Genomic DNA, 72089 nt, shown 5'->3' with positions numbered 1-72089 from the left:
TTATCATCTTTTACTATCTACGGCATCAATGGCAATAAATAAGGGAAATGATTAAATTTCTTTAAAATAACACTAACAGAATTAATATTGATTATCATCTTTTCCAACAAGGACCATTTATGTCATGTTTTTCTGCTACAAGACCGGTTTAGTAACTGTTTACTGCCACAAGGACCATTTTTCTAATAAAATATGCCATAATGACCATTTATGTAACATTTTATTAAAGGATCGTTTTTTCATAATTTTCTTGACACATAGCATAATTTTTTGTATTACTTATGTTTCAAACTATTATAACTTCAAATATACCCATAATATCATCCTACTTTTGAAAATGTACCTTTAATGGCAATGAACTATAGAAAATTATGCAATTTAATTTATAATAAAGTTTTCTAAATAAAATACCAATTTTATTACCAACAGTGACCAGTCATGTCATGTGTTTTCTACCACAGGGACCAGTTTTGTAATTGTTTACTACCACAAGGACCATTTTGTATTAATTTCTGCCACATGGACCATTTATGTAACATTTTATTAAAGGATCTTTTTTTGTCATGATTTTACCGACACATAACATAGTTTTTTGTAATGTTTTAAACAATTATACTTTCAAAATATACCCATAATATCATCCTACTTTTGAAAATGTACTTTTAATGGCAATGAACTTTAGAAAATCATGCAACTTTGTTTATAATAAAGTTGTTTTTTTACTAAAATACCAATTATATATTACCAATAAGGACCATTTATGTCATGTTTTATCTACCACATGGACCAGTTTGAAACTATATACCGCTACAAGGACCATTTTTGTAATAAAATCTGCCATATGGACCATTTATGTAACAATTTATTAAAAGATCATTTCTATAGCATACTTTTTTGTATAAATTATGTTTCAAACTATTATACTTTCAACATGTACCCATGATATCATCTTACTTTTGAATCAAAGGAAAATAAATTAAATAATAATAACAATAGGAATTTATAAATAATACTCTATCCCAAGTAACCTTCCACCAGCACCATATATTTGATGGTTATAAGGATAAAGAATTAATAGAACATTAGGAAATAAATATAAGGATGAATCTATTATTACCTAATGTTGTTGATTGAATGTCAAAGAAGCCTAACCTCGTGGTGTTTTCATTAAATATGAAACCAGACTCTGAGGCTCTGAGTGAACATAAATTTAGTAATTCGCAGCATTAACATTTTGCACATATGTTATTATAGGCCAAAAAAGTCCTATCAATTTATGATGTATGAATGATCCATGTAAATGTTTGAACTTAAACTACTATAGTACTATATGAAGTTTTGGGAGTTCAAATATAACATAAAGTTGTTATAATCAATTTTAAATATTGCATCAAAACACCCCTAATTCATTTATGTTTTTAGTAATTCAATATTATCAAATCAAGCTAAATATTAATTTGTTTAACCGTATTTAAATCCAATCATATGGTACATAAATGAAGAATGGGATGATGATGACATGTACAATGGAGATGAGTGTAGTGCTTGAATCTCTAAAAATCATATTTGTAAGAAAATAAGTATGTTTTTTTTACCTCAAGTAATGTTTGCATGTCTTAATCACCGGCCTTCACCAAAATCCACTACTTTTAGTTGTCACGCAACCAGACATCACGACAACAATTGACCGCTGCCTAACACCCAACACCACACCAAAACCACCGTCGATGATCTCCCCTGTCACACGGTGGCGGAAAATAAGCCACCATGAACCAAAATAAGGAATGAACATAGGATTTTCTCGGTTACACTTCCTTACTCTTTTACTTGTGCCGACTCAAGAAGAGGGAAGAGGGAAACGAACATATGTTATGATCTGTAACAACCATCAATTGAAAAACGGTGGTGTGATTTTGTCTTGTGGGTGCGGAACTACATGTTGCTAAGAACAGAAGAAAGAAATGTCTTTTCGGATTTCACATTTTGGAGGGGAAGAAAACAAATACAAAAGCTAAAAATAAATCACACATTGGTTCATATTAAATTCATTCATTTGTTTGGTTTTACTATAAACATTATTTTTATCTATTTGTCATGGTTAATCAAAATATAAATTTTCATTTTTGCTCTTGATAATGAGGTCTTCAAAATCATATTAGTTTTTCTTTATGATGTTATTTTATAAATTCATTTTAAAAATAATGGATGAAAATGTGATTTTGTTTCATTAAAGTTTTTATAATTGGTTTATTTTTTAATGATAATTGTTAGTTTTATTTTATTAAATCATTTACTATAGCATGTATAATAATTGTTAAAGAAAAAAATCTTAAGCATGAGAATCTTTAATTTTGAAAACTTGAAAAAGAAGAAAATGTTAAACTAACAATGTTTTTAAACAAAACCTCACAATCAAATAAGTTTGAAAATTATAAACTTATTTATTCAAAATATTTTATAAATCTTTGATTTTTCAATTATCATTTTAAATTATCAATAATATATTTTTTTAAACCTTGTTCCCATGAGTTTTAACATATTGATGTCGATTTAACATATTTAAAGTATAATATTATAAATAACAGTTTTCAAAAAGTATAATACTGTAGTATATTTTTTTTTATCTGTGGTTTCCATGGGTATTAACTTAGTATTTAGTATATATATATATATATATATATATATATATATATATATATATATATATATATATATATATATATATATAATTGAATAATTATATTTCAAATTAAGAGTAATATTATTAATAATTATATTTTTGATGTAACAAAAAATGTATTGAAGATGATTAACTTTATTATCTATAAAGCAATAAAAAAATACTTTATTTATAAATAAAATTGAGTTCAAATTTTCCTAAAAATACATGTTATCGAATCTATGTCTCACCTTTTAGTAGAGTGCTTGATTACATCTCGTATGCCTCTAACCCTTCCACCGAATAAGTTTTTTAAAGCAGAAATAAAATATAAATGCTTTACAATATGCAAAAATTGTTACAATTATCAAAATCATGCAATAATAATAATCTAGGTTCATATTATTATTCCCTGTAACTTTACTTTTAGTTTTAAATTTAATATTTCACTTTTTATATAGAAAATATATAATAAAGTTTTAAAAGTCATTGATCTAAAATTAGTACTCATCTATATATTTGTTATAATAGAAACTATTTTCAGAGAACACTCTAATCTCATCAAGTACTTTTCATATATATATATATATATATATATATATATATATATATATATATATATATATATATATATATATATATATATATATATATATATATATATATATATATATATATATATATATATATGAGTCAAATTTAACACAAAACAAATTATACGATCTAAACAGATAACTAGATTAAAATGACGTATTTGTATGTATGAGCAAATGTTATTTCCAAGTTTATGTTTGAACATGTTTAGACATGATGATGATTTTCAATTATCAACTTGTGTCATTTTTCATATGACTTTCTATTTTTTGAGGTACGCTAATATAGAGGTGGTGATTGTGTTTGTCATATTGACGAATCAAAATGTTTAACTCAAACACGACTTATATAAATATTTGTGTCATTTTGTTAAACCCTAATGCTGATAAACAAATCTAGATACCACCTACATAACCTATTTAATTATGCGGGTTCATGGATCGCAATAAAAAAATATAAATAATATACATTTAGTTATAATTATTCTTAACTCTCTTCTTTTTATATATATATATATATATATATATATATATATATATATATATATATATATATATGTCTTTTTAATCTAATAAAACAAACGAGTGATGATCAACTCGTAAACTTATTTGCAAACCTGAGTACAACATGTATAATTTTAACTCAAACTTGTTTATCTTCGTATCAGGTTCAAGTCGTGTTGTAGGTAGTTTCGAGACTTGTCACCTTTGCATGTATATATTCGTATTGATACACGAAGTTGGATGTACGACTTTGGAAGTTACAAATTTGTGTAGGTGAACTTAATTGTTTATATAATGTGTAGTCATCTTATTTATATTACTGTAATTTATACTGAGTTATACAATAATTTATATATGCACAAGTTTTGTTATTAAAAATTTGTATTTAGCCACATACTTGAAATTCACAAAAAAATAAAGAAAATGTGATTAGGAGAGTATTTGAGACTTCATTTTGAAATTAAAAATCACTAGTGAGAAAATGAATTTAAAATAAAAATATATTTGTATTAGCTTCTATAGTTGCGAAAGTCAATAAGTTAAAAAGTCTTTAATTTATTTTTGTCTTTTATCTACTTTGTAAACTTAATAAGTCATAAGTTGTTTCAAGAAGTTGGAATTGTAACTTTTTGAAATTTCACTTTCAAAAGGCTAAACAAAAAGTTGTTTTAAATGCATTTTTCTATACCCATACAATTTTCTTTAACTTATTGATTTTTCAAGAAGTTAATAAGTTAAAAAGTTATTTTTCGATGAACAACCAAACACCCTTTAGAATTACTATTTGGTCGTTAATATTTGTTGATCGTCCAAGAACCTAACTCAAAAAATGGTTTGCATGAACACATTGTAATTGTTATATGTTTTCGCTGCTCATAACCTTGTGTTAGTATGCATTAAACTTATTAGTGGTATCAGATCCTTAGTTCAAGATTATTTGCATCGCTAGATCCAAAATGATTTGAGTTAAATCTTATTTGTTATTTAGGGTTTTAGGGTCTAAAAGTTTTATTTTTGTTTCTATATGGTCATTTTTTTTCCTTATTCGCTAAGCTAAGGTTTGATGACCATAACCTTAGAACTAAAGTCGAAAAAGAAACATGGAGAATCAAATAGGCACGATGCACCTCCTCTAGGGTGTGGCACGCCTCCTCTAAGGTGTGGCGTGCCTTTGTTGGATTTAGCTCCTTGAAACCTAACTTGCTCCACAAGTTTTCTAACTTGTCTATCATATTATTCTCTTTGTTTATTCTTTCATTGTTCTTCATGTTCTTCATTTTTATACATATCTACATTGAATACTTGGGAGTGTATTTTTATTGGTATGATGTTGTATGGACATTGTTTGGCCAGAAAACCAAAGAAAACCCACCACCACCACCACCGTGAGGTGGTAGCTGCTACCTTTTGCCGCCGTCTAGCACTATCTTGGAGGCTGTATCGAGATTTTGTATTCTTGTATATGTGTTTGGATTTTTGGAATTATCACTCGGATCGCTGCTGTGTGCGGGTAGCCTGCCGCAGACCGCCGTCGACTACCACTGCCCAATGTGGCAGTGGGTGGTGCCCGATTTATTAAAGATATATTTATTTAATTAAATAATCATCTAACCTTAGGAGTTGGAAACCCTAATTAGGGTTTAGAAAACCGTAATGTCAAGAATCCAAAGTTTTTGGAGTTGGTCGGGACCCGCGTTAAAGCTGTTAATTAAACTTTAAATAATACTTAATAATTCTCTATAATTAACTTAATTCAATATTGGACTTAATGGATTAAGTCCTTAAGGGGTTAAGTGTGGAACAATAGTCCTAGTTATTATTTTATGTGAAAACCCTAGAATCGTGGAGCTCTATTTTGAACAATGACCGGGCACATATTTGGGCTATTGATTGGATTATTATTATTACACCCAAGAATGACTATGTCAACTTTAATTAGTACTAGCCTTAGGTGATTAAGTCCTTAATGGGTTAAGTGTTCTTACTTAACCCTAATCATCATTTTATGTGAATCCCTAATCAACATTTCATGTGAGGTGGTCACTATTGCAAGTGTTTATGACCTGCGATCAGGTATTAACTCAAGTATCTTCTTATAGGTGATTAGAAGTGAGTTGAAGCTAGTAGAGTCCTTCATTGCTACAGTGGTTATCTACGCGCATATCAAGGTGAGTTTCACCTTACTGTACCCGTGGATCAAGGTGAGTTTCGACTTGAAGTGTAGGAATTATTGTGCTTTGACATGGTTTAACAATGTTCCATAAAAGGCAGTCATAAGGGCCATCGTTGGGTATGATATGGAATACATTGGGCATAAATAGTCAAGATGGGATATCTCCCTCTTAATCATTGAGAGTTACACATCTAAGGCCTTACTCAAAGTTGAACACTAAATGAGATTGATCGCGTTCCATATCTCATGTTCAACATGTTGTCTTAGACAAATGAATAATTGATACCACACCTTTAGTAACAATTATAGCTTAGAGCTCCTGGAATTGGCTGTTGATGACATGACACCCTTTATATGTTGTTAGGGATAGTAGTCCATTGGTAGACGTCAACGACTATCTATGTTACCCTGTAATGAATCTTTTTGTCAAGTGGGAGATTGTTCAATCTATATGCTCAAGAATCATTATGAAGTGATATTGTTAATAATATATGATCCTATAGGGTCACACCTTTATCAAGTTGGCACATTTTGTATATTTATTTTTAATGTGATTATTAATAAAAAAATATCAATTCTTGTATTTTAATTAGGGATTTTTTTTTGTGAAAATAATAGTTACAACGGAGTATAACTTGTTATTATTTCATATGGTATGAATTAATAAGCCATGCATAACTTTTTGGACTAGTTGAATCCTTTTTGTCTTTTACCTAAAGACAGTTTATATTTTAGAAACTTTGAGTTTATAAAATTTAAACTAATTCTTTTGTAGCATGAAGTAGCTAAGAGATAAGTTTTATCTCTTTCTTTAGCTTTGTAGGAAAAATTTTGGACAAGCATGGGAGGTTCCTTGTCAACCTAAGAGCTAGTACATACTTTACATTATTATATGGTGTTGTTTTCACTTTTGCATGGGTATATAAAAGAGTGTTTTGCATGAAGTTTTGGCTAGTTTTCACTAGTTTCTTCTATTCTTTCTTTCATGGCCGAAACTTCATCCTTTTTCCTCTTCTTGTCATCTTTTCAAGATTGTTCCAAGATTAGAAGTCCTCTTGATTTGTCTCCTTTAGTTCTTATTTGACTTAAGAACTAAAAGGCTTAAGACACTCAATAATACAAGAAGGAACTAGCATTCAAAGTGTCTTACTCTTGATGGTGCATACACATAGAGAAAACTGTGTTCTTTGATTTTTTGCAATTTTCATCAACACTCTAAAACCAAGTGGGTTCAAAGGCTTCAAAGGTTGTCATTCTAAAAACTCTTTGGTTATTTGTATTTCATTCTAACCTTTATAAATAGATCCTTAATGTTTGGTTTTTTCATAAACTAAAAAAAAAAAAAAAAAAAAAAAAAAAAAAAAAAAAAAAAAAAAAAAAAAAAAAAATTGTTATTTTTTTATAAGACTTCCGTTGCAGTTTTTGTGAAAAACAAAATTATATTTTGTATCAAAATCCATTAGTTGGCTCCATTCTTGACAAAACAAATAAAAACTTCACAGTTCAGACCTCCAATCATGTTCCCAAATCCTTGGATGATCCATTGGATAGTGGCTTCAAGCTAAAGAGTGTAGATGTGCCTAAGACATCTATCTTAGATGAGCCTCCTCTTACAAAAATTGTTGATGGTGTTTTCTAAGCCCGTGGATGATCCATCAGCTAATGCAGTCAAGAAATCGAGTGTATATGCTCCTGAGAAAACTCCCATTTTAGATGAGCTCCTTGAAAAGTTAAAGTTAAAAGTGATGTTCCCGACCAACATCTAATTTTGGATGATCAAACTATGACTCACAACAAACCAGAAGGAGATGTGTCCGGACCGACCAAGGTTTCTCTTAAGAGAATCCTCCCACAGATGTCAATTTTGATGTTGAATTGTGTGTTAACTATTATCTGACCATACATGGCTCCAATTCTATTTAATAATTGATTATGTGTTAACTATTGTGTGACCATACATAGATCTACATGAATTAATCAATGTTAGTAAATTTAGAACTGAATTGCTAATACTATCTTAATTGGTAACCAACAGTAATTGTCATGACTAATTTATAAACCATTGAAGGAAAGTGGATTCGAACTAACAGAAGTGTTTTAATTATTGATTAAATTTGTGTTAAAGAATTGAGTTATTCTAAACTTGCAAACTTAGATAAAAACCCCTTCCTTTAATAGAAATCAGGTTAATTTAATAATAGGTAGATTAATTAGTTAAAAGCGTTCCCTGTGATCGACACCTGACTTACCCAAACTATTCTATAATTTGACTAGGTACACTGCCTAGGTGCATTTTAGTTAGTTAAGTAGTTAGGTTATAAATTTAGAATTAGATGTAGCTATTTGAACGCATCAAGTTTTTGGCGTCGTTGTCGGGGAACTTCGTATTTAATTGTTGATTTATTTGCTTTAAATTAATCGAACCCTTTTGTGGGGAAAAACTTGCAAAAAGTTATTTTTCAGTTTAGTTTATTTTCTTCCAGTGTTGAACTCACGACGTGAGCTTTATAGGCTCACGACGTGAACCCAGTAATTTCCAGTTTTCTTTGTTTTTCTGTTTTAGTTCTGTTTTATGTTTTATTTTTGCTTATTTTTTGCAGAAGTTCACGAACAGATGCTCTAACACACCTTTGGTACCACCACTTGAAGATCCACAGTTATCCCTTCACAAGAAGACGGATAAGAACGCAGGAGTGAACCAAACACCAAAAAAATCATCCTTCAAAGATCTCAAATCAGTCTTTGGAAAGAAGTCAGGAAATAAAGTGGGAGAATCTAGTACATCCTCAAAGGACAAGAACAAGGTTGAAGGCTTTGATCAAAAATCTAACCCACGAGAGTCCGTGTATGAATCCGAGCCCGAATTTACATTACATAGAAGTGAATCCGAACAGGAATCTGATAATGAGATGTCGGATATTGCGGATATGTCCATGGGAGCTTACAAAAAGTAAATTAGAGATGATGCTGGTCCTGGCCTAATACAACTTGCAATTCCTGTAACTGCCCTATTCGAACTGAAATGACACATCCTTGCTGCACTTAGGGATGTACCATTTTCTGGAAAGGATCATAAGGATGCTTACAAGCATTTGGATGAAGTAAATGACATAGCAGATTATTTCAATATCCCAAATGTTCCTAGAGAGACGGTCTTGTTGAGGATGCTACCAGTCACTTTTAAAGGAGCCGCTAAAGATTGGCTAAAGGCACTACCACCTGGTGCAATCACTACTTGGGCTCAAATAGGCAAACAATTTTTAGACCATTTTTGCCCCCTTCACAGATAGCTAAACTCAAAAAGGCAATAGAAAATTTTGAGCAAAATCCAAGTGAGTCACTTTATGAGGCATGGGAGCGCTATAAGGGACTGTTGAGAAATTGCCCTCAAAATGACCTCAATATACAACAAGAAGTGTCAATATTTTATGATGGTGTTAATGTCATGACAAGGCAACTCCTTGATTCTTAAGGACCACTAACTATGAAAAATCTGGGGGAAGTCAAGGAGTTAGTTGAAGAATTTGCTAAGCATTCTCGTGAGTACCACAATCCATGAAATGATGGAGTTAAAGGAAGCGGGGGTGGAAATTATGCAGACATGGTTGTTGTATTGGCCATGGTTAATCCAATGGACAGGAGAATGACAACAATTGACCAGACAATACATGCTATAAGATTTGGATGTGAAAGGTGTAATGGTCCGCACTTGACCAAAGATTTCCACTTAGATGATAATGGGTTTAAAAAAGATCAAGTTTGCTATTTTAGTGGAGATAAATATGATGAAGACTGGAGAAAACCAAAGAATGAGTGGCTGCCATATGATGAATACAATAAGCAAAAAGAAGAAAAATATAAGCAAACAGACCGAGGCATCTACAAAAAAGAGCAACCACCAGCCGAAAAGAAGGTTGACTTCGAAAATATGTTGACTCGATTTATGGAAGCTTCCAAGAAAAGGCATGATGATATTGATCCAATGTTGAAGGAGCACATGAAGATGATGAAAGAATAGCATGCAATGATGATTGATCAGTAATCCTCATTAAGAAATCATCAAGCATCGATCTATAATCTCGAAGCCCAACTTGGTCAATTAACAACTTTGGTGAACAACAATTATCCTCACAATTTCCCAGAAAACAAACTCAATCCCATGTCATGATGATCGAGACTGAAGACGAGGCCATTTCTGAGTTCTTAAGAAGCATTAGAGGAGGAGCCAAAACTAGCCAAACCAAAACTGAGGAAGTCCAAAATCGAAAATAATATTTTTTTCTGAAACACCAAACTCACAACATGAGCCCTCTATGCTCACGACGTGGGATCGGTCAGATCATAAAAATTCAAAATTTGTTTCGGCTTATCGTCCGCCTTTACCGTTCCCGTACCGATCTAATCTTAGTCCACTGGAAAGGGATTATTTGGAGTTAGAAAGCACGTAAATGGTATTACTATAAATACTCCTTTTATTGAATCGTTATCAAATATTCCTGAATACGCGAAGTTCTTACAAGATTTGATAGACACTCGTCAACAATTGAAGAAATATTCCAAGGTTATTTTAAGTGAGCAAAGTTCGAAAGTAGTGTTGGGAGAGTTACCTAAGAATATGGGAGACCCTGGATGCCTCACTCTTCCATGTGAGTTTAGGAATAATATGAAGACTTATGCTTTAGCCGATTCTGAGGCTAGCATGGATAACCGTTCAGTGACACAACCCCGGGGCATTGTTAAAGATATTCTAGTGAAATTTGGGAAATTCGTTTCTCCATTTGACTTTGTGGTTTCAGATATGAAAGAAGATCCCGATGTTCCGGTTATTCTTGGTCACCCTTTACTAAATACTATTGGTGCCTTGGTTGATATTCGTGAGTCCAAGCTTACCTTGAGAGTTGGAGATGAAGAGGAAAATTTTGGAGTAGAAAACGGTTTTAAGGGAAGTGATATTCAAAATGAGGTTTGTAACATTGATGAAGTATATGAACTTGAAGAATTAGAGAAGTTGATGGAAGAAGAGATGAAAACAGTTCAGCAAGTCAAACGAACAAAACCCGAGAGCATCTGTCCCATTTCTAGTTGAGGTAATTGCCTATAAAAATCCAACTTCTTTGGTAAGCAAGGAAAGTGACGATTTATCAAGCAATGAAGACGAGGTTACTTCTAAGGAGACAGATTCAGCTGCTGAAGAAAAGAAGGTCCCGATGGAGCTTAAAAAGAATGAAGAAAAATTGGAAATTAAAGGGACCAAATGAAAGCTCGATGTAGATGAAGTAAAAGCTAAAAAGGAGAATTTGAAAAGGCGTATAAACGACGAGTTCAAGCTTACAAAAAGCGATCGAAGGAGCAAAAGATTCAGTTGGTGTCGGACTCTTCGGACAGCTCAACGTAAGGAGGCACGGAGGCAACCCAAGCCCGGTTTGAATTTTCTTTTCCTTTAGTTTTTTAAATTCTAGTTTTTTTAGGAAAATTAATCGTCTTATCATCCAAGTAATCTTATGAATGGAAAAAAAAACATTAAGTGTAGGGTCCTTGAATTAAGTGATAATTAATTAAGTTTTCTAGTTAATAAAAAATTGGATTTATTAAGTGGATATGTGATCAAATACAATTCACGATGTGAGTCCAGGAGGACTTACGAACCAATTTTCTATTAGCCCAATACGTATATACATCCACTTGATGATTATTTAGATGGCCCAACTGCATAGCCCAAGAAGCCTCACGATGTGAGTCATTAAAAACTCACGATGTGAATGTTGAATTCCACGGAATCCACAGATAAAGGACCAGAAACCACTTTGACCTAATTACTTCTCCATTCCCACAAAGTGAGGCTGTTTCTCCTGGTCCCCCCATTCCGAATTTGGCCATATAAAACTCAATATTTTATTTTAGCTTACGCAATCTACACTCTAAGGTATTGATTTCTTTATTTTAATTGTGAATTTTTGCTTTAATTGTTAAATATAGGGCTAGGGTTTGTGTTTAGTAAATTGTTGAAATGTTGCCCTAAAATTCATGTTATAACCATTGCATGTAACTGGATTATGCTTAGGATTGTTATAGGAGTAAGCCCCAACCATTTTATTGGATCAATTTACACACTGCATTGACCGATTCTAATATGCATTATCGAACTCACAAAGTGAGTTCCATGGAATTCATGACGTGAAATTTGGGCATGGTGACACTTATGCTTTTTAATTCTAATGTGTTGGATATTTTCTGTTTTGGTTTGTGTTGTTTCTTATTTTGCAGGAAATGGCTCCTAGGCAAGAGATTCCAGTTAGGTTGTCTAGCTTGCACCCATTTTATGTCTTCCCAAAGAATGTGTCACGGGATGTTCTTACTCATTATAACAACCGTCTGGGGTGGTTACATAATTGTGAGTTCACTATTGGCCCGACTGTGAATTGGCAAAGGCTGAGGGAGGTTGGAATTATTGATCGATTAACCCCATTTCTTACTAAATTATTTATGGGGAATCAGTACTCTTTCACATGCAAGGGTTGGAACAATATTTTTGCTATCCAGCAATGGGTTTATACGGAGCTATGTGTGGAATTTTTCTATACTGTGGCATTTCATGAGAATGTCCAATATCTCACTTATCTACAAGCCTTGGTTTTCCATTTAGGTGGAGAATACTGGGAGTGTAGCTTGGTTGAGTTTTCGTGGAGAATGGGTTTGTATGAGGCCCCCGAGGCCATGACTCCCAAGTTTATTATGTTTTTGCGAGAGGCTGTCCGAGATTATGAGGGTGGAGCATCAGGGATCCAGTTTTGGAGTAACATTGCTTTTGGAGTGTTCAATTTCGGGGTGTCACCGGAAAGTAACATCAAATCACTTATTCACCGTCTTATCCACCGAATCATCACATTTTCCTTCCACCACAAGCGCCATGGGGACAAAGTTACCAAGTTGAATTTGTTCTTTTTGTGGTCCATTTTAAAGCCAGGAGTGTGTTGCAACATCCCGTACTTTTTATCCCGCTACATGGTGAAGTATGTCGTGAGTTCCCGCCCTGGGAGCCCGATTTGTGGAGGACATTTCATCACCCGTTTGGCCGGGTCCTACGGTGTAATAATTACCAACATCACGAGGTCCTTGACTTGCATGGAGGGGAATGAGTTTTCCGTAAGTTATTTGGAGACAACGAGGGTGGTGAGGAACTATGGGATACATTGGGGAGTCGTGCACTCCGATGATGATGGTGGAGAATAAGAAAGTGCGCAACTCGAGCAACAACCACAAATGAGACCTCGCCGATGAAATGTGTGAGCATGTGAAAAAACGAGAAGAGTTCATGGATTTGAAGGAGGAATGCCCACTGACCCATTCCAAAGTCGGATGGGGACTTATTTGGACAACATTCGTAGGGGTGTTATTTATAATACTCAACTTGTCGAGGGTATTTATTCCCATATGGGTGTGATTCGACCACCCACCATGCCGCCACATTATCCGTATATCCCAACATGGGAAGAACTTTGGATACTGCGGGGAGATGGGGCTGGAACGAGTGGAGCACACGAGGACGACGAGGACGATTGATCATTTTGTTTATTTATTTCTAGTTTTTAGTTAGATTTAGTTTGTGTTGAAATTTGGTTAGATTGTAAAATTATTTAAGTTATTATGTTACTTTTTACTTCCTTTGGTTATTAGTTTTCAGATGTACTCGAGGAGCCACGGGAGAGAAATTTTGAGGTACAAAAGAGTTTATGTTTAGCTGAGAGTCTAGAATCGAGAGTTGAGACCCACAATTTAAAATAAGTGTGGGGTGAGTCGAGAGAGAGGATAGAGTTAGATAAGAGTCATAAAAATATTGCATTTAGAAGAGTCTTAATCCATTGAGATATTGGGGTGAAGTGCAACATTGAAGGAAGAAGAATAGGCACATTCATTTTCTAGTCGCCCCATATTCACGTCGTGAGGCCTTTACCCTCACATCGTGAACTCGGTTACGAAGGTTTCCAGATTGCACATATTTGCGACCTCATGTCGTGAACCTTATCCCTCATGTTGTGAATCTTAAATTTTCACAAAATTGAAGCCTTTTCATTCATATTTACTACACGGGTCACCACCATTCTTTTTGGAGTTATTATGAAGATTATTATGGCTCGTCTGCTCTACCATGTAATGTGGCGTGCGCTTTCCCACATTATTCTTTCTGCTTTGGAGATTTTGCACCACATATTTTGAAGATTGAAGTTTCGATTCCATATTTTTCCGGTACAATACATATCTCGTGTGTTCAAGATCCAAGTTGCTATTTCAAGAAGTTTGTATTCAAGATGCACAAAGTTTCCACAATTGGAGTTCGATCTCGCCACTGCTATCCCAGGGGAGTTTGTTCCTTTTACTCCCTTTTTATTGCTTTATATTATGCATACAATGAGGTCATTATATGTAATAAGTGTGGGGTAGGGGGTCGAAAAAGTAAAGAAAAAGTAAATTGCTAGAATTAGGTAAATTTTAAAAATTTTAATAGGTTTGAAATAATAATCTAATAATTTAATCTAGTGATAATAATTTAAACTTAAGTTGCTAGTATTATATGGGGTGTGACATCCCCAATTTCACGGCCAGAAAAGACCGATTTGTTTATGCTTTGTTTTTAAAATCAGAGTAATCTTTTAAAGAAAACAGTTGCGGAATTTGTTCCCAAAATAAAATTTATCAAAGCATTTCTTAAAGAAATGTATTTTCATTAAATAACAAAATCTCAGGATGTCATGTTCCGATACATACCAAAAGCATAAACAATATAAAATAGACCTTACAACAGTTATTAATAACTACTGATCTATAATCCAAAATCTCTCATCAAGTCCACCAACTTATACCCTTGTGCCATTACCTGTAATGCAAAGAAAACTGAGTGGGTTAGGCTTGGGAGCCTGGTGAGCATATAGGGTTTTCAACCCACAAATATACATAATGTATTATATTCAATCATCAAACAATCAACCCAAATACCCATCCCCATTATCTCCTTTATTTCTTAAGGTTTACCCTAAGAACCAATTATCATTCATTCATTCATTCCTAAGGATTTACCTAAGGTATTGGCATGAAGTCCATTGCTGCCAAAGTTTATCTATTAGGTAGTAAATCTATAGTTATCAGGCGCTAACTCCATAGTCACCAAGGTTTACTCAACAAGCACGAAGTCACATCATCACCAAGGTTTATCAAATAGGCACTAACTCCATAGTCACCAGGTTTTATCAAATAGGCGCTAACTCCATAGTCACCAGGGTTTATACAATAGGCGCTAACTCCATAGTCACCAAGGTTTATACAATAGGCGCTAACTCCATACTTGCCACTATTTCATCTACCCATGTTCTACCCAACATATTTTGTAGATATAAAATACATATATAGTTTGAATCATTTAACACCCGTATAAATACAACAATTCCAAGCCCATCTCAAATAGACAAATAATATATAACACATATCACGTATTTCATAGCTAATACTTTATATTTAGGTGTTAGAAGAAAGTAACTACACACTCACATATATAAACAACAATATATAGATATACACATAGCACGTATTTTATAAAATACATTATATTTATGTATAAGATGAAAGTGATTATACACTCACTTGATTAGACGATGCTCAGACAGCACTACGACTTGTAAAAGTAGTATTCTTCGGTAGATCTGGAAGATTTTCACAAAAACCGGCTTCTCGCAGGCAGAGCTTCGGCTCAGGAATTTCACTTCTCGGGATCTTCGGGCTTCGGGACTTGCTTCGGGGCTTGGGAATGATACTGGGGCTTCGGGGGTTAAAATAGGGATTAGAGGGAGTATCGGGAGTGGGAGAGTAAGAGATGAGCAACCAAACTCGGCTGCCCCTTGAATTCTATTTATAGGGAAAAAAAATGCTAAACTCACCTCGTGAGTTTCTAATATTCACCTCGTGAGCTCGATACGTCATTGCGTTCATCATGGCCACTTGCCCTAGAAGAAATCCATCATCTGCTCATCTCGTGATCCATTTAATGCTCACCTCGTGAGCTCTGACAGGGGTGGAAGTTCGTGCCCCGAACTTCAAAAATTCATAACTTTCCCATACGAACTCTGTTTTCGACGTTCTTTATATCCACACGTAGATAAAAACAAGATCTACAACTTTCATTTAGACTTCATCAGCTAATTTTGACTTTCATTTTAATATATTATTAATATATTATTTTTAGTAGGTCGGGACGGGAAAACTTCGTTCAAAATTCATAACTCCTTCATCTAAACTCCGTTTTTATCTGTCTTTTTATCGTTGCACTACCATTGACGAGATCTTCGATTCTCATTTAGATTGTTTTGGCTAAAAACCGATCGATCTCAAATCGAGTATTCGGGTTGTCTACTGCTAAGCCGAAACTTCGAAAAATCATAACTTCCTCATAAGAAGTCAGATTTGTGCATTCTTTTTATGCACACTCTCGGTTTAACGTATTCTATGACTTTCATTTAGATCACTAAGGCCAAATATCACTCTAACATAAATTCACTATTACATCGCGTTGTGTCATGCCGGTTCTATCGCGAAACTTCGACAGGTCATAACTTCTTTGTTATAACTCGGATTTCGGCGTTCTCTATTTGTACGAAATCATTGTAACATATACTATAACTTAGTTAAGATTACTCCTTCTAAATAATCTTCTACCAAAAATTCATTTTTGACGCTTAACGTCTCTAAATTAACTAGCCCGGATCTACGGGCATTACAATCTTTCCTTATTTGGTAAATTTAGACATTACCACAAATGAAAGAATCAAATTCACTTTCCAATATTGATATCAGTGGAATCTTATAAGCAACAATTTTTCACAAACGTCATTGTAAGGATACATAAAATAACTAAAATCAAAAGATTTACCTCTTATTTTACAACTTTGCAGAAAAACTTATCCTTACAATCCATATGAAAACTTGTTGTTATCTATTCCTAAGCAATACATATATATATATATATATATATATATATATATATATATATATATCATAACTCTTAAGTAACAGCCCATAAATTCTGATCATCGAACCATGCGAGTGAAACACATCTTTGTGATCAGAATCTGCATATACTTCTTTTAAGTTTCTACACTTTTCCTTTGATTCTTAACCACCAACATTTGACCCGGTCACATCATGTAATAAGAATCTTAGAATAGAAACTTAGCAGAGTTAGATAGTGGACTTTACCTGAAGTAGAGTCAAACTTATTGACTTTAACATCCTTAGGTAAAATTGGTAGCTTCGCAACTAATGCCCCTTCCTTTGGCAATATAAACATATGGACCCTTTGATAATGGTATGCAGGACTATCACAGACTTTGTTGGATTAATGTCTAATTCCATAACTATAATTGGTAAGACTTGACCTCTCCCGACTTGATCCATTTGGGTTGCATGGCATCATGCACTTGGATAGACTAAAATGAGAGAAATAACACTTAGGGTTTATTAATATATTATAAGTTCTAATATATTAATAAGATTATTTAATAAGTATTCATCAATAATTGATTTAGAATTAATTAAGTGATCAAAAGAAGACTAATTAAATATATGGGTTGATTGTGTAAATCATCCATACTTATATAGTGGGCTAATGCTCCATGGATTATCAAGTTGGGCTCAAACCCATTGGATGCTCCATGGTGTATTTGAACCCATGGATCCAAGGAAATGGAAAGCCATGACAATTAGGGTTTACCCTAATTGTAACAACTATATAAGCATCTTATTGATGTGAGAAATCGGCCACTAGATATGCATGGAGGGCAAGCCGATTCTTGAAGTGTTCTAATTTCTCTCTAAGTTATTCCAAGTACTTATGGTGTTGTGTGAACCATTTGAGGTGTCACACTTGGGGCACTAGGCACTCAAGCTTCATGAAGACAAGTACCAACAAAAGGTATGTTATTCTAACTTGTGTTATTCAAAGTTTTGTATGCTAGAATAGAACAATACCTTGGAAAGTTGATATTTGCATGTATAATAGAGAAAACATAGATCCAAGGTATTTAGGGTTGCATGTACACTTAGGAGTGTTAGATTGCTCAAAACCCAACAGACTTAACTTTTTTCTTTACCATTTGGTCAACCGAGTTGACTATGGCCGATCCCTTTCCATTGGGAAGAGAATGCTTTTTCTGGATTTTCAGTGTCTTCATTGTCAATGTCGATAAAGTTTTAGGAAGTTGATCTTAGCAAATAGATAAGATCTTTAAGGGTCTTTTCATAGTCTGTTTCATAGGAGTCCCAAAGGACCTATGTGACTTAGAAAGTAGTTGAGCCACTAACTTTCTCAATACTTTGACGCCCAACTCTCCCAGCTTGTCAATATGTGACTTCATCTCCAAGATGTGATCACACTTAGATTTTTCCTTGCCAATAGGGCTTGAGTGACCTTGAACTTGTGGGTTAGGGAGAATAATTGGAGGAGGTGAAAGAAGTATGATTTCCATGGGACATCATCTTCATTTAGGAAAGCTTGTTTCAAGAGATTTGGGAAGATCATAAATGTCTACACCATACATCTTTTGGGAGATATTCAAGACAGTTGATTTAAAGTCCTTAATATAACACCCAATATGAAATATTAAGGCTAAGACCCAACACAAAACTTTTATAACTTGGAAGAGGAATGTCGTAATCCAAGCTATAAAATATTTGAAGGTAGGTGAATGACGATTCACCAATTTCCACCAAGATAAACGAAATGTATTATTAGGTTTTAATTGGTTTTTAAACTCCTAGATTCTTTTGAGATTCATTGAACTTTTCAATGGCATGTTTCAATCTTGAGTGTGCCCTTCAGGTTTTGTGACTGGGATGCCGAGGATCACAAAAAAATGTGTGAAGTAACCATGCAAATTACTTGGTACTCTTAAGTGTTTACCCCTCAATCGATGTGCCAGTTAACCACACACGCTCCATCGATACTATGATAAACATTAAGTTACCCTTTTTCTACCTTGTTAAATACGAGTTAGTGTGCCGGTTAACCACACACGCTCCACTAACCGACTTAAACAAAGTGCAAAGTGTAATTTCATGGATTAGCACCTTATTCACATTTTCCTAAGTAACTAAGATTGGGTATTTATAAAAGGTTTAGTTACTTAGTATCTATCATTAATACTTTTAATGAAGGGAGAATTATAGTCCTTGTCCTACCCGTTCGGCTAACGACCCTCCACCAGTCAAGGAAACGGTGGGTGAGAGTGGACACCCATTAAACTGCCATTTTATAGGCAGTAACCTTATACCCCCTTTATAGACTGGTTTCGTGAATGAAGCCTACTAACGGTAAGACTGAATTTACTCTTATACATATATATAAATATTATTAACTTATAATATTATAAAGTATAAGGGTTGAATTTTAACTTTTTAAATTCTAAGGGTTAACTTGGAATTAAAGTATTCATAAGTGAAAACTTTTTCAAATTCCAAAACTTGAGGGAAAGTTTTGAAACGATTCAAAACTAATTAGCTTCATAACTTATGTGTTTAAAGTAGTTTTAACTAAAAGACTCTTCAAGTTCCATAACTTGAGGACAAGTTATGGAAGACTTTAAACTAATAAAAGAATGTACCTTTTCTTTATTTTGTAACTTATGGAATTAATTAAGGTTACACATTTTATTACTTAATGAAGTGTCTCTTGAACCTCCATAACTTGAGGACAAGTTATGGAGTCATAAAACCATTTAATGAGAACAAGACTCTTCATTTTGTAACCATTGCCATCTTTTATGAGTTTTAAGAAACTTGAATGTGACCTTTCATGTAACGTGAGGACAAGTTACAAAAACACATTTTAGAATCAATTCTTAGATTAAAATGGATCAAAGACACATAATCAATAAACCTTTTCTGTTAATCTAAGAAACTCATATGAACAAGATAATTGGAATCAAACTTTTTCATGTAATAAGCATAACACTTCAACTAATACAAAACATGAATCTATTGACAATTATCTTTAAAGTTGGATTAGTATGAACATTACCACATCAAAATAACTTTATAAGTTCAAAAAAAGCTTAGGGTAATCTTTCTAGTCCATTTCTAGCCAAAAAAACTTGAAAATATGTTGTATGGGGCTCCTACTCGTCGAGTGTATCAACCTACTCGACGAGTAGGATGCATTTTGCCTTGGACTCGGTGACTTCATCAGTGGACTTGGCGTCGGCGAGTGCAGTGCCCAGAAAGCCAAAAAATCGATTTTTTAGCATTTTTCAGCAATTTGCATCAAGTATAGTTGAAAACAAGCCTAGGCTTTGATACCACTGTTGGGTTTTGAGCATTCTAACACTCCTAATTGTACATGCAACTCTAAATACCTTGTATCTATGTTTTCTATATTATACATGCAAATATGAACTTTCCAAGGTATTCAACCTAACTAGCATAATAACATTGATTCATATGAATATATCAAGTTAGAATTACATACCTCTTTGATGTAGAATGTCTTCATGAATCTTAAGTGCCTAGTGCCCCAAGTGTGACACCTCAAATGGTTCACACAACACCAAATACACTTAGAATAGATTAGAGAGAAATCCACACTTCATAAAAATCGGCTAGCCCTTTCACATATCATCTCTAGTGCACGATTTTGTCAACAATAAGATGCTTATATAGTTAGTGACAATTACGGTAAACCTAAATTATCATGACTTTCCATTTCCTTGGATCCATGGGTTCAAATATAACATGGAGCATCTTATGGGTTTTAGCCCAACTTGACAATCCATGAAGCATTAGCCCACTATACAAGTATCGATGATTTACACAATCAACCCATATATTTAATTAGTCTTCTTTTGATCACTTAATTAATCCTAGATTAAATCTTGATAAAAAATAATTAAATAATCTTATTAATATATTAGAATTTATAATATATTAACAAACCTTAAGTGTTATTTCTCTCATTATAGTTTATCCAAATGCATGATGCCATGCAACCCAAATAGACCATGTCGGGTCGGGTCAAGTCTTACCAATTATAGTTATGGACTTAGACATTAATCCAACAACAACTTATACACTCTTGTTTAATATAATTAACCCCAATGATTATGTATAATATTCTAAAACTTTATTTGGGGTGTACTCTATGTTAAATTGTTAGGCATTACTGATGGGTTTTGTACATAAGAACATTCCTAAGTACGCATACAAACCCTAATGCTTGGATCTAGGTTTCTCTATTAAACATGCTTTGAATCCAAGACTTCTAATGACTTATTAGGTGTAAGAACAATACAAAATCAGAGTTAGAATCATACCTTGAGACACTTGTTTGATCTTCTTGTTCTTGGAGCTTTAGAGTCACAATTGTCACTCCTCTAATGGCTTAAAAACACCAACTAGCAAAGAGGATGATTTGAGAGAGAGGAGAGGGGAGGAATTTGGCCAGAGCTTCTCATCTTTAGATGATGTGTCGAATTCCCTCAGCCATAGGGTCTATTTATACTAGTAGACTCCTTAAGGGTTACAACTTAAACCCTAGTTGGATAACTTAGACTTTAAGTTAATCCATATCCTTTTCCTTAATAACCCTTTGGACGATTTTGGCTTATCCTAGCCCTAGAAATCGTCCAATCCTTTATCAATAAGGATTTACAGTCTAAAGTTTAACTATCAAACAATTGACAGTTTATACCCTCTTATTTAATTAATCTCTTTAAGTCACCAAATTAATACTAATTAATTTATGACTTATATTAATCAAATAACTATATTATTATTCCTTATATTATTCTCATAATATATTAATAATATCTATTCTCTCAAAATAAATCATCCTACTAAGTTGCTATGGTGAAGGCAACCCAAAAGGACCATGCACAATCGGGTCAAATACTTGCCTAATATAGTTGCAGCCTTAGACACTATTCCAACAGTCTCCCACTTGGATAAGTCTAGTAACTATATGCGCAGGTACATTCCGAATTGCAATCATAGCTCTCAAAGATGCTGTCAAACTCTGATCTAATCAATCTTGTCCTTTAGATAAGGGATCGTATAGTCCTCTGTTAGATATCATGTTGACAATACTATGGAATAGTTAGTCTAGCATTTGGTTTCTTGATTTCCGATTTATTTGACATAGAACTTAATCGAACACATCAATTCAGTTCTGACCGGGCCCGGCACATAAATCAAATCAAATCATCGAGCGGCCGAGATATCACTTTTTCCTTCAAAGGATAAAAGTTATAGATAAACTTCGACTTATATACATTTACTTATTCATTAACCAACTACACACAACAATGCGTTTTATAACATCGAGTTACCAATGTGTTTTCGCATTATCAATGTACAATCAATTAACCAATAACAAACCATATATCTAGGTTTTAAGACTATATGATATTATCGTCTTGCGATCACCCATTTACTATCACATTCCATAAGGTGGTTCCAGCAAGCGCCGGTTTGTTCCAATGCTCAAACCTAGTTCATAAGCACTCATGAACGTTGCAGCAATCTTTTGCTATGTCTAACACCATTTAGACACTCTACACACCTATTCATGACAATCTTCATTCATATCTACTTCCGACATATGAACGATTGTGGACAATTTGAACAATTCGATTATTCTTAATAAACTCAATTATTCTGGAAATCAAAACATGCAAAGTGAAACAATAGTTAAACAATTAACATAAGACAGTAACATTACTTATAAATAAAACTCCTTTATTTAATCATCAAATGTTAATTACATTTATCTATTACATGTTTCTTATACTATCTAATCTATGCTAAAATCATCCTTCAGCCCAATACTCCTAGCATGCTGCAAGTGCTTAACCCTACTCAGTCCCTTCGTAAGCGGATCTACTGGGTTATCTTCTGATGATATCCTCTTCACTACGAGTTGTCCTTCTTCTATACGATGTCTAATAAAGAGATATTTTCTGTCGATATGTCGTGATCTACCATGATCTCTCGGTTCCTTGGTCAAGGCAACCGCACCTTCATTATCACAGAAAATCTCCATAGGCTCCTTTATGGCAGGTACAACTCCAAGATCACCAATGAAGTTCTTTAGCCAGTTGCCTCCTTCGATGCTTCGCTCGCTGCGATGTACTCTGATTCGCACGTTGAATCAGCTACGGTTTCCTGCTTGGAACTTTTCCAAGTTACTGCTCCTCCATTCAGGGTAAAGACCCAGCCCGACTGCGAACGGTAGTTGTCCCTGTCAGTCTGAAAACTATCGTCACTATACCCTCGCACCTTCAAGTCATCACTCCCTCCAAGGACTAAGAACCATTCCTTCATCCTCTGAAGGTGCTTAAGGATATTCTTCACCGCAACCCAATGGGCTCTGCCTGGATTCCCTTGATATCTACTAACCATGCTCAAAGCAAAGGCTACATCAAGGCGAGTACAAGTCATAGCGTACATGATTGAGCCTACTGCGGAAGCGTATGGAACTCGGCTCATTTCAGCTATCGAGGCTTCGGTACTCGGACTTTGAGTCTTACTCAACTTGGCATTGCTTTGTATTGGTAATTCTCCCTTCTTCGAGTTTTCCATACTAAAACGTTTTAGTACCTTCTCTAAGTAAGTGTTTTGACTAAGTCCTATTAGTCTCTTACTTCTTTCTCTTACTATCCTTATTCCCAAAATATAGGAAGCCTCTCCGAGGTCCTTCATAGTGAAGCACTTCCCGAGCCAGGACTTAACTTCGTGCAGAGTCGGGACGTAGTTTCCTATGAGTAATTGTAACGCCCGCAAATCCGGGCTAGTCAAATTAGAGGCAATAAGTGTTGAAAACGAATTTTCGACAGAAGCTTATAAATAATTTGAACCAAGTTGTAGTATATGTCACTAGGTTTCCATACATATAAAGAACGCCGAAATCCGAGTTATAACGAAGAAGTTATGACCCGTCGAAGTTTCGTGACGGAACCGGCTCGATACCGGGAGGCGTAAATAGTGAATTTACGATAGAGCGAGATTTAGCCTTGGAGCTCTAAACGAAAGTCATAGAATATGTTAAACTAAGAACTTCGATAAAAAGAACGCCCAAATCTGACTTCGTATGAAGAAGTTATGATTTTTCGAAGTTTCGGATTAGCAGTGTACAGCCCGAAATTCGAATATTAGATCAAGCGATTTTTAGCCGACATGACCTAAACAAGAATCGAAGATCTCGTTAAGAGTAGCATAAAGAGAAAAAAATGGGCGAAAACGGACGTCGGATGAAGAAGTTATGAGGAATTAACGGACCAATCCTGTCCCGGTCTGCTAAAAATATAACTTTAAAAATAAAGTCAAAATTAGCCGACAGAGTCTAAACGAAAGTTGTAGAGTACGTCTCCACCTACGCGTGGATATAAAGAACATAAAAAACGAAGTTCGTATGAACGAGTTACAAATTATAATAGCATATTTACGTATTAAAATAAAGTATAAATCATATATACATACACATATATATACATATGTATATATCATTAGCAAGGTATCGACGATGCGGTCATTATAAGACTAATGTTGAGTTCTTTCGACATTAGTTTAGTGCAAATATTGTTAAATCTATTTAAAATAGCATTATAAAGGGGTGTTTAGTTGTTTATATAACTATAAGGTCATTAAGTAATTATGGAGGGTAGTTTTTGTAAATTCAAATACTATAAATAAGAGGCTTGGGCTCTCATCTTTCTTGCACCATTCTCTTGATTCAAGAGTATTTCTCTCCTTATCCCCCGAACATTTCGGTCCCTCGTGATTCGACTTCTCTTTCTGTAGTTTTAGTATAGTAAGGTGAGCGCTGAAGCGCTGCACGAATCTTTCTTAGAAAGATTCAGCGACGAAGTTCTGCCCCTACAGAGCCCGACTCCTAGCTAAAATCCCCTTGTAAGTAAGTTATGCTTACCCTATTTTAAATATAGTTTATATTTAGAATTAGTATTGTTATTATAAATTTATAATAAATATTTGAGCTATTATTATGACTTATATAAGTGTCGTTATAATATCTTTTTAACTACTCGCGGTACGGGGAATCTGGTTTAAAGGGTCGCATAGGGTTGTTGGATTGCAGAAGTGCTATATGCCAAAATGGTCCTGCCCTCCGGTGTTTTATGTCTGGCCCCTGTCTGTACATAGTGGTTGGAAAGTATTGTTTAAACTCTTATATAATAATCATAATTAGACTAATAATTAGTCACGGTAAATATTAGACTAAAATCTAGTGGTAATAATACTAGGTTCCATCAAAGGAAATTATTTTAAAGTAAACGAAGCGTTGTCCGAGTACCGAGTCACCACCTTCTCAGGTGAGTGCGTAGTCCCTTTCATCTTACACATAGATATGAAGTATTTTAATATAAATTATGTGTTGTGTGTGCATATTGTCTGAATATATGCTGTCTATGCTGGGTGAAAGATTTTTATACATGTTTTAAATGATTTAAACTGTATATGTATTTTATATCTACAAAATGTGTTGGGTAAAACATGGGTAGATGAAATAGTTGTTTTGTGATAACACGATGGGAGACATCAATGTTGTCAGTGATCCAGTCATCTAGTGGAGTATAGATGATGACCATGGGTGATACTAGACGGTCCGTTGAACGCTAGTAAGCTTGTAACCTGTAGGTGTTTTTGAACTAGGTGCTCATTAGGTATTTTGAACTGAGTGTGTTCACTACGTATCTTTGAACTGAGTGTGTTCACTAGGTATTTTGAACTAAGTGTGTTCACTAGTTACTTTTGAACTAAGTGTTTACCAGATGTTTTAGACTACGTGTTCACCAGTTGTAATCTATAAGCTTTGGTAACGATGGACTTCGTGCCGATTCCTTAGGATAATCCTTAGGAATGAACGAACGAGAAATAGCTGATTCTTAGGGTAGATCCTTAAGAGTAAAGAAGATAATGGGGATGGGTAATTGGGTTTAACTGCTTGATTGTTTAAACATAATAATTATATTATTGTCGTTTGAAAACCCTATGTACTCACCAGGTTTCCCAACCTGACCCACTCAGTTTATTTATATCACAGGTGTTGATACGAAGTCACTTTACACTGAGAGATTTAAAGAGATGTAGATCACTAGTGTAAATAAATGTAAGTTATGTTTATGCTTATGTTTCTGTATTAACGATGACATCCCAAACGTTTTGAAATGAATAAAATACGCTTCTTCGAAAATGTTTTAATAACGTTTTTATCATGTTTTTTTGGGAAAAAATTCCGCAACATTTTTATGAAAATAAGTACTCTAATTTTTATAAAGCATAAACAAAAAATCGATCTTTTCTGGCCGTGATTTTAGGGATGTCACAGTAATATGTCATCGACATATAGAACGAGGAAGCTTACTACACTCCCACTGGCTTTGACATATACACACGATTCATCTTCGCTTTGTACAAATCCAAACTCTTTTACTTTCTCATCTAAGCAAAGATTCCATCTGCGAGACGCTTGCTTTAGTCCATAAATGGACTTCTCACGCTTACACACTCTATTCGGATGCTTCGGATCCACAAACCCCTCTGGCTGAGCCATGTAAACATCCTCAGCTAACTTTCCGTTAAGGAAGGCGGTCTTGACATCCATTTGCCAAATCTCATAATCACAAAATGCGGCAATAGCTAGCATCACTCTAATAGATTTTATCTTCGCAACTGGTGAGAAGGTCTCTTCATAGTCAACTCCGGGAGTTTGAGTAAAGCCCTTCGCAACCAATCATGCTTTAAATGTGTGTACCTTTCCATCCACGTCCGTCTTCTTCTTGAAGATCCATTTGCACCCAACGGTCTTACGTCCAGGCACATTATCAACCAAATTCTAAACTTGGTTATCATACATGGATTGGATCTCGCTATCCATTGCCTCTATCCATTTCGCAGACTCCGGGCCTGCCATGGCTTCCTTATAACTATTAGGTTCATCAAGGTTTATTAGTGTACTATCACTAATATACGTGTCCCCTTCGGTAGTAATATGAAAACCATACAACTGGGGTTGAAACCTAACTCTTTCGGAACGTCTAACAGGTAATGATATGTTAATCGGTTCAACCGGAGTTTCCTCCTCGGGTTGAGCGCCAGCGGTAGAGGTTCCTTCATCTATCGATTCTTGAATCTCTTCAAGATCGATTTGCCTCCCACTGTCTCCTTGGCTTATGAGTTCTCGCTCTCGGAAAACTCCTCTCCTCGCAACAAAGACAACATTGTCCTTCGGTCTATAGAAGAGATATCCAAAGGATTTCTGCGGGTAGCCGATGAAAATACATCGCTCACTACGAGGTTCAAGCTTGTCGTGAGTATCTCGTCTTACGAAAGCATCGCAACCCCAAACCTTGATATATGCTAACGAAGGAGCTTTCCCCATCCACATCTCATGAGGTGTTTTGGCAACCTTCTTAGTAGGGACTCGGTTAAGGATATGGGCGGTAGTCTCTAAGGCATACCCCCAAAAAGAGATAGATAGCGAAGCACGACTCATCATAGAGCGAACCATGTCCAACAAGGTTCGATTACGCCTTTCTGCCACACCATTCAATTGTGGTGTCCTAGGTGGCATCAATTGTGAAACTATTCCACACTCCTTAAGATAATCGTGGAATTCAAGACTTAGGTACTCTCCTCCTCGATCGGATCGAAGCATCTTGATCTTCCTGCCCAATTGATTCTCCACTTCATTTTTGAACTCTTTGAACTTTTCAAAAGTTTCTGACTTTTGCTTGATTAAGTAGATATACCCATATCTACTATAGTCATCGGTAAAAGTCACGTAGAAGCGGTTACCATCCTTCGTGGTAGATCTAAACGGTCCACACACATCGGTATGTATGAGGTCCAATAGACCCTCACCCCTTTCGCACGTACCAGCGAAGGGTGATTTAGTCATCTTTCCAAGTAAACAAGACTCGCACGTGTCATCTTCCCTAAGGTCGAATGACTCCAACACTCCATCCTTTTAGAGTTGGGCTATGCGTTTCTTGTTGACGTGTCCAAGACGACTATGCCATAAGGATACCTTATCCATACTATTGGAAGAATCCATGCATAAAACATCATTTCCTAAGTTATCAACAATCATAACAGTTTCATAAATTCCATTACATGGTATAGCTTCAAAGTAAAAGACACCATTTAGATAAGCTAAAATAGAACCATTCTCATTATTAAAAGAAAATCTAAAACCTTGTCTAAGCAAACCATGAAAATAAATGATGTTTCTAGCCATTTCTGGCGAATAGCAACAATTGTTCAAATCTAAAGATAAACTATTCCTAAGCACTAAAGAATACACTCCAATCTTGGTCACAGGCGACGATCTTCTGTTCCCCATGATTAGATTTATTCTTCCATGCTCCACGTCTCTACTTCTTCTTAGTCCCTGCACATTAGAACAAATGTGGTAACCACAACCTGTATCAAGAACCCAAGAAGTATTGTGGGAATCATTAGATTTTATTGTATATATACCTGCGAAAGATGGCTTGATCTTTCCTTTCTTGATGGCTTGCAGGTATTCCGGGCAGCTTCTCTTCCAATGTCCTATCTTTTGGGAGTGGTGGCATTCTGCCTCCTTCGGATTAGAGTAGGGCTTAGCGGGATCAACTTTGGTCCCACTAGAAGAGGCACCATCTCGGGCTTTCACCTTGCGATGGTTCTTTGATGAAGCCTTCCTCTTCTTTCCCTTTCCTTGTCCAATTGCCAAGACAGGAGCAGCGGGCGGATTGGGAGTTGGTGCAACAAACTTGTCCTTGAAGTTGCTCTCAGCGACTCTCAAGAGACCTTGGAGTTTGCTGAGGGTTACCTCTTCTTTGTTCATGTGATAGGTCATCCTAAATTGATTGTATCTCAGAGGCAAAAAGTGAAGCACCATGTCGATCACCAAGTCTTCCCCAAAGTCAACATTTAACTTGCGAAGGCGGTCGATGGTATCTCATAACGCTCTTGTCTCGCGTTTTGATGGTATCTCTCCAATAAGTCTTGGTGCATTTCGTACGGATGCATGTCCTAGTAGGACTTTTGGAATTCGGAGTTCATGGTCGCAATCATGATGCAATGCACTTTCGTTGCATCACGCTCGTGAGTTTCGAAAGCGGTGATTTCGGCGGGAGTAGCAATTTCGGGGTTGATTTTCTCGAGCTTCTCATCGAGGACATGCTCCTTATCCTCATAGAGAGCAATCATGCGAATGTATCTTATCCATTCGCTAAAGTTCGTTCCATCAAAGGTGACCTTTTGACAAAGGCTCATCAAAGTGAAAGAACTCGCAGCAGCATTGTTGGCGTTCGACATCTATAAATAGAAAGGACAAAGATAGATTAGAATATGAATCCCTAATATTCACCCAATAAGAAAATTAGGGCTAGGATCCAACAACAATATTTACACATTAGAAAAGGGATGCCGTAATCTAATATGCAAACAATTTGAAGGTAAGTGAATAACGATTCACTAATTCTCCACCATGAAAAAACATAACTTTAAGTCCTAAATGTATTGAGAATTCCTAGGTTCGGATGAGATTCATTGAAACTTTTCAATGGCATGTTTAAATCTCGATATGCCCCTCTTGTTTGTAACTGGGATACCGAGGATCACAAAGCGGGTGTGAATTACCATGCAAATTCACATGGTGCCTTCATTGTAACGATCACCTATTCGATGTGCCGGTAAACCACACATGCTCCATCGAACTATGATAAACAATGAATCACCCTTTGCCACCTTCGCTTAGAACCAATTAGTGTGCCGGTAAACCACACATGCTCCACTAACTTCTTAGCAAGTTGCAAAGTGTAATTTCATGGGATTGCATCAATTCACTTTTCCTAAAGTAACTAAGATTGGGAAATTTTAAGAAAACATGTAGTTACTTTGTATTTCTTATTATACTTTTAATGAGAGGATGAGGTTGCCCTATCCTACCCGTTCGGCTAACGACCCTCCACCAATCAAGCGAGCGGTGGGTGTGAGTGTACACCCATTAAGCGCCATTTTATAGGCCACAACCTTATACCCACCTTATAGACCGGCTTCGTGAATGAGGCCTACTAACGGTAAGACTAGCATTTAAGTCATACATATATAGATATTAATCTTGTAATATTATATTAGTATAGGGTTGTATTTCAAACTTGTAAAATTCTAGGGTTTGAAATTTAAATTGTCTAAATTAAACTTTCAAATCTTGAGGACTAGTTTTAAACATTTAAAACATAAAGGATCAAATAACAAATAATCTAAATCACATAATTATCCATATTTGATTAATAATTATCATATAAGGAAATCAAATATTTTATTAATTGATAATTATCTTCAATTAGATCAAAAATATAGTCATATATATCATAAAATCGGATTAGGATTGATCTAATATGATTAAGGTAAGTTTCCATAAGATAAATATGAAAAAAAAATCCCGTTTTTGGCTAATCCTGACGCTCAGACTCGCCGAGTCCATGACTCAGAAACATAAAAATCGAATTTTTCAGTTAAGATCAAACATTCAAGCATCAATTTAATAGAAACCAATCAAGGCTCTGATACCACTGATGGGTTTTGTACATAAGAACATTCCTAAGTACGCATACAAACCCTAATGCTTGGATCTAGGTTTCTCTATTAAACATGCTTCGAATCCAAGACTTCTAATTACTTATTAGGTGTAAGAACAATACAAAATCAGAGTTAGAATCATACCTTGAGACACTTATTTGATCTTCTTGTTCTTGGAGCTTTAGAGTCACAATTGTCACTCCTCTAATGGCTTACAAACACCAACTAGCAAAGAGGATGATTTGAGAGAGAGGAGAGGGGAGGAATTTGGCCAGAGCTTCTCATCTTTAGATGATGTGTCGAATTCCCTCAGCCATAGGGTCTATTTATACTAGTAGACTCCTTAAGGGTTACAACTTAAACCCTAGTTGGATAACTTAGACTTTAAGTTAATCCATATCCTTTCCTTGATAACCCTTTGGACGATTTTGGCTTATCCTAGCCCTAGAAATCGTCCAATCCTTTATCAATAAGGATTTACAGTCTAAAGTTTAACTATCAAACAATTGACAGTTTATACCCTCTTATTTAATTAATCTCTTTAAGTCACCAAATTAATACTAATTAATCTATGACTTATATTAATCAGATAACTATATTATTATTCCTTATCTTATTCTCATAATATATTAATAATATCTATTCTCTCATAAAAAATCATCCTACTAAGTTGCTATGGTGAAGGCAACCCAAAAGGACCATGCACAATCGGGTCAAATACTTGCCTAATATAGTTGCAACCTTAGACACTATTCCAACAATTACATAGGGTTCATTCCTCACTATCATATATGGAAGTCTACGGTTATGAGGCTTATGCTTGTTGTGAAGTGCTCAACAATCTAGAACTTAGAATAGAGATGTGTTATCTCGTTGGATATCCCGATAAGAATTTTGGGTAGTTGTTTAACCAACCCTCTAAGAACAAAGTGTTTGTTGCTCAAATGGAAATCTTCCAAGAGAAGGGCTAATATGCAAAAGGGCTAGTAGGCTTCGTATTGATCTTGATAAGATTCAAGAGTCAACCAACGAAGAACCTAAAGTTGGCCCTAACATTCAATTTGAGGTTGAAAAGACCTATTTAGGAAATTGACGTACCTTTTCTTTATAGATATGATAGATGACATCATACACCTAGGCATATAGATATTATATCACTGAGGTAAATGAGTCATTAGTAGATAACAATCAAAGTATATCAGCTATTGGAAGCTATGACAGGCCCTAAAGGCTACAAGATAAAAAAGGCTATATAGAGTGAGATTCCATCCATGTATGATTGAAACTTGGTTGATCAAACACTTAGCTTTAAAAACCGTTAAGTGTAAGTAGATCTTCAAGAATACACAAGAATAGATAGGAACAAACATATATTCAAACCAATATAACTTGTGAAGGATATGTAAGCTTATTAAGTTCATTTATGAACTGAAACAAACATCTTGTAATTGGAATCTTTGTTTCAATGAGTCAATTCAAGAGTTTGAATTTCGAGAAATGGAGATGAGCCAAATATATATTTCAAAGATAGTGGGGGCAATTGGAATTTTTTTTCAATGAGATAGTTCAAATAGTTTGGATTTCAAGAAATGAGGATGAGCCATATATATGTCAATGCTAGTGGGAGCACTGTTGACCCTTGTACTATACATGGATTATGTACAAGTTAAAGGAAACGATATCTTTCATTTTACAAAGTGAAAATCTTTGTTTGGGAATTATTTCGCTATGAAAGAAATAGGAGAAGCAACACACGTACAAAATGTAAGGATCTATGGATATAGATTTTAGTGATTCATTGGATTAATCCAAAGCACGTAAAGTCTTGAGGAAAATCAACATGTAGAAATATAGAAGAGTTTATTCTTAATAAATCATGGCATGACATTGAGTAATGTTAATGTCTTATTTCTACTACTGAAATAAAGTAAATGAGTCTAGTCTCATATGCTTCTAATATGGGATCGATCATATATGCCATGAGATATACTAGATCAGATAACTTGTATGCCATGAGCATGAAAAGTTGGGTCAGATCAACCTACAACGAATCGAGAAATTTAAATCAAGAAGATTCCTAAGTGTCTTGGGAAGATAAAAGATGTTATCTTGTTAGTATGTAAGATATCAATGTAAGGGTGAATTCACCTTGTGTAAGGATCCCAAGTCACATAAGGTTACATGGAATATACTCGTTAAGTTCCATCATATTTGATAATGATTCGAGTATGAATATATCATAGTCAATAAAGTCATATCAGATGAAAATCATGTTGATCCATTCTCTAAGATAAAGTCAGTGACCATGTTTGAGTGTCAAACATCATAAAAGTAGATTAGATATGCTCATGAATTAGATTAAGCATATTTAGTTCGTTTTAGATATTAACACTTATACAATATATATTGTATGAACCCAAAACTTCGAGAAAGATGACTTTTAGTTAAATATTGACCAAAATGGCAAAATGGTCAATTATGAGAAATAGGTGAGAATATGAAGTTATGACTTCATGAAAATGGCTAGGAAGAGTTAAGTCACTTAGAAATGGTTAGATGGGTAAGTTCAAGAGAAAGAATGCATGTGAAGATGAATTTTTGGTTAAAAGGGTAAAATGGGAATTTTATGTTTTTTGGTCCAACTTTATGACTTAACAGATTTAGACTACATTAAGTCATTGAGATATGAATTAACAGAGTTGTAGAGTATGTTCCCATATTTGTACGAATATAAGGAACATCGAAACAGGTTAGTAACAAAGAAGTTTTGAAGTTTTGAAGAATGAAGAAATATATTCGAAAGTTGGAATGGAATCAGCCAAATGAGTCATCGTCAAGCAGCCACCGCGATGTGGTGATTAGCTCATCACGATGTCGTGAGTGACGAAAGGGTTGCATACATTGTTCTTTGTTATAAAAGAGATATGCAATAGACTTTGCCCATGCGGCAAGGTGTATAGGTACCACGGTGTGGTGGCCAAAGTAGGATGTTGTTGAGGAAGATAACACATCGTGGCAAGAAACACGCCACAACATGGTGCCTAAGTGACTGTCTTTGACCTCGAGTCAAAAGGTCATTGCAGTGCGGTAAACAGGTTATCACAGTGCGGTTTCACACAGATTAAGCCACTTGATCAAACCCTTTCTCACCAAAAACAATCCCCATTCCTTAAAGGAGGGAGCTCCAACGAGTTCCAGGATGAAGGTCGGTCAAGTGGTAGTCCAAGGTGCTAGAGTCAAGGAATGAACATCAAAAGCTTATGAGGTAATGATCTCCTTCATCCTTAAGCTCTTAGGAGTTTAATGAGGATATACGAAATTAAATTAGATATGAATGATTACCCTTAATAAGCTTGTTAATTGATGGAATTAGTAGTGTTTAAAAGCTTTGAGCCTTTGAACAAGCTTTATGTGTGATTTCAATAGTGAAGTCTATATGTGTGAGGTTAGGGTTCGAAATCCTAAACTAGTGATTATGTGTAATTTATGCATTAGATGTTAGATTATGATGAATTAAGTATTATAGGATGCTTCATTCATTGGTTGGATCAAATTTATAAATATAGAATGAAATGTTAGAATTATGATCAGTTAAGTGATCATTTTAACATTAAGAAGTAGATAAGCTCTTAATAGGCTAAGACAAGTTTTAAGGAACTTGAAATGTTGTATTATTTGGCCTTGAGCAAGAGGATGAGCCAAGATGCATCGATTGAAGAAAGGAGCCAAGAAGGGTAGTTAGTCCTCACCAACTAATAAGGTGAGTTATAACTCTCACTCTTTCTCTATGTTGTTATATATCTTTACACACACACACACATATATATATATATATATATATATATGCATGTTTGTATGGGAGATTCATGTATCTCAGTATGACAAAGAGAAAGAAAGAAGAGGATTATATATACTATATCCTATGTAAGATTATGTACTTGTGGTTATACACTTATGATCATGTATCTAAGCATGTGTGTATAACCAAAGTATGTAAAAACGTATAGATAAATAACAAGGGTGTTATGAGTAATACCCTAAAAAAAGATAAAGAAAGATTGGGCTTATATGTATTATAATACCATAAATGAGTAGATGATGAAAAAAGGTATCTATAAATACCTACGAGATTTCTGATGGTGATAGAGAATGGTTATATATGGTATAATCATAAGTGTATGTAGTTATGTCTAAAAATTGATGGTATTGTGTAGAATATATATATATATATATATATATATATATATATATATATATATATATATTAATAGACATAGATAAAGATTAAGTACTTAATGAGTTAAGTACTAGATGTCTAGTAGAAGATCTATAGACAAGTGTTATGTGATGAATCACATACAAAGATAAAGATATAAAGAAAAATTGTTCCTTCAGGGACAAGATTATGGTTCTTTCGAGAATAGGATAGAGGTTCCTTCGGGGACAAGATTATGATTACTCCAGAATGAGATATAGGTTCCTTTAGGGACAAGAATATGATTTCCTTTGGGAATGAGGTGACGGTTCCTTTGGTAACATAGATAGATGATCTTCTGGGGAAGTATATAGATGATTCCTAAGGAAATCAAAGGTTGTATATGGTTAGAAAAGATAGAGAAAAGGTTCCACGAGTGGAACAATGTAATAGAGTTCTATTAAGAAATTAGAAACAATGAAGGATTAAGAATAAGGAATCCATGATGGATTCAAGAGAAGAAAGAAAATGTCAATGGATCCATGAGGGATCTAGATGAGAACTATAAGATGAAGTAAGAAGATAAAGAGATGAGATAGAGTATATAGAGATATAGAAAGATTAAGAGAAAGGTTGAGAAGAGCTAGAGGTAGACACAAAGATATAGTATAGGGAGAGTACGAGATGAGCCTGAGAAGAGGCTAAGAAAGATAGAAGAGATTGATTGTTGGTAAGAATAGCAATGTGTGATTGGAGAAGAATAGTAAAGGATAGAGTACGACAATGAGAGAACATATTTCTAAGGCATGAGAAGAAATTGAAGAGATAAAGAGATAGATTTGAAGAGATGAGAGAGATTGGCCGTCTATGACATGAGAATAAGAGTTTATGATGTAAAGAGTGAGATAGAAGAGAACTAGAAAGATTAGAGTATGAAATATGGAAAGAGTAGACGAACATGAAAATAGATAGAATATAACTAACCAGACATTGTTGTATGGTGTTGTAGAGATGTTTCATGTTTTGCAGGTTCAGGTAGCAGCAATTGTGGTACCAGAAGAAAAAACAAGAACATAAGGACTTACACTAAGTTTCATACTAGAACCGACGGAATCATCACCCTCTCCACCTCGAACTGCATAGTAGAGCCATCACAAATCGTACATCATCGTAGCCATCTTCCATCACCTTTACATCACCATATACTAGCACCATATACCATGAAATTAGACTTCCACCTCAAACACCATACCTCAAAAACACTATAAACCACACCCATCATCCTAGCCGAGAACACCAACCACTGTCACCTTCACACCCCATCATCATCTTAGTTGACCAACACACGCCACCTAAATCACCTGGAAACACTAAATATCACATGCTCTAGTTAAGAAAACCACCACCTTTCATCACATGTTTCTGTCAAACTCACCACCGAAGCCACCTTCAAACACCATTAATCATATCAGAAAACCCATTATCGAACACTACCTCCACAAAACTTGAGCCACCCTTATTCCAGCTACCTGCTTCACTAGAACATCATAGAACCTTCACCAAAAACCACCACGACCTCTACAAAAACCACCCATATGTTTCATATCACATAGTTGATCGTCGAACCACCCACCCTTATTCCAACCGTTGTCGATCTTAATTTGGAAGCATATTTGATTTGTGTAATTTACACTTAACTTTGTTTTTCAAATTACATCTAAATTTTATAAGCTTATACATTTATCATATTATTTAGTTAAAAAAACGTATTTAAAGTAGATTACTTTTTAAAGTGTTATTATTATTATTACACATAATAAATTAACTCATTTTATTACTAGCAGTTGTTGAATTTAATTATATATATATATATATATATATATATATTGTAACACCGCAAAATTTAAGGCAATTTTTCGCATTTTAAAACACATTTTCCAAACATTTATTAACAAAATCTCATTGTATCATATCTTCGTTTCATAAAACATTTCCCAAGATCAAATACATAAAATCCAATGCGTCTGTACGAATCATGTCGACGCTTTCTCGCGATCATCACTGATACCTGAAACACATAACACATAACACTATAAGCATAAAGCTTAGTGAGTTCTCCAAAATACCATACACAACACATACTAGCCACTCGAGGCTATAACTCTGTGGACCCTCTGGTCCTAGCTCTGTGAACCTTCCGGTTCTAACTCTAACATACTCTGATATACACATGGCATAAATCACATAGAAATAATGCAATGCAACACAACACATAAATAGCATACAATAACTCTGTCACATAACTCTAATTACCACTTAAGGTAAAGTATAGTGATAAGACTCACCTCAGATGTCTCGGTAAATCTCTCACTCGGTAGAAATACGATCTAGCCTCCTCTTAATCACATAAAGTAAATACTCTCATAAATATAACTCTCAGGACTAGACTCAACCTTCTCTTGGCACCCTCAGAAGGGTAAAAGACCATTTTAGCCCTCTTTTGGCTCAAAGGCCCTCATTATTGACCAAACTCTAAAAGTCAACCAAAGTTAACGGTCAAACTTTGACCAAACTCGTCGAGTGCACTTAGGCAACTTGGCGAGTCTACATGTATCCACTAACTCTCTAGTCTCGTTTGGCATGTCGAGTCCCTCCCCTTTCTCAACGAGTCACACCTGACATGAATCGCGGGGCCGCCCCGACTCAACTCGCCGAGTCTCAAGATCAACTCACCAAGTTCTGCCTTGAACTCCAGTCCTCTAATCCCTCTCTGACTCACTGAGTTATTCCCCTAACTCGACGAGCCTACTCACTAAGTGATTTACGGGAAACCCTAACCCTACTCGCCGAGTCTGCCCTTGGACTCGGTGAGTTCATGCCATGCACAAACCCAATTGACCTCATGAGGTCAGATCTGTTCCTTTGATCCATAGATCTGACCTTCCCAAGCCTGATAAACACGTAAAGCTCGAATGACACTTATGGGATGTTTAGGAGGTTTCACTTGGTGATTTAGCCCCAAAAATAACATCCTAAGCTCAACACCTCTATAGCTCAACATAAATCAAGCTGAGATAAGCTCTTTAGACCACTATGGGTCGATAAAGAGGCGATATAGTACCTTAAAGATGAATTCTTTAGCTCGAAACCCACAGATGCACCACCTCCTTGGTCTCCTCTAAGCTGGAAACATCTCCTTCTTGCAAGAATCAACTACAAAGATCAAGAAATGGCTCCTTTCCTCCCACAATCGCTCTAGCTCTTTTAGGGTTTCTCTTTGGGGTTTGGAAGCCGCAAATAACGGCCCTAAGGGCCTTTAAATAGGTCCTAAACTTGGGAAATTAGGGTTTCATTAAACAGCATGGACTCGCCGAGTCTAGTCATGATCCCAGATGAGAATCTGCGACCCTACTCGACGAGTTTAAGCACCAACTCGCCGAGTCCCTCCACAAATACCAAAATAAATGAATAAAATAATATACCTGGGAATCCGGATGTTACAATTATCCCCCACTAGAACTAGACTTCGCCCTCGAAGTGTCACTCTACAAACAACTTTGGATGTTGCTCAAGCATCTCGCGCTCCGGCTCCCAAGTCAGCTCTGACCCTTTCCGATGCTGCCACTGGACCTGCACCAGAGGCACTTCCTTGTTCCTTAGAACCTTGATCTTCCGATCTCTAATTGCAACCGGTCTCTCAACATAGTTCAGGCTCACATCCACTTGAATATCCTCTCATGGTACCACTGCCGACTCGTCAGCTATACACTTTCTTAGCTACGACATGTGGAAGGTGTCATGAATCTAACCCAACGCTGCAGGTAGCTCCAAACGGTAGGCTACCCTGCCTACCCTTGCGATCACCCTGAAATGACCAATATATCGGGGCCCCAACTTGCCCCTTTTCCTGAATCGTATCACTCCTTTCCAAGGAGAGACCTACAGGAGCACGAAGGCGCCGACCTGAAACTCGAGCTTGGATCGGCGCCTGACCGCATAACTCTTCTGACGACTGTGAGTGGTCAACAACCTCTATCTGAACTGTTGTATCTGCTTATGGAATGATTCAAACGCTCGAGGACATGCTTCGAGCATGTGTTATGGAATTCAGTGGGAGTTGGGACACACACCTACCCTTGGCTGAGTTTTCTTACAACAACAACCATCACTCGAGCATTGGTATGCCTCCCTTTGAGCTCGTGTATGGGAGAAGGTGTCGCACTCCCATCTGTTGGGGAGAGGTGGGGCAGAGAGTTATGGGCAGTACTGAGATAGTGTTGAAGATGATTGAGCAGATTCAGCAGGTCAGACAGAGTTTACTGACAACCCAGAGTCGCCAGAAGAGTTATGCGGATAGGCGACGATCTGAGCTCGAGTTCCAAGTCGGAGATTTTGTACTCCTGAAAGTTTCCCCATGGAAAGGGGTGATTCCGTTCAGAAAACGGGGAAAGATAGGACCCCGATACATCGGTCCTTTCAGAGTGATCGCCAGAGTGGGGAGGGTAGCTTATTGTTTGGAGATACCTAAAGAGTTGAGTCAGATTCATAACACCTTCCACGTGCCCCAGTTGTGGAAGTGTGTGGCCGACGATACGACAGTGGTACCACTAGAGGAAATTCAAGTGGATGCGAGCCTGAATTACATCGAGAGGCCGATCGCGATCATAGATCAGAAGGTGAAAGTTTTGAGGAGCAAGGAAGTACCCCTGGTCCAGGTGCAGTGGCAACATCGGAAGGGATCCGATGTGACTTGGGAGTCGGAGTCAGAGATGCGAGAGCAGTATCCCGAGCTATTTGCGGAGCAAGACTTCGAGGGCGAAGTCTAATTCTAGTGGGGGAGAATTGTAACTTCCGGTTTTCCAGGTATATTAATTTAAGTATTTATTTTAAGGATTTAGGGTGGACTCGACGAGTTGGTGCCTCAACTTATCGAGTATGATCGCGACTTGGTGACGTGTTTAATGAATGGACTCGACGAGTCTGGTATCTGACTCGCCGAGTCAGCGTTGCTGAGGGAAACCCTAATTGCTCAAGTTTGTGGCCTATTTAAAGGTTCTTATGGCCTCTATTTGCGGCCACACTTTCCCTTGAGAGACCCTAATCGATCCAAAGAGCTTAGAGAGAGAGGGAGGGAGAGAGAGAGGGGGGGGAGAGAGAGAGAGAGCGAAAGAAAGAGAGTTAATTTCTTCATTTTGGTGCACTCTTGCGAGGAAGAAGGAGAGGTTTCAAGCTTAGAAAGATAAAAGCAACCAGAGAAAGAAAAGTGTTACAACCTTTGAAGACTTTGATTCTCACGAGAGATTGAAAGTTGATGAAGTGTGGTATGAAAATTCAAGGTAAAAATTCTCTAGAGATATCCATCAATAATAAATCAACTTGATAAGATGCCAGTCTTCTTCTTATAATAAAAGAACATATTAAGCTCTTAAGACAAAGAAAACTAGTTTGCCTTAAAAGAAAGTATTCAAGTATCATCTTCATCTTTATGTTCTTAACACGTTAAGAGACAAAAACTATAGAGAATATGGAGATGGGAAGCACCAAAATTCGTGTTTTTTTGCTAGGTAAAAGAAGAGATGAATGCAAACCTTTTGATCATCTTAATCCAAGTCTGTATCCATTGAGCCTTGATGCTTTAATACACCATGCATCTAGCAACAAAAGGCTAAAAGTGTAAGAACATGACTTTATGATTAAATAAATGCAAGAATGTGTTTTTTCCCTTTACAACCTCGAATATTTTATATAAAGAAGAAGCTAGTTTTTCTATAAAAACTCTTCTAATTTTTAAAACTTATAAAACATATAAATCCATAGAAAACAAAAACCCATTTTGGTCCAAAAAGATGCACATGGTATAATAAATCATACCTTATGATATATTTTGATACTTAACATTGAAAATTAATATTTCCATGAAATAAATAATTTTCGATTAATTATAAGAAATATATTTATTTATCAAGAATCAAATTCTTATAAATAATATATTTGTATAAAACTCTTGTTAGTGTGACTTTTTAGAATCATATATTATCTATTAATATCATTCTATAATTACTCTTGAGCATATACGTCAGAAGATGAATGCCGACCATAAAAGGAGATGATAATCAATAAAGAAGACTATAATGGTCTAGAAATATGACCGACGATGATTGTTTTAGACAGAAAATCATTTGAGTTGGAGAGAGACAAAAGTAAAGAGTGGGATGAACATTGTAATCTAATAGGGTTTTATTGAAGGTTGGGTTGGGAAGGGTATTTTCTTTTCTTGTAAAATAAAAATTACTTAAAAAATAAGATAAAATAAATTAAAAATACATTTAATGTCATTTTATATGGTAAAGAACTAATTGTATAAAAATTAGATTTACATTTTAAAATACATAAAGTTTAAAAATACCGTTAATGCCATTAATGTCATTTTATATGGTAACGAATTTACTATATAAAAATTAGATTTACATCAACAAATACATAAATGTTTTGATAGTTGTTATCAACCAACTAATTATGCAAAATGCAATTTTTGTCTGGATATTATATAAAAAATTGAAATTTCAAAATTGTTAATTTTATAAATATGAATAAATTAAAATCACATCGACATTGATATTTGTTTAACAATATATGTTTTTTTTAACTATGATATACAACTTTGTAGAATCCTAAATCACCGCAACAAATTAGATTATTACGTAAGACTTTTATCAAAAGTATGCTAACATATGAAAAGCGCAACCTAGTTAAAGAATTGATTTGTAGAAATGTTTTGGATTCTATCATTCCAAGCATTGTAGAAAGTTTACCCTAAAAGTGGCAAATTGGTAAGTGGGCCCCCACCCAACAATGGCACCTTGTTGAGAAGATGAGCTGGTACCCATGCCTTCCTCTATAAAATCAACCTACTACCCACCTCGTCGAGGTCGAGAAAAACCCCACCACCGAAACCCTCTCTCTCTTGTGTGTGTGTCTGTGTGCGTGTCTGCGGGAGTGTGCATAGCAGCAACTGCCGGCTGCTACGTCGGTTGTTGAGTTTTTGTATGTTGTAATCCTAAGCAAATCTTTAGCCACAATATAGCATGCGATTCACAAATTCATAATTCAAAGCATAACATAAACATGTATGTGTATTTTGGGAAAATTTACTTAAGTTCGGTCGATTGCATGCACCACACCTTTTTTTATTAGAAAACCTTTTTTATAAAAACATTTTCTTTCTTGTAAAATATACCAAATCCTTAATTTGAGTTCAGACACAACCAGGAGTAGGCCTGAATCCCTCAAACTAAGGCTTTGATACCAACCTGTAACGTCCCAAAAATTAAGACTAAAAATTTTGATTTTTAAATTAATAAAACCAATATCCAAAACAACGTCATATAAACCATGGTGAATCAAAGTGTATAAATAACATCCAGATACATCATAGTTATATAAAAGACGAAACGATGTGGTGTGTGCACTGCAATCATTTCGAGCTCTTCCCCTTCGAACCATAAGTACCTAAAACACAAACTGAAAACCGTAAGTACAAAGCTTAGTGAGTTCCCCAATATACCACATACCATACATATAAAAACATATAATAGGTCTTGCCCGACATCGAGCCCCACTAGGTAAACAGATCTGTTAATCATCAGGCCCCTATCGTTATACATATAACGTATAAACACATGCATAAAAATCGCAAAGATAAATAAAATACAATACAATCATTAGTCCCCGCCTGATAATCATATAAACACATAACACATGCAAGAGTCACGCAGACAACTAGCATCCTAAACATAACAACCACGGGCCGACATTGGTGCCTTCGACCTGCTAAACATAGTGAAGAAACTCACCTCAAATTGTAGAATCTCTCAGATAAAAATCTCAGTCTGCTGGTCTGGAAAATCCCTACGTTAACCTTATTAAATAATATCCAATTAATAATCGGACCTCAACCTATAATCAGGAACCTAAGCTACTTGACCAATCTTCAGGGTAAAAGACCATTTTACCATTTTTCTTACCTGACCCAAAACCAAGGCCTACCTATTTGCTCGAAAGGCCCAATTTCCCAAATGACATTACAAGGCCCAACTTCCAAATTAGGGCCAAAAATCATCATAGACCTAAACCCGAGAAAGTCCATAGTCTATCCATGGCCCAAAGTCAGAAGTCCAATGACCCAACAATTCCCAAATCCTAAAATCCTAAAATATGACACAAGCCGATGAAGTTAAACCGAAGGTCAATCTGCTGAGTACGCGGGACGTTCTTAGCTCGAACGCTAGCATACTCTTTTCGGGGCCAGGACGCGCAATGTACCAACTGGGTACGCCCAACGTACTCCCCAAATTACCAACCCAACCCATTAAGTACTTAATTGGTTTAGCTAACATGCTAAACTTTCAGATCTGATTCTAAATGGCGACTTAATACGTAAAGTTGACAACTTTACACCCATGTATGACTTATTGGGGCCCAACACTTAAAAAGAAGCTTAATAAGACTCTTAACACTTGCATGGACAAATATCTTACATAAATTTTGCATTCTTATGGACAAGGGGCCTTAATGGAGCCAATATTTAATGTACATGGCTTTTAGAGTAGACTATAAACTCATCTTTAGCTCAAAAGACTCAAAAATGCATGATTAACATCATAAGTTGGATCTACCACATAAAATCATCAAGACGAGAGCCTTTTACCTAAAATGGCTTAATAAGGTGAAGATAACTCTGGATCTACAAGCATAAGCTACTCTCAAGCAACCTCCAAGTGTTCCTCTTCTTTTTATTCACCACAAAACACCAGCAAACACACTTTCAAGCTCTAAACTCATCAAAAGCACTTAGGGTTTCAATATTAGGGCATTCGGTGCTGGAGACTAATTAATAGAATGTCTAAGAGGAAGATAAGTTGCTTAAATATGGTACAAACCCTAAAAATTATGGTTTGCCTAATCCTTGCGTACGCCCAATGAACCCATGATCATTCGGAGAGCTAGCACGCTAAGCGTACTCATAGAGTGCGCCCCGTATACTAGCTAAGGACCAAAATGTAATGAATTAAGAATTAAGGGTTAAAAAAGAAACATACCGAAGCTCGAATGTTACAATATAAGCTCGAATGTTACAACTTTCCTTTAGATCCCAACAACTAAAGCTTACTATATCAAAGTTTTATAAGCTTAGGCTACTGAATTCGCTGCAAAAATCATAACTCCTACATACGAACTCTGTTCTCGATGTTCTTTATATCGACAGACTCCTATTGATGAGATCTCCAAATCTTGTTTAGATTGTTTTGTCTAATAACATACCATTCCAGAATTCGATTTATGTGCGCACATTGTTACACCATAACCTTGAAAAATCATAACTTCCTCTCACGAAGTCAGATTTAAACCTTCTTTGTATGCACACTCTCGGTTTAACGATTACTACGAATTTCTTTTAGATCACTAAGGCTAAAAAGTAATTTATCAAAAAATCACTTTATTTGATACGCAAAGCCATGCCGGTTTAATGCAAAAACTTTGAAGAAGCATAACTTCTTCATACAAAGTCGAATTTTAGCATTCTTTATATGTACAAAATCTTTGTCACATGTACTATATCTTTGATTAAGATCATTTATCCTAAATAATCTTCTATCAAAAAGTCATAATTGACTAACCCGAATATGTGGGTGTTACAATCGATGAGGCGATAAGTAAGGTGATGAAGATGTTGGGTTTTCTACAAACATCCGGTTTCATAAATGGTAAAAATGGCAACAAAAGTTTAAATTTGTTGACTAAACTAAAACCATTTTAACCCACCAAAGATATTTTGCAAGACTTAGAAAGATAAAAGCAACCATGGAAAGAAAAGTGTTACAACCATTGAAGACTTTGATTCTCATGGGAGATTGAAGTTGATGAAGTGTGGTATGAAACCTCAAGGTATAAGTTCTTTAGAGATATCCACCAACAATAAATCAACTTGATAAGATGCTAGTCTTATTGTAATAAAAGAACCTCTTAAGCTCTTAAGACAGAGAAACTAGTTTGCCTTAAAAGAAAGTATTAAAGTATCATCTTCATCTTTATGCTCTTAACACTTTAAGAGACAAAAACTAGAGAGAAAATGGAGATGAGAAACACCAAATTTCGTGGTTTTTAGCTAGTAAAAGAAGAGATACATGCACACATTTTTATCATCTCAATCCAAGTCCTTAGCCATTGAGTCTTGATGCTTTAATAGACCATGCATCTAGCAACAAAAGGCTACAAGTGTGAGAACATGACTTTATGATTAAATAAATGCAAACATGGATTCTTTTTTCCCTTTATAGTATCCTTGAATATTTTATAAAAAGAATAAGCTAGTTTTTCTATAAAAACTCTTCTATTTTTTAAATTTTATAAAACATATAAATCCATAGAAGACAAAAACTCATTTTGATCCAAAAAGATGTACATAACATAATAAAGCATACCTTATGATATATTATGATACTTAACATTAAAAATTAATATTTCTATGAAATAAATAATTTCCAATTAATTACAAGATATGTATTTATTTATCAAGATTCAAATTCTTATAAATAATATATTTGCATAAAGTTGTTGTTAGTATGACCTTTAGGATCATATATTATCTATCGATATTATTGTATAATGAATCTTGTATATAAAGATTTTTCTAAAGATGAACGTTGGCCATGAAGGGAGATGGTAATCAATAAGACGAGGTTATAGTGACGTCTAGAAAGATGACCGACGACTGAGGATGGTTGTTCTAGACAAATAATCCTTGGAGTTGGAGAGAAATATAAGTAGGAGGGGGTGAACGTTGTAATCTAATAGGGTTTTATTGAAGGTTGGGTGGGGAGGGTATTTTCTTTTCCTTCAAAATTAAAACTACTTATAGAAAAATATAAAATAAATTAAAAATATTATTAATGTCATCAATGCCATTTTATATGGTAAAAAATTAATTATAATTAGATTTACATCAACAAATAAATATGGTAAAGAACTAATTATACAAAAATTAGATTTACATCGACAAATAAATAAAGGTCAACCAATTAATTATGCAAAATGCAGTGGATATTATACAAAAATTTGGAATTTCCATATTGCTGATTTTTTAAATATAATTAAATTAAAATCACATCGACATGGATATTCGGTATATGTTTTTTTAAACTATGATATATAACATTTAAGTATCTAACTTTGTAGAATCCTAAATTACCACCGCAAATTAGATTATTACGTAAGACTTTTATGAAAAAGTATGGTAACACATGAAAAACGCAATCAAATTAAAGAATTGATTTGTGGAAATGTTTTGGATTCTATAATTCGAGGAACTGTAGAAAGTTTACCCTAAAAGTGGCAAATTGGTAAGCGGGCCCCACGCCCAACAATGGCACCTTGTTGAGAAGATGAGCTGGTACCCCCTGCCTCCCTCTATAAAATCAACCTACTACCCACCTCGTCGAGGCCGAGAAAAACCCCACCCACCAGAACCCTCTTTCTCTCTCTCTCTCTCTCTCTCTCTCTCTCTCTCTCGTGTGTGTGTCTGTGTGCGTGTCTGCGGGGGTGTGCATAACAGCAGCCGTCGGCTGCTACGTCGGTTGTTCAGTTTTGTTCGTTTTATCTTTTAAAGATTCATCTTGAATCCATATACCCAGCGTATCGAGTCCATATACAAAACCCCCCAACTAAATCGGCCTGTCAATTGGAGGAAAGTGGGCGCTTGATTTGAACCATTCCTTCTTTAAACTAAGTCGATAGCTATCCAGATCTGATAATAAACGCTTTCACAAATCTGTTTATTGGAAAGATCTGAAGCAGGGGGAGTTTTTGATAAAAATTGTTGGTATCTGATAATGTCGGTGGCTTTGAATCATGCTGTCCAGGCCCGACCCGACGCGGACGTAACGAAACCTTTCGCTTCCGCTTCCCGTCCGTTAAACGGGTTAGCCCGGATTGGGGTTGGCCGGAGCCGCACATGGACGAGCCGTGGCTCGGTTGTTAAACAGTCTAGTCTGTTAGGGAAGAAGTTGTATGGGACTAGGCTGCAACGGGTGTCGGTTTCCGAGACGCTCCATCAATGGAAATCGGATGGTCCGGGTCGTGACCCGAAGCTTAAGGTGGTGGTTCGGTCTGCTTTGTCGCTAGTGCCGGAGAAGCCCTTAGGTCTTTATGATCCATCCTTTGATAAGGATGCATGTGGGGTCGGTTTTGTTGCTGAATTATCCGGCAAAAGTAACCGCAATACGGTATGTATCACTTTCGCTTGCGTTTTCAAATTTGTAGTTTTATGTTTGTTTTTCAATCAAATTGACAACTGAATTACTTTTATAACCTGATTTAGGTGACTGATGCGATTGAGATGTTGGTTCGCATGTCACATAGAGGTGCCTGTGGATGTGAAACAAACACCGGCGACGGTGCCGGAATTCTCGTCGGTCTTCCACATGACTTCTACAAGGAGGTATATATACTTAAAGCTCTTTCTACACACATCGTAATCAGTGCATAATCTGCATATTGAAGCTAGTTTACTTTTTTATTTCGCAATATGAGCAATTAGGTCTTATTTTATCGATAAATTTGCATCATCAGGTTGCTAAAGATGAGGGGTTTGAGCTACCACCACCTGGGAAGTACGCAGTGGGGATGTTCTTCTTGCCTACTTCCGATACCAGAAGGGAGCAAAGCAAGATTGTGTTCACAAAGGTATCATAACCGAGCTTGATTTCATCTCAACCACGTTTGTTGCTTCTTGATCTTGCAAAATTTGTTTACAACTTGACGATTACACTCGCAGGTTGCTGAATCACTCGGGCACACAGTTCTTGGCTGGCGAACTGTTCCCACAGATAATTCTGGATTGGGGAAGTCTGCTATTCAAACAGAACCCGTCATTGAACAAGTGTTCCTCACACCCACATCTAGGTCAAAAGCTGATTTTGAGCAGCAGGTATATATGATCATAAATAGCATAATGTTTAAATCAACATACACGAATGATGCTTATCTTGATTCTTGATTCTTGATTAATTGGTATTTGCAGATGTACATACTAAGGAGGGTTTCAATGGTAGCTATCCGGGCTGCATTGAACCTACAACATGGTGGGATCAGGGACTTCTATATATGTTCTTTATCATCAAGGTTTGGTTTTCTTGAATCTTGATATCATTTATTTATCATATGGGTTTTTAAAATTGAAATGATTTATATGCAGAACTATTGTGTACAAAGGTCAGTTAAAACCGAATCAGTTGAAGGAGTATTATTATGCAGATCTTGGGAATGAAAGGTTTACGAGCTACATGGCCCTGGTAATTATTTATCCATATACTTATTTTTTGTCCACTGACTTCATACTTAACAACAGCATTGGATCAACCGGTTAACGGGAGAGAGATGCGTGGTTAACTTATGATTTTGGATTGGATGCTCGATTCATTAGTGGTGAGTTGGTAATAACCTCATTAAGAAGTTCATCATGTTTACACAAACTTGGTGCATTGTTGTGCTCAGTTCTTGATCATGAAACTTCATGAGGTTGCATAGGGGCTTACATGATGTTTCGATACAAAACCTAATCCTTATTTTAAAAATATCATGGATCCCAATCATTGAAAATATTGGGTTTTGCATTCTTTTGTCTAGATTCATTCTCGGTTTTCAACCAACACTTTTCCTAGCTGGGATCGAGCTCAGCCTATGCGTGTTCTTGGCCACAATGGTGAAATCAACACACTTAGAGGGAATGTTAACTGGTATGCTTATGCCCTCCATGTGTTTGATCATTTGTCAATCTTTTATTGCCTTTTAGTTTTCAGTTTTCACCCCATTGTTGTTTACTTTTAATCTTTCTTTATTCAGGATGAAGGCACGTGAAGGTCTTCTGAAATGCAAAGAGCTTGGTCTTTCAAAGAATGAGATGAAGAAACTTCTTCCCATTGTAGATGCCAGCTCATCAGATTCAGGTGCTTTTGATGGTGTTCTTGAGCTTTTGGTGAGAGCTGGTAGAAGTCTTCCAGAAGCTGTTATGATGATGATTCCAGAAGCCTGGCAGAATGACAAGAATATGGATCCTAAAAGAAAGGCATTATATGAATACTTCTCAGCTTTAATGGAGCCATGGGATGGACCTGCTCTTGTTTCATGTATGAGTTTTGAGCTTCATTTCACTTTTTATTTGTTGAGACATTTAATTTTGTGCTTACATAAAATGTTATTTGCAGTTACTGATGGGAGATACCTTGGAGCTACATTGGACAGAAATGGTCTACGTCCAGGTCGATTTTATGTTACTCATAGTGGAAGAGTTGTAATGGCAAGTGAAGTTGGAGTTGTTGATATTCCACCTGAGGATGTTTCTAGAAAAGGCAGACTTAACCCTGGAATGATGCTTCTTGTGGACTTTGAGAAACATACAGTTGTAGATGATGAAGCCTTGAAAAAACAATACTCTTTACAAAGACCATATGGAAAGTGGCTTGAACAACAAAAGATAGAATTGAAGCACATTGTTGAATCTGTTAACAAATCCGCCCGTGCATGTCCCCCTATTGCTGGAGTTTCACAAGTAAGAATCTTTTTTTTGTTTATTTTTTCAGTCTTGTGAAAAAATATATCAACTTTCTAAAATTTCAACTTTTAGGCATCTCCCAATGATGAGAACATGGGTATTCGTGGCCTTTTGGCTCCATTGAAGGCTTTCGGGTATGTGGTTTTAATGCTTCTTGATTCTTTGTTAGTGGTGAATTGAGAAATCTGATTTGAGTAAAATTATGCAGTTACACTATTGAAGCTTTGGAGATGCTTTTACTTCCAATGGCAAAAGATGGTGTTGAGGCGCTTGGTTCAATGGGAAATGATGCTCCATTGGCTGTGATGTCAGACAGAGAGAAGCTAACATTTGAGTATTTCAAGCAAATGTTTGCACAAGTAACAAACCCACCTATCGATCCTATCAGGGAGAAAATTGTAACTTCCATGGAATGCATGGTGGGGCCCGAAGGTGATCTTACAGAGACAACAGAAGAGCAATGCCATCGCCTTTCTCTAAAAGGACCACTCTTGTCTATTGAAGAGATGGAATCCATTAAAAAGATGAATTTCAGAGGGTGGAGAAGCAAGGTTCTTGATATAACCTACCCTAAAGAACTTGGCAAAAAGGGTTTGGAGGAAACCTTAGATAGAATCTGTTCACAGGCACACAATGCCATCAAAGAGGGTTATACCACATTGGTCCTCTCTGACAGAGGTAAGCCATTTTAAGCTATTTTTATTTTTATCATCTAAATCACACATGTTGATTGAAGATTTGAACGTGCCTAGCTAATTTAACTTGTGGGGTTCTTTAAAAATGCAGCCTTTTCATCAAAACGAGTAGCAGTAAGCTCACTATTGGCAGTTGGTGCTGTCCACCATCATTTAGTGAAGAAGCTTGAGAGAACCAGAGTTGCTTTAATGGTGGAATCAGCTGAGCCACGTGAAGTACACCATTTTTGTACTTTAGTTGGATTTGGTGTTGATGCCATCTGTCCCTATTTAGCAGTTGAAGCCATTTGGAGGATGCAAGTTGATGGCAAGATTCCACCAAAGTCAAACGGTGACTTCCATTCAAAAGAGGAATTAGTCAAAAAGTACTACAAAGCAAGCCACTATGGAATGATGAAGGTTCTTGCAAAAATGGGTATATCAACTTTGGCTTCATATAAAGGTGCTCAAATCTTTGAAGCAGTTGGGTTATCAACAGAAGTAATGGAAAGATGCTTTGCTGGAACTCCAAGTAGAGTTGAAGGAGCAACATTTGAAGCACTTGCTGGTGATGCTCTTCAGTTACATGATTTAGGGTTTCCATCACGCCAGTTCCCTCCCAACAGTGCTGAAGCTGTTGCTTTACCTAACCCTGGTGATTATCATTGGAGAAAAGGTGGTGAAGTCCATTTGAATGACCCTCTTGCTATTGCCAAGTTACAAGAAGCTGCTAGAGGCAACAGTGTTGAAGCCTATAAAGAGTATTCGAAACGTATACACGAGTTAAACAAAACCTGCAATCTTCGTGGACTTTTGAAGTTCAAAGAGGGAAAAGTCAAGGTACCTTTAGAAGAAGTTGAACCTGCAAGTGAAATTGTGAAAAGATTCTGTACTGGAGCCATGAGTTATGGTTCTATCTCGCTTGAAGCACACAGCACCCTTGCAATCGCCATGAACAAAATTGGAGGCAAATCTAACACTGGTATGTGGTACATTGAAAGATCTTCATCACCCTTTTGTTGTATCTTTAAAAAGCTTATAAATTTGTTGTCAACATTAATTCTTTAGGTGAGGGAGGTGAGAATCCATCTCGTTTGGAACCACTTCCAGATGGTTCAATGAACCCAAAAAGGAGTGCAATCAAGCAAGTTGCTAGTGGAAGATTTGGGGTCAACAGTTATTACCTTACAAACGCTGATGAAATACAGATAAAAATGGCACAGGTATAATAACTTTCTTCATCATTTTGTAAACCTAGAGTCTCTGTCTGTCTCCTCTCCTCTCCCTGTTAGTTGGAACAATAAGTTCCTCCCTCTTGTTCATGAATTTATGTTAATGAACAGATGATGCCGAATCTGCAAAGCACCTCATGGGTGACTTTGCATCTTTAAGTGATTACATTACCCCATTTGGCATTTGGTGAGATTAAATAAAACAAACAAAAATCGATTATCACATACCAAATGACTGCATCACTTATTTTGAAATCACCATATCACAGGGAGCAAAACCAGGTGAAGGTGGTGAGCTTCCAGGACACAAAGTCATCGGAGACATCGCCACCACTAGAAACTCGACAGCTGGCGTTGGTCTAATCAGCCCTCCACCTCACCACGACATCTACTCAATCGAAGATCTCGCTCAACTAATTCACGATTTAAAGAACGCGAATCCTTCTGCTCGAGTGTCTGTGAAACTAGTATCCGAAGCAGGTGTAGGAGTAATCGCAAGTGGAGTAGTGAAAGGCCATGCGGACCATGTCTTGATTTCAGGTCATGATGGTGGGACCGGTGCGTCCAGGTGGACCGGGATCAAGAGTGCTGGACTCCCATGGGAACTCGGTCTAGCCGAGACCCACCAAACCCTAGTTGCAAACGACCTCCGTGGTCGAACCGTGCTTCAAACAGATGGCCAGTTGAAAACCGGAAGAGATGTAGCCATTGCTGCTCTTTTAGGAGCTGAAGAATTCGGATTCAGTACAGCTCCCCTCATCACACTCGGCTGCATCATGATGCGAAAGTGTCACAAAAACACATGTCCCGTAGGCATCGCCACACAGGATCCCGTCCTCCGTGAAAAGTTCGCAGGAGAACCCGAACATGTCATCAACTTCTTCTTCATGTTGGCAGAGGAAATGCGTGAACTCATGTCAGAAATGGGATTTAGAACTGTCAATGAAATGGTTGGACGTGCAGACATGCTTGAAGTCGATAAAGAGTTGACCAAAAGCAACGAGAAGCTCAAGAACATTGACCTCTCACTTCTACTTCGACCCGCTGCTGACATCAGATCAGATGCTGCACAGACATGCGTACAAAAACAAGATCATGGTCTTGACATGGCACTCGATCAACGGCTGATATCGCTCGCAAAACCCGCTTTAGAAAAAGGACTCCCCGTTTACATTGAGTCACCGATCTGTAACGTGAATCGTGCGGTTGGGACGATGCTTAGTCATGAAGTGACTAAAAGGTATCATTTACCGGGTCTTCCAGCTGATACGATCCATATTAAGCTCCATGGAAGTGCGGGGCAGAGTATCGGAGCCTTTTTATGTCCCGGGATTATGCTCGAGCTTGAAGGTGATAGTAATGATTATGTTGGAAAAGGGTTGTCTGGTGGGAAGATTGTGGTTTATCCCCCGAAGGGAAGTGGGTTTGATCCGAAAGAGAATATTGTGATTGGGAATGTGGCTTTATACGGGGCGACAAGTGGCGAAGCTTATTTTAATGGAATGGCGGCTGAAAGATTCTGTGTGAGGAACTCAGGGGCAAAAACGGTAGTTGAAGGTGTTGGTGATCATGGGTGTGAGTACATGACAGGTGGGACGGTTGTGATATTGGGAAAAACCGGGAGGAATTTTGCTGCAGGGATGAGCGGTGGAATCGCGTATGTTCTTGATGTTGACTTGAAGTTTCGGTCAAGGTGTAATACCGAGCTGGTTGATCTTGATAAGGTTGAAGATGAGGAGGATATCATGACTTTGAAAATGATGATTCAGCAACATCAGAGACACACAAACAGCCAGCTGGCGAAGGAAGTACTTGCTGACTTTGACCATCTTTTGCCTAAGTTTATCAAGGTTTTCCCGAGGGATTATAAGCGGATTTTGGCCACCATGAAAGAAACGGAGGTCGCTAAAAAAGCTGCTGATTTGGCTGCTGAAGAAGCCGACATTCGTGAGGAAGATGTGTTGAAGGAGAAAGATGCTTTTGAGGAACTTAAGAAGCTGGCAGCCAAGTCATTGACTGAGACAGTTAATCAGTTGATTGAGACTGTTAATCAGGTGAGAATCATATCTTTATTTATTTATTTATAATGCTACAGATTTTGTTCAAGGGGTAAAATAGTAATTTTGTTTGATTTGGATTTTCAGGTGAAGGAGGATGAAAAAGCCGAACAGGCAATCCGGCCATCGCGAGTTGCTGATGCGGTCAAACATCGTGGGTTTGTTGCGTATGAGCGCGAGGGTGTGTCTTACCGGGACCCGTCTGTACGGATGAATGATTGGAATGAAGTTATGGAAGAGTCGAAACCGGGCCCGCTGTTGACAACTCAATCTGCAAGGTGCATGGATTGTGGTACCCCTTTTTGCCATCAGGTAACAAACTTAATTATCAGTCTTGTTTTATTGTACAAGCTTTAGCTTAGGGAGGGTAGTTTAGTAAATTTACCTTTTTGTGAAATAATGAACGACAGGAAAACACGGGTTGCCCTCTCGGGAACAAAATCCCAGAATTCAACGAGTTGGTTTATCAGAACAGATGGCGTGAGGCATTGGATCGACTTCTTGAAACAAATAACTTCCCGGAGTTCACGGGCCGGGTATGCCCCGCTCCATGTGAAGGTTCATGTGTGCTGGGTATAATCGAAAACCCGGTCTCCATCAAAAGCATCGAGTGTTCAATCATAGACAAAGCCTTTGAAGAAGGATGGATGGTGCCCAGACCCCCCCTCAAGAGAACAGGGTATGTATTTGTAATTATATGTAATATGTAGGTAGTTTCATATGTTTCAGTTTCCCATCTGACTTTAATTTATTTACAGTAAAAAAGTTGCTATTGTTGGAAGTGGGCCCTCTGGATTAGCTGCAGCTGATCAACTAAACAGAATGGGTCATACAGTGACCGTGTTGGAGCGGGCTGATCGGATCGGTGGGCTGATGATGTATGGTGTTCCCAACATGAAGACAGACAAGATCGATGTTGTTCAAAGACGGGTTGACCTGATGGCTACAGAAGGTGTAAATTTTGTGGTGAACGCGAATGTAGGAACCGATCCGGTGTACTCAATCGAACGTCTTCGCGAAGAGAATGATGCGGTTATTTTAGCAGTGGGGGCCACAAAGCCAAGGGACCTCCCTGTTCCTGGACGCGAGTTCTCGGGTGTGCATTTTGCAATGGAGTTTCTACATGCGAATACTAAAAGCTTATTGGATAGCAATCTTGAAGATGGAAACTACATCTCTGCAAAGGGGAAGAAGGTGGTTGTGATTGGTGGAGGTGACACTGGTACGGATTGTATCGGGACATCAATCCGCCATGGTTGCACCAGCATTGTGAACCTTGAGCTTCTTCCTGAGCCACCGCGAACCCGGGCCCCGGGCAACCCGTGGCCACAGTGGCCTCGTGTGTTCCGTGTGGATTATGGACACCAGGAAGCTGCTACAAAATTCGGGAAAGACCCGCGATCGTATGAGGTGTTGACTAAACGGTTCATTAGTGATGAAAATGGAGCAGTGAAAGGGTTGGAGTTGGTTAGAGTTCAATGGGGGAAAGATGAAAGTGGAAGGTTTCAGTTTAAGGAGGTGGAAGGTTCTGAAGAGATTCTTGAAGCTGATTTGGTTTTGTTAGCCATGGGCTTCCTTGGTCCTGAATCGGTTAGTATATTTACTATTTACTATTTACATACAATCATTAATTATTAATTATTTTTATGTTATATTGATATGTGTATTGATTAAAATGTTGACAGACGATAGCGGATAAATTGGGGTTGGAGAAAGACGGGAGGTCGAACGTGAAGGCGGAATACGGGAGATTTGCTACGAATGTGGAAGGTGTGTTTGCGGCTGGTGACTGTAGGAGAGGGCAGTCGTTGGTGGTGTGGGCGATATCGGAAGGGCGGCAGGCGGCGGCTCAGGTGGATAAGTTTGTGATGAAGGAAGAGGAGATTGAAGATGGGAGGTTGCAGATAGAGGAGGGGAAGAAGAGGGAGGAGCAACAGGCGTTTAGAACATAGACACAGGGAGGAAGGTGGGGGTGGGTGGTGATTATAAATTTATAATGATAATTATAGTGTGGAAGCTTAGTTTTGTATCTTGTTATCCTCCACCTCTCCTGTGACTTGGTAGCTGCTGTTTATAGCCTTTTTCCTTTTGGTTTTGGTGGATTGCTTGTTTTTGAACTTTGAAAAAATAAATAAATGTACAGATGAGTCTGTTTCGTTTCATGTTATGCGATTGTTTTTGGTAAACTGGAAGAGCCTACTATGCTTTAAAATAAAATGTTGGTAGCCTATCATTGTATTATCTCGCCCTTGAAAGTGCTCCTAAAGAGATTATTGAATATATGGATGAAAGAGCAAATGGACTGATCCTATGATCCTATAATACTTGGGATCTTTTCTGGTCCATCAAATAGCTTAACCTAGTCGTTATGGTTCCACTGGACTGAAATGTGAGATGCCAAATTGACTTAAACGGGGTCAAAACGACTTTGGAGCTGAAAACACGCATCAGCATTGAAACTGGTTTAAGTATACATCTTTTGTTTTCAATGAAGCTTGGACTCTTATATTTGGCTAGCTGCACAAATCCAAAGCTCTCCCATCTCTAGATCAACACCATTACCTTGGAGGAAATGGTGTTGTTTTTTCACAAACCTGGAAATGGTGTTGTTTTTTCACAAACCTGCAACCTGTGTTTGGCAATGAAACAGTAACAAAAGAACCAATGAAACAGTAACAAAAGAACCTGTGTTTGACAATGAAACAGTAACAAAAGAAATCAGAGCACAAAATGCTTAAAGCTTATAGCTTTTATTCTCTGATTTGAAAGAACAGGTGATAACCTCAACCATCACCTCAAGGTACACACAAACAAACTATTTAAGCTCAAAGAGTGCTAAAAAGACTGCAACTACCCTAAGTGGCATAAGTACTCAACAGCCCACATGGCTTTGAATTATTCAAAACACAAAGAAAACATGACATAAAACAATTTAAAACAATTTCTGAATTACTCTATCATTTTCCTCCTTAATTCAGAAATCATATCTTCAGTACTCCAAGGAGACTTCGCATCTCCTCAAACTTCAATCTTCCCAATGACTTGGTTAGGACATCAACTTTCTGTTCCTTGCTGCAGACATGTGTGACTGAAATGTCCCCATTCTCAACACATTCTCGGATCCGGATATCTATGTGCTTGCTTCTGCCATGGAAAACTGGGTTCTTCATTAAATCTAGTGAGGATTTGTTGTCAACCTTCAGTTCAACAGGTAGCAACTTCTGTCCGGTTATCTCACTGAGCAGTCTTCTAAGCCAAATTCCTTGACAGGCTGCCATGGTGGCAACCATAAATTCTGCTTCACAGTAGAGAGTGCCACACACCTTTGCTTCTGTGATGCCCATGTGATCAAGTTTTCATTCATGTAGAATACCATGCCTCCTGTGCTTCTTCGATCATTGATATCATTTGCTAAATCACTGCCTGTGCCCTTTTAGTGACATATTCCTTCCCTTTTGAGTACTTCAATCAAAAATTCAAAGTGCCCTTTATGTATCTTAAGATATCCTTCACTGCCTGTAGGTGATTCACAGTTGGCTTATCCATAAATCGACTTACAATTCCCACAGTAAAGGATATGTCTAGCCTGATATGAGTTAGATACCTCAGTCCACCAACTATGCTTCGATACTATGTGGGATTCAGCAATTCAGATTCATCTTCTTTCCGGAGTTTGAGCTTGTGTTCCATAGGGTTCTTTGTGGGATTACAATCTTACATACCTGTACTGATAAGCAAGTTTTTGGCATATGACTCCTGTTTTAGGGTAATCCCATCTCCTTTTTGGTTCACTTCAATTCCCAAGTAATGAGTAAAGAATCCCAAATCACTCATTTCAAACTTGGTATTCATGTCCTTTTTGAACATTTGGACACTTTTAGAGCAACTTCCTGTCACAAGCAGGTCATCTACATACACCCCTATAATCAAAGTGTTTCCATCATACCTCTTGGTGTAGACTGAGTACTCATGGGAACATCTTGTAAAGCTAATGCTCTTCAGGTGTCGATTAAGGCAAGCATTCCAAGCCCTAGGAGCTTGTTTGAGTCCATAAAGGGCTTTAGATAATTTGAACACCTTATGAGCTTGACCCTTCTTCTGACAACCTTCTGGTTGGAAAACGTAGACCTCTTCTTCTAGGTTTCCATTTAAGAATGCTGATTTGACATCCAGATGGTGAACCTTCCACCCGTTTGAACCTACTAGTGCTAGGATGAGACGTATTGTATCAATTCTAGCTATTGGGGCAAACACCTCATCATAATCCATCCCATGTTTTTGGACGTACCCTTTTGCCATAATCTTGGCTTTGTGCTTGATAGTCTTCCCACTTGGATCCCTCTTCAATTTGAAAACCCACTTCAATCCAATGGCCTTGCTATTCTTTGGAAGATCAACCAAACTCCAGGTGTTATTTTTCTCGATCGACGCTAATTCTGCATCCATCGCTTCTCGCCACTCCCTTTTCTACTTGCCTCAAGATACGATGTGGGTTCTTCATCGTTTCGTATCAGCATGAGTTCTTATGGGGGTATGTGAATCTCATCCGTGCTTTCGTATAAATCTGTAAGTAGTCTGAAGCGCTTTGGGGCACCACCCCCAATTGAACTAGAGGTGGTGCTTGCTGACTCTGTCGATGAATCGATCGTAATGGGAGAGTTTGGTGTGACCGGGGTATTTGGGGTATTTGACAGTATCGGACTACCAAGTGGGCTTGTTTTTGGATGACCCGACCTGATTGACTGCTCACTATTTCCCCAAATGGAGGATGATCCAACCTCATGATTGTAACACCGTAAATTTCAGAACAAAATTTTCAATTTTCTTATAAAACATAATTTCATTAATAATCATCAAACAACCATATTAATTATCCAAAATAGGTCAATACAAAATCCCAAGATCACAATGTAAAACTCCGAGTGTGTGTGTGTACGGATCAAGCCGGCGATTTCCCGCGGTCGTCACTAGTACCTGAAACAATAACATCAAACACTGTAAGCACAAGGCTTAGTGAGTTCCCCAAAATACCACATATAACACATATTAGCCACTCGAGGCTATAACTCTGTGGGTCCGTGCACCCAATCTTTGTGAACCCTCAGGTTCTAGCTCTGATAAACATGCACTACATAAATCACATAGAAATAATGCAGTACAACACATAACATACATAGCATACAATACTCTATCACATAACTCAGGTTACCTACTCAAGGTAATATAGTATAGTGAGAAGACTCACCTCGTGTATCTCGGTATCTCACGAATCCTGGAAATCCCTCGTGCTCGATCGTCCGAGCTCTAATCCTCCTATAACATTATATGCTTCTAATTAACACTTTGTACCTCTAAGGTTGACTATTTATAAGGAGTCAACACAGGTCAACTCTGGTCAACGGTCAATGGTCAACTCTGACCGGACTCGGCGAGTACCATGGCGACTCGGCGAGTCTAGACGTTTTCACCACCCTCTGAAATCCTCTTATTACACGTCGAGTATCCCCCCCCCCCTTTACTCGACGAGTTTCACCTGAATGAATCGCGGGGCCACCCCGACTCAACTCGCCGAGTCTCAAGGACAACTCGGCGAGTCCAGGTTTGACTCAGTCCACTCGTCATCCCTCTCCGACTCACCCTGACTCATTGAGTCTACCCATGACTCGATTGGACCACTCGCTGAGCAGTCCCAAGGCAATCTTCAAGCTACTCGCCGAGTCGGATGAACAGACTCGGCGAGTCCATGCCATGCAACCACTCCAACTCGCTTCTAAGGTCAGATCTGCTTCCAAAAACTATAGATCTGGCCTCCCTCGACTAATTCATCACGTAAAGCTCCTATCTTGGTGCTCATAACACACCCTATAACTCAATAATGGCGTTTTTGACCCAAGGCATGAGGATTCCAATCCAAAGCCTCCATTGATCCCCAAAAAGCTTGGGTAAAGGGACACTCTGGACCTCTAAGGGTCCAGATCTATGGTTCCAACCTCATAAGGGACCAAAAGAGCACCAAATCTTGCCATAAAAGGGTTCAACAAACCCTAAATCTAGATAAGCAATAACAACAAGAAGGTAACTCGGATTTATTACCACAAAAGTGATGCTCTAGACTCCAAACCCACAGAAATGGCTCCTTCTTGCTCTCCCTTGGCTAGCTCTTCTCCTTTCCTTGCAACAATGGCACCTCCAAGGTCAATAATGGCCTCCTACTTAGCTCCAATGCTCACACTCGATTAGGGTTTCACTCAAGGGGCTGGTGAGCACAAATGACGGCCATTAGGCCCTTTAAATAAGTCTCAAACCCGAGAAATTAGGGTTTCATTACACAGCGCTGACTCGCCGAGTCCATATCCTGGACTCGTCGAGTCCAGGCGCGATCCTGCGTCCAATCTGCGTCCCTACTCGGCGAGTCTGAGCTCCAACTCGCCGAGTCCCCCTCACAAAACAACAAAATACAACTAACAAGATACCTGATAAAATCCGGCTGTTACAATGATCCGATCCAATTTCTTGGTCTGGAGTGTCCGGAGCCCATTCTTCATCGTCATTGTAGACATCACCATCGAGATCAAAGCCTTCGACAGTGAAACTTACCCCTGGTGTCGCCTTGATCTTAACACTCTTCTCCCACGTCCAACTACGCTTTTCTTCAAATACAACACCACGAATTACGTACACTTTCCCTGTATCTGGGTCCAGTAGCTTGTATGCTTTCGATCCTTTTTCAATTCCAAAACGAACCAGGCGAATATTTCTATCTTCTAATTTCTTCAAGTGCCCCTTCATGATTTTCATATGAGCCACACATCCAAATACCCTAAGATGATCAATATGTGGTTTTCTCCCACTCCACATTTCATATGGGGTCGAGTCTTTCAAGGCCTTCGTTTGAACTCTGTTTAGAATATAAACAGAGTGTGCTACAACTTCACCCCATAGAACATCAGGCATTGACATGGTCTTCAAGTTGCATCTCACCATCTCCAATACAGTCTGATTACGTCTTTCTACTACTTCATTTTACTGTGGAGAATATGGAGACTTATAATGTCTTTCCAACCCAGTTTCTTCACAATACTTCTTGAATTCGTTTGATAGAAATTCCCCACCACGATCGGTCCTGAATACCTTCACTTTTCCCCCTTCTTCAGTCTCTACCTTGCTTTTAAAATTCTTAAACACGTGTAGAGCTTCATTCTTAGTCTTCACCAGGTACACCGACATTACTCTGGTGAAGTCATCGACAATCATCATGAAGTATCTATTCCCAGAGGGTGTTGGAGGAGTAACTAGCCCACATAAATCACCATGCATCAATTCAAGCTTCTTCTTTGCCCTGAAGTTTGTTTGAGATGGAAATGAGTTCCTTGTCTGCTTTCCCACCAAGCAACCTTCACAGGGTTGCGAGGGAATTTTGATCTGTAGCATTCCTTCGATCAGCTTCTTATCATTCACCTGCTTCATTGAAGTGAAGTTTGTGTGCCCCATTCGTTTGTGCCATAACCAAGTTGGATCATCAACTTCTGCAACAAAACACACTGCAATATTTTCTTTTAATTCTATTTTGTAGAGTCTATTTGTTGATCTTCTAACTTTCACGAGTAGCTTTCCAATTGAATCATGAACCCATAAAAATAGGTCCTTGATCTTGATCTCGTCTCCTCCTTCTGATAATTGACCCAGACTGATGATGTTGCTACATAGATCAGGTATGTAGTATACACCATTCAATTTTCGACTCCCACCATCCTTGCATTTAAAGACTATAGAGCCCTTTCCTTCAATTCTCACTTTCGATTCATTCCCAAACTTCACAAAACCATGAATTGATTCATTCAAACTTCTAAATTTGGTTTTGTCTCCAGTCATATGGTTACTAGCACCTGTATCTAGGTACCATGTACAAGATGACTTCTTTGGATTACCATGGGTTCTCAATTGGGGACTGAGATTTTCTTCATTCAGAAATACTAAGCACTCATCTTCACATGTTGACAGCAACAGGGCAGGCTCATTATCGTTATGCTCTTGGACCAGGTTATTCTCGTGGCTTCATTCCTTTCGTGGGTTCTTACATTCGGATGCATAATGCCCATACCCTTGGAAATTATAGCACTGAATGTCACTCTTATCATGACTACTCGATGCACTGGGATTGCTTTCCTTGTGGTGATGTGTTCCGCCTCTGCCACCACGGCCACCACAACCTCCTCCGTTTCTTCCTCTACCTCTACCATGACTACCACGAGAACCACCAAATCCACCTCGATTTGATCTTTGCTTTGAGTCACCCTCTGAGTTCTTTTTGTTTCTATCAGACCATTCTTTGTGAGTTAACATGAGTTTTTGATCGTCACTTTCACCAGAACTTTTCATGCGTTCTTCATACGCCTTGAGTCTTCCGATCACCTCTTCAACGGACATTGATTCCAAATCTCCAAATTGCTCGAGTGTCAAGGCAATCTGAAGGAATTTGGACGACACAACCCTAAGTAACTTCTTCACCACTTGAGATTCTTCTACCCTGTCTCCCAACGTATGTAATGTGCTAACTGTGTTGATTACTTTTCCGGTGAAGTCATCAACACTCTCCGTCTCTTTCATGCTCATGGCTTCGAGTTTAGCCTTGAGTGTCTGAATTCTGGCAACCTTCACTCTATCTGCCCCTACAAACATAATTTTGAGGGCTTCCCAAGCTTCTTTGGCAGTCTTCTTCTCCGCCAATGTCATGAGCAAATCTTCAGGTATTCCCTGATAAATGGCAGCCAACGCCATGTTATCCTTCTTTGCTTCAACAAGAGTGCTGGAGGTTCTGGGTTCTACAGCATCCCAACCACCTTGAGCCAGCATAAAGGCCCTCATCTTAATTGGCTATGCACTCTAATTGCTTATTGTCACATCGGATAGGGGGTGATTTGCCCATCTTTATCGTCATTACCATTGTTGCATGTCATTTCTTTTCGAGGTTGATACTTGGGTATATACCAGGTATGCTCTGATACCAAATGTTGGTTTTTCACAAACCTTCAACCCGTGTTTGGCAATGAAACAATAACAAAAAAAAACAGAGCACAAAATGCTTAAAGCTTATAGCTTTTATTATCTGATTTGAAAGAAGAAGTGATAACCTCAATGTACACACAAACAAACTATTTAAACTCAAAGAGTGCTAAAAAGACTGCAACTACCCCTAGTAGCATAAGACTCAGACTCAACAGCCCACATGGCTTTGAATTATTCAAAACACAAAGAAAACATGACATAAAACAATTTCTGAATTACTCCATCAAGTGTTGTAATATGAATTGTAATTTCATGTTTTTTTTTTTTTTGCTTCTTGTAAGCCTAGCACCCTGCTAGCGTATTTTGTTTAATATAACTTTTGCTGCTATTTCAAAAATAAATAAAATCAAGTTCGAATAACATCGGAAATTCCTCATCCCATATAAACTTACCTTTTCCTTTAGTGTACAACAAAACCCAATAGTTGCAAATGCTGAGAAGTATATAAAACTCAAGAAACTATAATTGCAAATATTGAGAACATTGTAGTCCCTTCCCGATTAAATCCCAAATCCTAATTAGCTTAAAATTTGCCTCATCGGAGAAGTCAAAAAAGTTACAGATGATTCAAAAGGATGATGGAATTTTTAATTGCAAATCAAGCACTATTGGAGTAATAGGTTTCCAGCATCGTTTGGCTTCCGAGAGTGATGGTGTGTTTTGTTTATGTTTCCGAAAGCTACATTTTATAGTTTTATTTATGGTATTTTACGATCGAGAAATTAAATATTCTTTTACATTTTATTCCTACTTATCTTCCTACCCTATCAAATGTAGATATGTGTCATATTTAATAACACAAATGATTTTTAATTTCTCTTTACAATTAAATTGGTTAAGGGTATATTAGTCCTTCCACCAATTATTCAGTGGCTAAATCAAAAATCAATGCCCTAAATAAATGGAGCATACCAACAAAAGCAGATCTGCAACTTTATTCTCAAGGACACGTTCTGTCGTTCCATATTTGTAAGCCGACGACGTGGCATAGCAAAAACCATGTCACAAACATTTAAACCACGTCACCTCTTTAAAAACAAAACCAATTATAATATGGTTCTTTTTCTTCAATTCACTGTTCCTTACAAAAAAAAACAATGGCAATGTCTAATTTGCGCCGTCTACTCTCCACGCCACCGCCAGACCTCTCCCGTCCCGCTGCGATTTTCTCCACTGTCCGATCGGAACTATCTAACCCTGCAAATCGGTTCTTCTCCAGCTCTCCGGAAAAGCTTCAAAGCCACCAAGACTTGCCCAACAATCAGCACGAAGCTGTTAACGAACAAGATCAGATCCAGAAACTTCAAGATCACGGAGAGGAAAACGATGAAGACGACGGTGACGAACCTGACATGAACAAAGAGACCGGCGAGATCGGTGGACCCCGAGGTCCCGAGCCTACTCGTTACGGCGATTGGGAACGTAATGGTCGTTGCTCTGATTTCTAAGTCCCCCAATTTCACCTTCTAAACAGGTTAGGGTTCATTCAGTTGATTTCAGATCTTGTTATATATATGTGATTTAATGTTTTCATAGTTGTCTTGATTGTAACCGGAAAGATATATTCAGTAATAAAGCAATGGCGATCTAGGGTTTCTATCATTGGAATCAAAGTTGTCAGTTGTTTTTAGCTTAAAGGACTGTTTCAATTTCGTGTTTCCAAAGTGTATTTGCAATCTTCATACAAAGTGATGGTGAATTTCATGAAAAGATGATTGATTATTACTGTTTCAGATCAATCTAAACGAAAGAATCTATTCTTTTAGTTCAATCATCTTCGTTTGTAATTATTGAATCAAATATCTTTATGAAAGCATAATCTCATTAGTGAGATATGTTCACAAAAGGTCACCATTCCATGTTTACACAAATTAAACATGTTTCTCTTCATCCACACGTTTCATGGTAATAAACATTTATGATTTTGTTCAAAATACAATTTTAAATTTCCATGGATTACTTAACAAATCATGCATTTTTAACAAACCCAAATATCATAGTCACATAGTGTATTGAATCATGTAAAATTAAATAAAAATACGAGAAAAGCTACATATAAACTCAAAGGTAAATGGCCATGGTAAAGAAAGAAGGTCTAAATGCAAGAAACAACCTTAACATGATGATTTGGGAGTATAAGTTGTAATAATGAAAAATGATAGTACAATGTACGTCTTGCATTTAGCCTGAGAAGGAATGGAAGGTGACAAATCTACCTTGATGTCTTTAAAATCCAATTTCACAAGATAATTTGACAACTTCATCATCAATAATTAAGAACATGTAATGTTTATTGAAATATTAACATAAATATAATAATATATAATTTTATTAAGATATAAATGTTCAAATATATAATAATAAGACAAAACTTCAAAAATGGTGCATATGGTTTCCGAAAATATCAAGTTTAGTTCTTAAGTTCAAAAAAGCTCAAAGATGGTCTCCGTGGTTTCAAAACTTTTAACAAATGGTCATTTTCGCTAACTCCGTTAGCTTTTGACCGTTAAGTGAAGGACATTTCTATCTTTTCACTATTACAGGGACCATTTTTGAAGTTTTGCCCTTATTTAAAAAAAAAAATATTATTTAATCTAGAAAAAGTCTCTCTCTCTCTCTCTCTCTCATAAAACACACCTCCTTTGGTTCCTCTTTATTTGATCGTAACAAAGAAACAAAAAATACTCTTTTGAAGAAAAGCCCTAAACCAATCTAGAACACCATTGTTGGACAACTTCCAAAAACCATTGAATCGTCACCTCATCTCCAGCCTCTGCCACCAGAGAGCACGTTTCGACTCCCACCCCACATATCGATTCATCACAGGTTCATCATCAACGGATTCATTACCATTGTGATTAGAATCAACCGTTGGACAAGTGAAATTGATGCTTTTAAAAATAAAGAGTGATTGAATTGATGCTTTAAAGATAGAGAAGATAAGTTTTTAAGCTAGGTTAACTGATTTTAAGGACCAAAACCTCATGGATTTCGAGATCCAAAGGTTGGTTGAATCCAAGACGATTGAATTCGATGTATGTAAACAAGTTGAAGATCTACATGTATGCTTTTCTTTTCCCTGCAACTATATGTGATTTCTATTGGTTTAGAGTAAAATAATACAAAAATACCCCCTTTCCCCCTTTGATTTTGGGTTTCGGGTATGAATGAGAATAAAATTTGAATAGAATAGAACTTGAACAAGGAAAATAGTAGATTATAATAAGGAAGACGATCTGGTGGTGGATGTCACAGTGATTGTGGAAGCTTCGATGTTATGGAGTAGAAGAATAAGTGTGGTATGTGGTGGATGGATGGTGGGAATAGTGATGTAGAAAAACGATGAACGTGATAGGGGGTCGGAGATGAGGAGATGTGATCTGAGCATTTTTTTTCTAACCTCACCAAAACCAAAATCTCTCTAATTTGATGTTGTAGTTGTGCGATGTTGATTATCAGTTTGGGGTTTGATTTTGGTGGTAAGAGTGAGCTGAAGAATATGGGATGGTGTAGGTTCTGTGTTTGTTTTTATCCAAAACAGATGATAATAATCAAGTGTTCTCCTTCTTTTTGTTGTAAACATTTGATATGCTCAATTGTTCAACTTTCAAATGGTGAAGCTTCATCTGGGTTATTTTATCATTGTATGGAATTTTTTTGATTTATTGGGTTGTAATAAGATAGAATTTCATATGGAAAAATTTAAAATGAACTTTCAGATGATGCTAATTGAGAGAGAGAGAGAGAGAGAGAGAGAGAGAGAGAGAGAGAGAGAGAGAGAGAGAGAGAGAGAGAGAGACCTTTTCTATATTAAATAATCATTTTTTTTTCTTTTTTTAAATAAGGGCAAAACTTCAAAAATGGTCCATGTAATAGTGAAAAGATAGAAATGCCCTTCACTTAACGGTCAAAAACTAACGAAGTTAGCGAAAATGACCATTTGTTAAAAGTTTTGAAATCACAGGGACCACCTATGAGGTTTTTTGAACTTAGGGACTGAACTTGATGTTTTCGAAAACCACAAAGACAATTTTTGAAGTTTTGTCTAATAATAATAATAATAATAATAATAATAATAATAATAATAATAATAATAATCCATTTGATATATTATACTTGTACCATAATTTATTCTAAGACCATATGAGTAAAATATATAAAACTACAAGAACTAAATTAATTTTTTTTATGGTAGTAACTTTTAAATACATAATATGTTTTGATTTTTTACATATGTAATTGTAATTAACATCCACTAGTTACTTATTAAACACTCCCTTATTTTGATTTATTTTGTTATTTTTTCGCCTTTTATTAGTATTATTTGATATCTTTTTCTTTATCTTTTATTGTCTTTTTTATTATCATTAATTGGTTTTATTATTATTATTATTATTATTATTATTATTATTATTATTATTATTATTATTATTATTATTATTATTATTTTGCAAGTTATAACTTGTTTGTACATTTTCAGGTTTGGGTGCAGTTCTGATGCAGAGAGGGCATGTCATCACCTACGCGTCGAGGCAGCTGAAGCCTCACGAGGCGAATTACCCGACGCATGATTTGGAGTTGGGGGCTGTCGTGTTCACCCTCAATATTTGGCGTCATTACCTCTATGGGGTTCGTTGTACGATTTATACGGACCATAAGAGCCTGAGGTATCTCATGGACCAGCCAAATCTGATATATAAGGCAGCATCGATGGCTTGATGTGGTAAACGATTACGATTGCGAGATCCTTTATCATCTGGGAAAGGCCAATGTGGTGGCCGACGCGCTTAACCGCAAGGCAGCGCCGATCAGGGATATCTGTCTGAGGATGATAGTGGTGACTCCGATGTTGGAGCGGATTCGGGAGGCCCAACAGGAGGCCATGAAGGAGGAACATCATAAGAGCGAGCAGATTGTGGGTCATGTTTCCTCCTTTGACTATGACAGTCGGGGGTTATTGACTCTGCACCGTAGGGTGTGGGTCCCGTATCATGGGGGTGTGTGCCAGGTATTGATGGAGGAGGCGCACAAATCTCGATTCTCCATTCACCCCGGGGCGACGAAGATGTATAGGGATCTTCGTCTGGACTATTGGTGGTCCTGCATGAAGCGGGATGTGGCATGGTACATAGAGCGGTGCTTGACCTGTAGGAAGGTCAAGGCCGAGCATCAGAGACCTCACAACAAGATGCAGCCGTTGGACATTCCGTTATGGAAATGGGAAGACATCGCGATGGATTTTATCACAAAGCTTCCCAAGACCGCGCAGGGAGCGGATTCGATCTGGGTCATCGTCGATCGATTGACCAAGAGCGCCCATTTTATCCCGATTCAGGAGAGTATTTCGGCCGAAAAGTTGGCCGACATTTATATCAGGGTGGTGGTGGCGCGACACAGGGTGCCAATATCGGTGATTTCAGACAGAGATGTACGGTTTACTTCCAGGTTCTGGAAGAAGTTCCATGACGAGCTATGAACTTGTCTGCATTTTAGCACCGCTTTTCACCTGCACACAGATGGACAGAGTGAGCGGACCATCCGAACCTTGGAGGATATGTTGCGGGCGTGTGTCTTAGACTTCGGAGGTAGTTGGGATACTTACCTTCCTTTGGCTGAGTTCTCGTACAACAACAGCTATCACGCGAGTATTGACCGTCCTCCCTTCGAGATGTTGTACGGGAAGAAGTGAAGGACCCCGATATGTTGGGGTGAGGTTGGTCAGAGGGTTATGGGGAGTATCGAAGTGGTACTCAAGACTACGGAGAGTACCCAACAGGTCCGGAGTAGGCTTCAGACTGCTTAGAGTCGGCAGAAAAGTTATGCCGACAAGCGCTGATCCGACTTGGAATTCCAGGTCGGGGTCCACAACACCTTTCACGTTTCCCAGTTGCAGAAATATTTGGTGGACGATTCAGCAGTAGTGCCTTTAGAGGACATTCAGGTTAATGACAGCCTGAACTACATCGAGCGGCCAGTAGCGATCCTTGACAGGAAGTCAAAGGATCTGAGGAGAAAGAGAGTGGAGCTGGTAAAGGTGCAGTGGCAGCACCGAAAGGGCTCGGAGTGGACTTGGGATCCGGTGGACGAGATGATGGAACATTACCCCGAGCTGTTTCAGGATCGAGCAGTAGACTTCGAGTACGAAGTCTAAAATAAGTGGGGGGGGGGGGGGGGGGGATTTGTAACACCTGGTTCCTGGTACGTGTTTTTAAATTAAGTATTTTGCATTTTGTCCTGGGACTCGGCGAGTTGGTGGCCAAACTCGTCGAGTAGAAGCGGATTGGACACGGGAGTTAAGTGATTGACTCGGCGAGTTAGAGACCGGACTCGATTAGTCTGTGCTGTCTGGACAAAAACCCTAATATGAGGGTTTGCACCCTATATAAACACCTTAACTTAGCCTCCCTTGTCCCTAACACTCTCCTAGAGTTGCATATCGAAACCCTAGCCGATTGTGTGTGTGTTAAGGCCATTTTGGTGCTTTTTTGACTTGTGAAGCTTGGAAGGAAAAAGAGGAGCTTGAGTATTCGACTTGGGGCTTGTGAATCCAAAAATCTCATTCCATCTTCAGCTTAATCAAGGTAAAATGCTCCTGCTTTGGTCTTCCATTTGGTTGTTCATCTTTAGATTGTAGATCTTGGGTGCATTTAGGGCTTTTCAAGCCATTTTCGGATTTGGAAGTGTTAAGTGAGTTTGGACTTCATATTTGGGTCTTAAGAGGGGTCTCGTGGCATAAAGGTGCCAACTTTAGGGCCATGAGATCCCCATGCACATTGTAGGACACTTTATATGGATTTTTGAGCTAAAAACCCCATGCATGTGCATCAAGTTTGGAACTTTACGTATAAAATGGACATTAGGAGGCCAGATCTATGGTTTTGGTGTGTTAGACCTCATTTAAATCGACTGTATGGAATTGGTCAAGGTTGGACTCGGTGAGTTGTTCTTGGCACTCGACGAGTTGGTGACCATTATGCACCAAGCCCTTTATGTGAACCGGTAAGTGTTAGGAAGGAAGTCCTTTGTGGGTTTAGATGCGAAAAAGGACCTGGAAGCTATGGGACTCAGCGAGTGGTATGAGCAGACTCGGCGAGTCCATAACAATCTCCCAATCTTTGAAGATGGACTCGATGAGTTGTTCATACAACTCGACGAGTCATAGACTGGACAAGTTCTTAAGTTGGAGATGAACTCTACGAGTTCAAGAAGGAATTCGGCGAGTCGGATGAATATGGTCCCGATGTTATGATTGAAGGAGAACCCGTCGAGTTTTGCTAGACTCGACGAGTGGAGCGGGTGGAGCCGGGGTTTTGTGTGGGATTAGAGAAGCATGGACTTGACGAGTTGGTAGGCTAACTCGGCGAGTCAGGTCAACTGCATGTTGAATTTGACTGAACATGGACTGACCCTGTTTAGGGTTGTATGTAATGTGTGTTGACTTGAAGGTTGTTGTGTAGGGATCGAGGAGTCGTAGGGAGTCGACTTGTGCGTCGAGGATAGTTCAGACACTGTACGACATTGAGGTGAGTTACCTTCCAGTAGGGGTGGGTCTAAGGCCACAATGCCGGCCCATCAAAAAGGTGTATTTAGAAGATAATGGTCTTTGTGATAGTTATCTTGGTCTGGTTATGTGATTTATTTGGATTATATGTTATGTGCATAGTAGGGATTAGTTAACAGTGGTCCTTAGGACCCAAGGGTAGGTCAGTACCCGGATATGCCTGACTGTATGTTTATACTTGTTGATTGTATGCTAGTGGTAGGGGTGCAATAGTCTCCAGTTGCCGGTTGAAAGATACGGATGACGAATATCGGTTGAAAAATACCGAGGATGGTTACCGGTTGAAAGATACCGATGAAGACTACCGGTTGAAAGATACCGATGAAGGTTACCGGTTGAAAGATACTGACGATATTGTATGGTATGTGGTATGATGGAGGAACTTACTAAGCTTCGTGCTTATAGTTTTGATTTTGGTTTCAGGTACCTCTTCGTCGAAGGGGAAAGAGCTGGCGGTGTTGCAGCGCATCACACACACACATGTTTCCACAAGAAGTTTTTGGGACTGTACTCTGATTTTCCATACTTATGATGTTATGGTTTGAAATACAACATTATGATTTTGTAATGGATGTTTTATTAACAATGTTTTGGTAAAATGTTTGTTAAATGCGTTAATCCAAAAATGAAATTTTTGGCCTTGAAAATTGGGTCGTTACAACAATTCTTTTCTTTCTTTATACACACATTTTTCACAACCAATGACTCCCAAAATTATGAATTAGTCAGAAAAGAAAGAGTATAACTTAACACTGGCATGGTGGAGTTTAAGAAGAGCCAAATACTCGAATGTCTTGGTGATTTTTGGGTAAAAAATAGAAACATTTTTCATGATTTAAAGGGTTGCCAAAGTCATAGTCTTGATCAAATATGTTCGAAGTTTCGCGATATGAGGGTGAAATACCGTGAGTTTGATGAAATTTATAACTTTGTTATAAACAACGTATACAAATGCGAGCCATTTGCTGTGTCATGCGTTAATATGAAGACACAAACCACATACCATTTAAACACTTCAAGGCTTGGCTAAAACTTAAGGATTTCCTAAATGGAATGCTTAAAAAAAAATAAGGTTTAACAAACTAGTTTAAGTTAATGTATTGTTAGTTTTATTTTTTATTTTAACTCATGTAATTTTTATTTAATGTAATATCGTCTTTTAATTTAATGAAAAACTAATATTTAAAGAAAAAATATATGTTTTAAAAATATTTTTGAATTAAATTTAATTAAAAAATAAGATTGAATTGTGTTTAGCAGTATGTATCTCATGGTTAGGTTGGTGGATATCATACCACACTCACCACATTTTACATATCCCACAAAACTCATGGATGTCATACTTCATCTTACCACACCCACCACAATACACATTTTTATGCATGACGTACAACATAAGAATAATGCATTTTTTTTCCGTGTGACAAATCCATACGACACACCACCTTTACGGCACTTCTTTTTTCCCCCTCGGTACGGTGTTTACCGCATACCGCAATATATTGCAGTATGCAGTAAACGGCACATCGCATAACCTTAATAGTAGGGAATTTGATGATGATGTGATATCCACACGTTAAGAGTGTTTATAATGGATGACGTTACAAAGTTTGTTTACCAAAACAGACGCCCCTAAATGTGGTATATACATTGCGTCATTTATCAAAGTAAGGAGCCTATATTTCCAGGCAACCAGGGAAATACAACAAGTGGCATCATTTAACAAAGTAAGGAGCGTATATTTCCAGGAAACCAGGAAGATACAACAAGTGGCGAACAAAATCTTAAACGAAAATGCGATCAAATAGCCACGTGACCCCCAAAACCCTCGTATTCCACAACATACCAGAGTTTTATTTTCCAACAATACGAAGTAAATACGTGGTGGTGGATTTGGCATATTTTAAATCTGAATCCATATTTTGAATTTTTGATAGACGGGCATATAAGACTTTGATTTATTGTAATTTTTAAATAAAATAGTTATATATTAGTTTTTTTACCTGTTATATTGTTTGAGATGATCTGAGCAGAAGATATCTACTTATTATTTGAGAAATCAATAAAATTGCATATATTGAAGATTACTATCACCACCACCAGATTTGAACTAATTTTTATATAAAAAAACCGAAACGGATATATAGGG

General features: G+C 37.2%; 3 protein-coding genes and 1 non-coding gene across 5 annotated transcripts; 2 read left to right on the top strand and 2 right to left on the bottom strand.

The window, feature by feature from the left end:
- Positions 1-9221: 9221 nt before the first annotated feature.
- LOC145019040 (small nucleolar RNA R71) lies at positions 9222-9328 on the bottom strand. Its single transcript, XR_013667359.1, has one exon. It is a non-coding gene; the product is annotated as a small nucleolar RNA R71 (small nucleolar RNA).
- Positions 9329-46242: 36914 nt separating this feature from the next.
- On the top strand, positions 46243-55475 carry GLT1 (NADH-dependent glutamate synthase 1). 2 transcript variants are annotated; one of them, XM_078975321.1, is made up of 18 exons: positions 46243-47023; positions 47119-47238; positions 47370-47483; positions 47575-47727; positions 47821-47921; positions 47995-48091; positions 48426-48535; positions 48642-48925; positions 49004-49347; positions 49423-49484; positions 49559-50028; positions 50137-51006; positions 51093-51247; positions 51526-53310; positions 53401-53625; positions 53724-53992; positions 54072-54903; positions 54999-55475. In XM_078975321.1, exons 1-18 carry the CDS (start codon positions 46631-46633, stop codon positions 55263-55265), a joined length of 6651 nt encoding a protein of 2216 aa, XP_078831447.1. In that variant the 5' UTR covers positions 46243-46630; the 3' UTR covers positions 55266-55475. The 2 variants fall into 2 exon arrangements, with proteins under 2 accessions (XP_078831447.1, XP_078831448.1); XM_078975322.1 differs by lacking the exons at positions 46243-47023; positions 47119-47238; positions 47370-47483; ... (1 more) ...; positions 47821-47921; positions 47995-48091 and adding an exon at positions 48111-48224.
- A 5893-nt stretch (positions 55476-61368) lies between these two features.
- Positions 61369-62178, bottom strand: LOC145016403 (uncharacterized). Its single transcript, XM_078974729.1, has one exon. The coding sequence runs from the start codon at positions 62176-62178 to the stop codon at positions 61369-61371; it is 810 nt and encodes a 269-aa protein (XP_078830855.1).
- A 1253-nt stretch (positions 62179-63431) lies between these two features.
- LOC145014086 (succinate dehydrogenase assembly factor) lies at positions 63432-64112 on the top strand. The gene has a single exon (XM_078972459.1). The coding sequence runs from the start codon at positions 63477-63479 to the stop codon at positions 63825-63827; it is 351 nt and encodes a 116-aa protein (XP_078828585.1). The 5' UTR covers positions 63432-63476; the 3' UTR covers positions 63828-64112.
- Positions 64113-72089: the final 7977 nt, after the last annotated feature.

This window comes from Lactuca saligna, chromosome 9 (assembly GCF_052625555.1).
Source record: "Lactuca saligna cultivar CGN05327 chromosome 9, ASM5262555v1, whole genome shotgun sequence".
In the NCBI taxonomy this organism is placed as follows: Eukaryota; Viridiplantae; Streptophyta; class Magnoliopsida; order Asterales; family Asteraceae; genus Lactuca; species Lactuca saligna.
Note: the sequence above shows the minus strand (reverse complement) of the source record. Positions and strands in the feature narration are given on the sequence as shown.

Bases quoted from the DNA above. Each gene is read 5' to 3' on its own strand.
- GLT1 (XM_078975321.1), top strand. From the start codon at position 46,631: ATGTCGGTGGCTTTGAATCATGCTGTCCAGGCCCGACCCGACGCGGAC. The intron at 49,348-49,422 runs GTAAGAATCTTT...TTCAACTTTTAG, and splicing joins CTATTGCTGGAGTTTCACAA to GCATCTCCCAATGATGAGAA. The intron at 50,029-50,136 runs GTAAGCCATTTT...TTAAAAATGCAG, and splicing joins ATTGGTCCTCTCTGACAGAG to CCTTTTCATCAAAACGAGTA.
- LOC145016403 (XM_078974729.1), bottom strand. From the start codon at position 62,178: ATGAGGGCCTTTATGCTGGCTCAAGGTGGTTGGGATGCTGTAGAACCC.
- LOC145014086 (XM_078972459.1), top strand. From the start codon at position 63,477: ATGGCAATGTCTAATTTGCGCCGTCTACTCTCCACGCCACCGCCAGAC.